This window comes from Nuphar pumila, chromosome 13 (genome assembly GCF_984573655.1).
Source record: "Nuphar pumila chromosome 13, dmNupPumi1.hap1.1, whole genome shotgun sequence".
Lineage (NCBI taxonomy): Eukaryota > Viridiplantae > Streptophyta > Magnoliopsida > Nymphaeales > Nymphaeaceae > Nuphar > Nuphar pumila.
In genome coordinates, this window is record NC_143261.1 from 93,946,124 (window position 1) to 94,018,212 (window position 72,089).

General features: G+C 39.3%; 4 protein-coding genes across 4 annotated transcripts; all 4 read right to left on the bottom strand.

Moving 5' to 3' along the window:
* Positions 1-941: 941 nt before the first annotated feature.
* Positions 942-15,734, bottom strand: LOC149819252 (protein SULFUR DEFICIENCY-INDUCED 1-like). Its single transcript, XM_089986363.1, has 4 exons — positions 15,579-15,734; positions 2,302-2,514; positions 2,042-2,197; positions 942-1,459 (listed from the first exon to the last, which is right to left on the bottom strand). Exons 1-4 carry the CDS (start codon positions 15,732-15,734, stop codon positions 1,055-1,057), a joined length of 930 nt encoding a protein of 309 aa, XP_089842489.1. The 3' UTR covers positions 942-1,054.
* Positions 15,735-22,474: 6,740 nt separating this feature from the next.
* Positions 22,475-37,274, bottom strand: LOC149819253 (protein SULFUR DEFICIENCY-INDUCED 1-like). Its single transcript, XM_089986364.1, has 4 exons — positions 37,119-37,274; positions 23,854-24,066; positions 23,594-23,749; positions 22,475-23,011 (listed from the first exon to the last, which is right to left on the bottom strand). The coding sequence occupies exons 1-4, from the start codon at positions 37,272-37,274 to the stop codon at positions 22,607-22,609; spliced, it is 930 nt and encodes a 309-aa protein (XP_089842490.1). The 3' UTR covers positions 22,475-22,606.
* A 6,748-nt stretch (positions 37,275-44,022) lies between these two features.
* Positions 44,023-50,236, bottom strand: LOC149819254 (protein SULFUR DEFICIENCY-INDUCED 2-like). Its single transcript, XM_089986365.1, has 4 exons — positions 50,081-50,236; positions 45,400-45,612; positions 45,140-45,295; positions 44,023-44,559 (listed from the first exon to the last, which is right to left on the bottom strand). The coding sequence occupies exons 1-4, from the start codon at positions 50,234-50,236 to the stop codon at positions 44,155-44,157; spliced, it is 930 nt and encodes a 309-aa protein (XP_089842491.1). The 3' UTR covers positions 44,023-44,154.
* A 6,746-nt stretch (positions 50,237-56,982) lies between these two features.
* On the bottom strand, positions 56,983-63,243 carry LOC149819255 (protein SULFUR DEFICIENCY-INDUCED 2-like). Its single transcript, XM_089986366.1, has 4 exons — positions 63,088-63,243; positions 58,360-58,572; positions 58,100-58,255; positions 56,983-57,519 (listed from the first exon to the last, which is right to left on the bottom strand). Exons 1-4 carry the CDS (start codon positions 63,241-63,243, stop codon positions 57,115-57,117), a joined length of 930 nt encoding a protein of 309 aa, XP_089842492.1. The 3' UTR covers positions 56,983-57,114.
* Positions 63,244-72,089: the final 8,846 nt, after the last annotated feature.

Here is a 72,089-nt window from a genome sequence, read left to right on the forward strand (position 1 = left end):
GCATGCCAAAGTCGAGTAGCGCGTCGGGTCATACCCATATCTTTGGAATTACCATACTTTTTGGGTAAATATAAAAAAGAATCGAGTATGATTTTGTGAACCCTTAAATAAATGAAAACAAGCCCTACCCTTGGCTGTAAGGTATATGCCCCCAATCTCTCATCTCTTTTCTGTTTTCTTTATGCGATACTACTCGTCACCTGCTCTATCAATAAATCTGTTTTTACCTTCCTCTAAAAAAAAAGGTCCTGCTCTTCAAAGTTTCCTTGGCTAAGGATCAATGTTGTTGGGTATCGGCCCTGAATAGTTGGGCCACCGATACTACTCAACTGGAATGTTCTGTATGGAACTCAAAAATAATAAAAATTTATTATATGTCAATTGTGACATTTGTTAAAACCATTAAAATAATTTTAAAATAACATTTATTTATTTTTTGGTATTTTTTATATTTTATTAAAAAATAATCACTTCAAGCTTGCGGCCTATTAAATTTCTGCCGATACTCAATCAATACAGGATGACACTCACCGATACTGATAACATTGTCAATATTTTCACAAGATTCAAGCAAAAAACAGTAACTCTGGCAATCACAATCACTAATTTATACTTTTCTCATGTTTAACTGAGAAAGTGTTGTGATTGTGATCCATAAACAGTGTCAAGATGTTGAAAAAATCCAAGAATCACAAGGCATATTTTTACAAACATGTTCTAAAAGAGATCAAATTAGGCACACCCTTTGTCATTCTATATATCAAAACAATATATATGGGGACAATGAAAATTTGATAGATAATTTACTTTTATCACCCAAAAATTCACCCGGCCCCTTCGCATCTGACCACAAAGATCCGCCATTGGTAAGACCCACCAAATCCACGAATCTCTTCCCGGTCTTTATTCCCTTTTTCCTTTCCCACACTCCTTTAGTACAGAAAGGTCCTTATTCCCCTTTTCCTTTCCCACACTCCTTTAGTACAGAAAAAGACAATTAACTGCCACAAACCCACTATTTACAGATCCCTCCAGAATGATCACATTGATTTAATCAACAAGCCACTTGATCTCTACAAGGTGACATCTCTTCAAAGATGGTCAGTCTCTTCAACCTTGTCGGAGCCCAGTCATCGGTCAGGTCTAACCCACCAAGAATGATCTCTTCAAGATGATCAAACCCATCTTGATAATCCCATATCTCACCTCCTAAGCTTCTAACTTCTTTCAGCAATTCTTCGGCCCGAACCAGCGACTTGCCATCTTCTGTCATGCCGTATCTTCCGTTCCCGACGTCCTCCAGGATGGTCCGAGCTTCCTCGTATCTTGCTTGCCTTATGAGGCAGAGGCTTAGGTTGCAGGCCTTGTTAGCATCTGGGTCAATCACTTGGGCCTTTCTGAATACCATCTCTGCTGCAATGTAGTTCATTTGCTGCATGTAAGCCCACCCCAGATTACCCTGTAACCAGGGCAATTTAAAGCTTAATACAACTATCCTCTTGGTAGTAATGATAACTAAACACACCCAGTTTCACTGCCACAATGGCCCTGGGAAGTGGGAACCATAACTTAAGCACAGCTATTAGGAGCTAACATACAAAAAGACCGGAATATTTTTGAGAAAAAACACCCTAGCCAATATTTATGGGAAAATATGACGACATTTTCAGAATTTCGTTTTAACATAAATAATGGGATAATATGTGGACCACCAACTAATGTCAAGACCATAGCCACAAATATTGTTGATATCTTGAAAACATCATGATATTTATGAGAAGAATACCCTCGTTGATATTGAACTAAAAAAGTTCCCAATATTTTCAAAATATCAGCTATAACATAACTATCACAATAATACCATGATATTTTGAAGAAATCTTGCTTTATATATTTTGAGTTCTTTCTTATTTTTTGCATGCTTGGCCTCCCCACCATGCCTAAGTTAAAAAAAGCAAAAAATATTGAAAACTTATATATGTATTCAGAATTCAGATCAGCCTAGCTTCATCTGAGTTTCTAAGAGCAGGCAAAGCCCTACCAGCACTCTGCAGGTCTCCTGTCTGACGGTGACCTGAAACTTCTTGCCATGTGAGCGAGCCGTTTTTGTTGGCTTCCCATGGAAGACCTCTCCTTTGTATATCATACGAAGCTTCTCCTTCAGTATCACTATCTGCTCCTCTACTCTTCCACATTTCTGTATTACCAACACAATTATTTAAAAGCGAAGGAATCAGATTTAACAGAAATTGTGCAGTCAAGCTCAGTTGGATGCAATTTCATAATGTTTTCTTGATTTACCTTGTAGAGATCAATGAGGATGTTGTCAAGCGATTCCTGAGCTTGCTTCGAGCATCGATGTCTGAACGATTTGATAGCTTCGATGGCTTCCTCTGCTCTATCCTGCTGCTTCATCACAACAGCCATGTCTTTTAAAGCGCTGTCGACACGGTCCCCTGCGTTGATGGCCTTCCAGAACAGAACGATGGCAGCGTCTGGATCTTTCTCAACCAGCTGTACAATAAGAGATAACATACTCTGGAGTTCAGCAGAAGAATAAATCGCTCAAACGCAAATCAGAAAAGTCTGGAGCAGATTCAGTGGTCGGGCCCGAGTATTTTACAAAGTACTCGGGCTACACAAAACACAGAAAATAGCTGCACGTTTAGAAGCTTCCATAATCATCGCTCAACACCCTCGGCATTTTGTTCAACATACCAATTGCTTTTTGCCGTAGCTGGTGGTGCATGTGCACATGATAAATAGCAAGGACCGAGTTATGCCAAGCAGCATCTAAGTCAATAATGCTAAGCGCATGTGCATGGATGCGCTAATAAATCATTGCTTTAAATTTCATTATATATTAAATTTAAAGGATGCTTTTATTGTGGTAGTCAATCACCATAACTTATGGCAGTATGCACTTGAGTTATACTGATCTATGAACCGTTCTTATGAGGCGTTGGTTTTTCAACATCTTAGGAATCAAACTTTATTGTATATTAGACATGATAAAACCTCTATAGTAAACACATATGATCCATGCAAACAAGGGTGAAAGCCACCGTATGGCATCACAGTTCAGTACTACAATATATTTTCTCTAATTTAAATAAGAAAAAGTAAGAATAGTGAAAACCACTTTTGGTCACACATGGATAATGGGCTGGGCGCAAGACTGTTTTTGCATGTGCCGAAGATTATTAGAGATCCACACACACACACACACACACACACACACACACACATATATATATATATATATATATATATATATATATATATATATATATATATATATATATAGAGAGAGAGAGAGAGAGAGAGAGAGAGAGAGAGAGAGAGAGAGAATCTGATAGCTCCCTAACACTTTTTTAACCTACCAGCAGCCTACCAAGATTTGGAAGGATTTTTTCTATTGTTTCTAAAATCTCAACATACAAATGTGATCTAAATATTTGATTTTATATGAATTGACTCTTGGATCGTCAGTTCAGTTTTTATAAGATTTAAAATTAAATTACTACAATTTTCAAAAATACTCAAAAAGTGTTATGCAGCTACCACTTTTCTTATATATATATACATAGGAAAGGGAGACCATAAACCAAAGAAATGTCCAAGATCTACAACCATCGGTTCTCCTCTCCAATGCTTAAGCATCGATCAGACCTCATATATTTGTTCTTTATAATTTTATTTAGTAAAAATATAGACATGTCTTTTGAAATGTGAAAAATCAACTCCTCACAATGCATTTAGAACTTTACAGTTCAAAGTATTGTGGACTATTGATTTTTATTGCTTTAAAAAATGCATATAAACATCCAAAATTCATAATCCAAAACATGTTACTCACTAAATAAATAATAAAAATTCAATATGTAAAGTCCAATAGATGAAAACCTTGATCATTAGAGAAGAACACGAAGGTTATCATAGGTTGTAGATTTTGGTGTTAGATATTTTGTGTGGGCCTGCATATGTAATTAATCACTCGTTATAAACTATCTAAGGTATGGGCCCATTTGAAGTGATCTTATGCGGTTGGGCCATATGACATCTCATAGAGTATGATTATAATAATGTGTAGATACCTAATATGCGCTCATATGTCAATTTCTGATTTTATGATGTGCTGAATTGGAAAGAAGACAATGTTACAGTTACAAATGGGTTATGGTCTCCAAAACCATATACAGTGACAGTTTCTTTTTCCTCCCCCATCAAGAAAGAGACCATTCCTCTCTCATTTGGATTAGAAAAGAAGTAAAAGCCACCAATAGAGATTTTGAAAGATAAAAACCTCATTAAGATCTATCGACGCAATGATGGATTCGAGTATGCTTTCGCACTATGATTTATTTTGGTTTTTTTTGAATGATTTAGCTTTAACAAATTATGGATAAATAAGGATTATTTCTCTAAGTTTTTTTGATAATTGGTATTAGAGCCCTTGTTCTTGTTGAATCATTGAGATATTCGGGATTTTTTATTACATGAGAACCTTTTTTTTCAACATGAGGATTTAGTTTTGTCTTGGCTTTGGATCAACAAAATCTCATCGAATTCGTCCCCCGTGACTGCCACATTAGGGACTGTTAAACAAAAAAATAAATTTTTTTAACATTGTCGAGCCGACAGTGCTTTTGGACGACAGAGGGACCGGTGATCGGAGGGGGGGGGGGGGGGCACACACTTCCGGTGGCCTCTAGACATCGTTCGGCTGTGGGCAGGCACCATCAGGTGCCTGAACAGGAAAGAGAAAGAGGAGGGTCGGGTGTCCCTCACCGGAGACAGAAAGGGCCCGACGACTCCCTTCTCCTTTCGGTGATAGGTAAGATCAACAGAAGGTGTCTAGCTAACCGTCAGACGTTGTCCGACGGAGCGTAGACACCATTGGGTGCCTACACAGTAAGGAGGTAGAGGAGGAAGGCACTACGTCTAGTGATGGTTGGCTGAGGTTGGCCAACCACCCCAACCACTGTTGAGCGATTAGGACTCGATGACAGGAGGACAGGTCTGGCCTCCGCCCGACCCGGATTGTGTCTGGTTTGACCCGACCTGCTGGGCCTGCCCGCCCTTTCCCTTGTAACCGAGTATTCGGGACACAGGTCAGATCAGGCCTGACCCCACCCATTGGGCTCACCTGCCCCCTCTCTCTCTTGTTTTAAGATATTCAACCAGATTTGGATCGGATCTGGTGTGACCCAATCCGCTGGCTTTAGCCCTAGGCCTTTTAAAGCATGAGTTTTGGATCCAGAAAGTTTTTTTGGATCCAAGCCATTAGGTTTGCCATTTTGAGGGCTTATAAAGGTTGTTTTGGATAATTTTAGTGGGTTGACTTCAGATATTTTTTACTTAATTTAGATATGACCATTTGGATTATGGATTTATGTATTTTTATACATACATATGCATGCAAATACATATAAAATTTAAACTTTAGTATTCTTCTTGGGTATAAATATTTAATATTCTAAAATGAGTTGACTGAAACAAGTTACCAAAGTAACCTCTCTTGTGTAGATTGACTTCTTTGAAATATTAAGATGATTATATATTTGAAATTCATGCGAATAGTGATCGACCCAAAGGAAGATTGCTACTTGGCCAAGTTCAAATGTATATTTGGTAATGAATATGGGATGATTATCAAGTTTTCCATATGAACAATGAGTTAGTCCAAAGAAAGACTTGTTGTTTGACATGATTAATTGTCCATTTTTTACTACTATAATAAGAGTACTACTTACAAGTTGACATTTTTGTTTAAAGATTAAATGTCAATGTTGTGTTGGGTATCTTGTGAGAGGGTTCACCATAGTTTGAATTTTTTAATTAAAGTTAATGTATATGGATATGCATATTGATTGTGAGCTTGTTATGGTGTGTTTGTTTTGTTCTTGATTCAGTAAATGCATCTACATCTACAATATTTGCAAGCATCAATTTAATCCCTATTTTGAATGTCACAAACTTAAAAAACTGGAAAGAGAATGTTATGATTGTTTTCGGATGTATGAATTTGGATCTTGCACTTCAAGATGATCAACCACCTGCTCTCACAGATAAAAGTTCTGCTGAGGATAAAAGGAACCATGAGAAGTGAGATCAATCCAATCGCATGAGTATTATGATTAGAAAACATGCAATTTCGAAAACTTTTAAAGGCACTATGTCTGAAGAGGTTAATGCCAAAAAGTTGTTTGAGAAAATTGAGAAACGTTTTGCTAAAAATGAAAAGGTTGAGATAAGCCCTTTCCTTGTGAGTCTTATTTCAATGATGCATAAAGAAAAATAGAACATAAGAGAGTACATTATGAAAATGTTTCATCTTGCTTCAAAACTAAATGTGCTAAAGTTAGAGTTGTCTAAGGACTTACTCATGCATCTGGTTTTGATATCTCTTCCTGCACAATACAGTCAATTTAAGGTTAGTTATAACTGTCAAAAAGATAAATGGACTCTAAATGAGATCATTTCCCATTGTGTGTAAGAAGAGGAAAGGTTGAAGTAAAAAATGACTGAAAGTGCTCACTTGACAACTACCTCTAAAGGTAAGTATAAGAAAAGAAAAAAGGGTAAAAAAACTACAGTAGACCCTCTATCACAGAAGAAATAGAAGAAACGTCAGGATGCAAAGTTTAGTTGTTTATTTTGCAAGAGCAAGGGTCAGATAAAGAGGAATTGTATCAAATATCATGCTTGGCGTGAAAAGAAAGGTACTCTCCTTACTTTGGTTTGTTTTGAAGTTAATTTAACTTTTGTACCCAAGCACACTTGGTGGATGGATTTTGGTGCTACCACTCATATAAGTGTGTCTATGTAGGGTTGCCTAAGTTGTTGAACACTGATTGATGCTTAAAGATTCATCTATATAGGCGATGAAAAATCAGTTAAAGTTGAGGCAATAGAGAATTTTAGGTTATTGCTAAAGACTAGTTGTTATTTAGATTTGAAAGAAACATATGTTGTACCATCATTTAGATAGAATTTGGTTTCTATTTCCATGTTGGACAAATTCAGTTATTCTTGTTCATTTAAAAATAGTCAGTTTAAGTTATTTCTTGATTCAAATCTGTTTTTTTATCTGTAGTTGATAACCTATATTTGATTGATACTATTGCCTCGTATAATGAAACCTTGCATGCAAGTTCACATGGTATAAAACATAAATTAGCCAATGAGAATTCCGCTACATTGTAGCACAAGCGCTTAAGCCACATTTCAAAACAAAGAATAAAACAACTTATATATGGCCAGTGGAATTCTTGATTCCCTTCATTTTATTGACTTTTAGGTTGGTGTTGAGTGTATAAAAAAAACAAACAAACATAAAAAAATTAGATGCCAACAGAAGTATATATGTCTTAGAACTCATTTATACAGATATTTGTGGGTCATTCCCTACAACTTCCTGCAATGGTCAACAATATGTTATTACGTTCATAAGCGACTATATATTCGCGTTATGACTACTTATATTTGATTTATGAAAAGTCTCCATCACTGGATGTATTCAAATCATTTAAGACTAAAGTTGAAACTCAACTTGACAAAATGATTAAAGTCATCAGATCTGACTATGGTAGTGAATACTATGATAAATATGATGGATTAGTTGAACAACGTCCAGGACCATTTGCTAAATTCTTAGATGAATACGGTATTGTTCCAGTACACCATACCAGACATATCTAGCATGAATGGTATTGCTGAGAGACGAAACAATACTTTAAAAGACCTGATAAAGAGTATGATTTGTCATTCTACTTTATCGAAATCACTCAGAAGAGAGGCTCTAAATACTGCAACTTATATACTGAATAGAGTACCAATTAAAGTAGTAACCAAAACCCTATATTAATTGTGGACAGGCAAGCGGCCTACTACGAAGCATTTTCATATTTGGGGATGTCTAGCTGAGGCAAGGCTGTATTAGGCCAAATAAATGAAAACTAGACTCAAGAATGATTAACTGCTATTTTGTTGGATATTTTGAAAGATCTAGGGGTTATAAATTTTATGACCCTGTGAATAAGTCCTTTTTTGAGACGAGAAATTATAAGGTAAGAGACATTGCTTTTGAAGAAGAATTTGTTTCTCTTCCTACAGTTGTTGTTAACAATTATTAGATTTTAATTTTTGACATTATTCAAACAAATCTGGAACAAGAAAATGTTCAAGATCTCCTTATCCAAAATCATGAGTTTACTCCTGAAGAACAAACTCAACAAGCTCAAAAAACACCTCAAGAAACTTAAGAACAAATGCCATTGAGGAATTCTACTAGAGAGAGATGAGAAAAGCAATTCAAGATGATTATATTGTTTTTCTCCAAGAACATGAGGGTGACACTGGCTTAAAGGAAGACGATCCAATCAACTTTCATCAAGCTATACAGTGTCACTACAAGAAAAACATTAATTAGCGACAGAAATTTGTGATAGATTATTTTCGTCATAAATTTGCGACAGATTAGCTAGAGAAAACTAGCCATCTCTAAAATTGGAATTAGTTGCAGAATTAGCGACAGAAAATTCTGTCGCTAATTAACGATGAATTAACGATGAATTTTTTTCGTCTCAAATTCTGTGGCAAATTCGTGACGGATGAGCGACAGATTTTTTTTGTCGCTATTCCGTCGCTAATTAGCGACGGATTTTGTGATAGATTTTTTTGTCGCTAATTTTTTATTTAAACAACGCGAGACTCTCTCTCTCTCTCTCACTCTCGAACGGAACCCTTGCCCTCATTGTCTGCCCTCTCTTTCTCCGGCCATCTCCATCGTCGACCTCTCCTCTCTCTCAGCGGAGCCCTTGCCCCTGCTCTCTCCCTCTCTCTCTATCTTCGTTTCTCTCAGCCGAGCCCTTGCCCCCATCGTCGGCCCTCTCTTCGGCCACCACCGTCGCCGACCCACTTTCCCCGACCACCACCGTCACTGGCCTCCTCTCTCTCAACGGAACCCTTGCCCCCCATCGTTGGCCCTCTCTTTCTCCGACCATCTCCATCGTCGACCTCTCTTCTCTCTCACCCGAGCCCTTACCTCTGCTCTCTCTCTGCTCTCGACCACCTGGAGAGCGGTCAAACCCTACCACCATATGTTGTCGTTGGATGCTACCACCGTCGGCGGAACCCTACCACTCCAGGAGCCAGACCTTATCGTTGTCGACGTTCACTAAGCAACCCTCTCTCTCTGATTACCCCCAAATCGGCTTGACGGGGAAGAGGGCAGCCTCAGGAGGATGTTCGCCCCTCAAAGGAAGGGGTGGCCCAGATGGACACTCACCCCAGGAAAGGCTGACGCCGGCAGCGGCGGCAAGAGCTCCGTAGCCTCCTCCTCCCCAGCGACGGGGAATGCCGTCCTGAAATCCCATCCTCCACCGAGGGCTTCGCTCGAGGACAACTGCGGGGTTGTGACGCCCGACACATTTTCTTCTCCTGGGGAGGCACAGATCTGGAGACGGTTCAGGGAGCCCGACATGCACGACCAGGCGTTGCTTGAGCGCAAGGAGAGACAAGCGCTCGCCGAGCGAGCGCCTGTCAAAGCATGCCTTGTGAATTATGGAGTGGTGATGATAGGCTACTTTTTGAGTCGATTTGTAGATGTTATCCCTGTATTCATGAACGTTGCAGGTGGTTGCTGTGAAGCAACTTGACAGAAATGGCCTGCAAGGTAATAAAGAATTTTTGGTACAGGTTCTGATGCTTAGCCTTTTGGGCCATCCTAACCTTGTCAATTTGATTGGTTATTGTGCTGATGGAGATCAACGCCTTCTAGTCTATGAGTTGATGCCATTGGGGTCGTTGGAGGACCATTTACATGGTTAGTTGTGAACTTGGTTTTCAAAAATTCTCTTGAATGCTTTATTTTATTATCTTGCTGCACCGGTTTTTATGCTGCATATTGGGAACAAAAGCTATTTAGTTAAGGAAGATGCTGGAAGAATTAACATACCATGTTGAAGGTTGTTACTCAGATTGGGATCAGGAAGGAGGCCTGCTATGGTTACGCCCTTTGGTGCATGAGTGTTGTTTATGTACATGCAGAAAATATAAAAATCTGTGGTAAATAGTTAAATTGTTTGATCTTGTCAGAAACCAATTTAAAGGTAGGATAATTTGCAACCAAAAGTGAAAATAATTCATTCATAAAATGTTTGCATATATTGATCATGTTATATATGTGGATGATATGTTTATTTAAGATATATGCAAACAATGCTGTGAAGATTTTATATATTTTGTTTTAAGTTTGAAATTCAGAAACTCAGAGGCCACATAGGAGCATATGTACCATCAAAGATACATGCTAGTTGCACGATATGATCTTAATTATGTTCTGCATCAGTTTAATGATGTATATGTGAAGAATCTCTCAGAGATGACTACTGAAGATGACTTGAGCAACCTTTTTGGCGAATATGGAGTCATCACTAGTGTTGTAGTAATGAGGGAGGCTGATGAAAAATCAAAATGTTTTGGATTTGTAAATTTTGAAAATGCTGATGCTGCTGCCAAGGCTGTTGAGGCTCTTAATAGAAAGAAGTTTGATGACAAAGAATGGTATGTTGGGAAAGCACAAAAAAAAACTGAAAGAGAGATAGAGTTGAGAAGTAGATTTGAACAAAAGTAGCTAATAAATTTCAAGGGGTAAATTTATACTTGAATCTTGATGATAGCATAGGTGATGAGAAACTTCGAGAGTTGTTCTCTGAGTTTGGAATAATGGCTGGTTATTACTCTTTTCTGTCCTTTTATTTTTTTTCCTGGTCTAATTGTATTTATGACATTTTTGTTTTTCTTGTTGGCCCTGGTTCAGGTTATGAAAGATCCAAATGGAATCAGTAGAGGGTCAGGGTTTGTAGCATTCTCAACTGCAGAGGAAGCATCCCGAGCTGTAATCTCACTTTATTAAATGCCACTAGTTTATTAGATTTCTTCATTGATATCACTGCACCTAGTTTCCAAATTATGAGTCCACCTCTGCATGTGGGTGATGAGACCCTATTCCATCCTAGCAAGGCTTTTGTCCTCCCCATAGAAAAGATTTGCATAGCCTATCCAATATGATCTCTACTCTTTTCTGAACTACACCTGTAAAGGGATATTGTTCAGAATGTGATGTCCAGGCTTAGATGGGCATTTCCTGTGCCATGGCTGCATTTTCTTGTACTCTTTTCTGAACTACAGTTGCATGTGTCACGACTGCTTGTGCAGTTTCTGATGGATTCATTTTAATATGAATACCAGTGTGATTGGATCAATAAAGAAAAATAGCAGGGAGTGGTTAGTATTCTAAATTTCTAACATTGGTTGTAAGGATTCTGTCCATTATGCTGAATTGCATGTCACTGCTATGCATTCTCATTAGACTTTCATGACCAGAAAGTAGTCTTTGGGCCCTTTTACATATTACTGCTGTGCTGTTAATTGTTGCAATAGCAATCCATATTACTTATGTATGTGCATTATGGGTATTTTGTGGAACAATGACATTATGTTCTTTTCCTCTTCTGGATAAATGAAATTTTTTATTTTGTATATCAGAGTTATGTATTGGTGACTGTAAAAAATTATATGTAATAATTTTGATATGAAGTATAAAAATGCAGTTATGCACTGTTTAGGCATATAGAATTTGATATCCGAATTTGGATGTGATCACAACAACTATCATTTCCCTGTATCTATGTCACACTGATACTTGTACTTGATGAGTTGTGAAGCCTGATTCAGTGTTTTTTGCCCTTACTAGAGGGGGGGTCCGAGGGTTCCCCCTGGAGCGGGTCCTGCTATGCGGTCAGCGGGTAGGCGTCAGGGGGGCCGCCCTTGGCGGGGGTTATAGGAAGCAACGCCCCCCCCCCCAGAAGAAAATTTTTTTTACGGGCTTTTGTTTGGGACCCAGTTTCTTATGGATCAGACCCGATTCGTTTAGGTTTAGGGTTGTCGCCCTTACCTTGTACAAAGTCTTTCTTTTTTTCAATATTTATATTTAAAACAATTTTTTTTTATTTTTTATTTTAATTTTGACACGGATTAACGACAGATATTATCCATCGCTAATATTTGGTTTTGCGATGGAATGTAATCCATCGCTAAAATAACGATAGATTAGCGACAAATATATATCTGTCGCAAAACCAAATCCGTGCTTATTTGGCGACGAATCATGGCATTCGTTAATCCGTTGTAAATTAGTGATGGAAGTAGCAATGGATCAGTTTTGTCGCTAATTAGCGATCAGAAAATTTTGACAAACGCTATCTGATGCTAATTCGTCATAAATCCGTCGCTAAACAGTTTAGTGATAGATTTGCGATGGATAGCGTTCGTCGCTAATCCACATTTTATTTGTAGTGTGTTCTAACTCTCAAAAGTGGATTAAAGTCATGCATGAAGAGTTTAAATCCATAAAAGACAATGACGTATGAGATCTTATTCCATTACCTGAAGGCGCGAAACCCATTGGTTGCAAATGGATATTTAAAACCAAGAGAGATTCAAGGGTGATGTAGAAATATATAAGGCTCGTCTTGTTGCAAAAAAGTTTACTCAAAGGAAAGACATTGATTATACAGAGACATTCTCTCCAGTTTCTACAAAAGAGTCTTTCAGAATAATGATGGCACTTGTAGCTCATTTTGATTTGAAACTATATGAGATTGATGTAAAGATTATATTCCTTAATGGTGATATTGATAAGACAATATATATGGTGCAATCGAAATATTTTGTCTCAGGCGATGCAAAAAAATTGGTTTACAAATTAAAGAAATTCATCTATGGACTCAAGCAAGATTTCCGTCAATGGTATCGTAATTTTTATCAAGTTATCCTCTCATTTGGTTTTGAGATGAATGCGGTCAATGAATGCATATACCATAAATTCAATGAAGGAGATAAATATATTTTTCTGGTTTTATATATCGATGACATACTACTTGCCAGTAATGATATAGGCATATTTCACGAAACTAAGAGATTTATAACAAAGAAATTTGAAATGAAAGATCTTGGTGATACCTCATCGAGATTGCTCTCGAGGTATTCTTGGATTATCACAAAAGAGCTATATCGAAATGATTATTGACAGATTTGGTATGAAGAATTGTAAACCATGTGACACTCCTGTTGCTAAGGGAGACAAGTTTAGTCTCACTCAGTGCCCCAAACACCAATTTGAAGTAAATGATATAGAAAAGATTCTCTATGCATCAACTATAGAGAGTCTTATGTATGCTCAAGTATGTACACATTCGGATATTACATACATTATTGGGATTTGAGTAACCCAGGAATGAATAATTGGAAAGCAGCCAAATGGGTTATACAGTACTTACAAAGAACAAAAGATTATATGCTCAGATACAGAAAGTCGAATCAGTTAGAGATCATTGGATATTCTGATTCTGACTTTACCGGGTGCCAAGATAGTCATAGATCCAGATCGGGTTATGTTTATCTCTTAGCCGAAGGAGCTATCTCTTGAAGGAGTACTAAGCAGACACTCATTGCTTCTTCCACTATGATGACAGAGTTTATAGACTATTATGAGACATTCAATCATGAAATATAGTTGCGTAATTTTGTCAGTGGGCTGTGGATTTTAGTTAATATTGAAAAATTATTGAAGTTGCTTTGTGACAATAATTCAGCAGTACTATATTCTAACAACAACAAGAGCTCATCAAAGTTAAAATATATAGACATCAAGTGCCTTGTTGTTAAAGAAAGAGTGTAAAATGATCAAGTATCTATTGAATATATTAGCACAAACTCCATGATTGCGGATTCGCTTACCAAAGATTTACCATTCAAGGTCTTTTATGAGCATAATGCTCGAATGAGTATTGTTTCATTTAATGATATGTTGATTTAGTGAGAATTTGTATTAAGATGTTCTGGAATAAAGATATAGTTTTTTTTTTACTGCAGTATAAGGTCCAGGTTTCAGTTTCACTCTGTATTCGTTTATTGTGATTTCACTAAAGAATAAGGCATGACTAGTTGAAAATAGGCATGTTTAGATCACATTATATGTAATTTTTATGCTTCACATCCATGCTTGATCTATGTTGTTGGTTATGTCAAAATATGTGATCATTGATGAGTCTATTTAAAATGAATGTAATGAAGATCATTTTGGTTCTATGTTGACATGATCAATAGACCACATTGTCAGAGATGTCATTTGGTAAGATAGTGTTATTGAGCTCATAAAGTTATTGTATAATGCATGTTTGTATAATGACATATGTTTCCCAAGTGTGAGATTGTTAGATATGTTGTGTGGGCCTACATATGTAATTCACTCATTATAAACTATCTAAGGTATGAAATCATTTAAAATGATCTTATGCGGTTGGGCCATATGACATCTCATAGAGTATGATTATAATAATGTGTAGATATCTAATGTGCGCTCATATGTTAATTTTTGATTTTATGATGGGTTGAATTGGAAAGAAGATAATCTGACAGTTACAAATGGGTTATGGTTCTCAAAACCATATACAGTGGTGGTTTCTTTTCTCTCTCCATCACCGTTCATCTCTCATTTAGATTGGAGAAAAAGGAAAAGCCACTAATACAGGTTTTGGAAGATCAAAACCCCATCAAGATCTACCGGAGTAAAGATGGATTAGGATACGCTTCCGCACTATGATTTTTTTTAATGATCTAGAATAAACAAATTAGGGATAAATACAAATTATTTTCCTAAATTTTCTGACATTTGAACCTTCATTTGGTTGAACTGTCTCTCTCTCTCTCTCTCTCTCTCTCTCTATATATATATATATATATATATATATATATATATATATATATATATATATATATATATATATATATATAAAGAGAGAGACTAACTGTTGGATCAGAATATCAAATTAGGCAACGGAACAAGAAAACCCCATCTGAGATCGACCACACAATCAAGGACAAAAGCCCGGGATCACCGAGAACCGGGGTGAACTCACGCATAAACAAATCTAGCGAAGGGTCCATCGCTAGACACCAACAGAACCAAGAAGAGAGAGAGAGAGGAACGTAACATGGCCAGAATAAACCAGAACACCTAACGAAAACAGATTTCTTTTTTTTTTTTTAAATAACCAAGGGAAACAGAAATTAACGATACCTTTTTGGAGTAATTTTATTACGAGTGGGCCTCGTTTGGTTTAAAAGAAAAATTGAGATTTAGATTTTGTTTGGACTTTGGACACCTAGACCGCATAATTCGACGTTCTATAATTCAAATAGTTGCGTAAGCAAAGAAGAAAACACGATAAACACGAATCCTATTTTTCAACAAGTAATTCTTCATCCATAGCAAAGACCCGAAGTCCAATTAAAGTAAATATATAAATGAATAAATAAGTGTCAATAAGAACGATAATTTACACACAAAATCCTGAAAAAAGGCGGAAAATCATCAGAATCACAAAAGGAAATTCGATTTCTTGAAAAGGAAAAAAAAAGGACGGGAAAAGAGTTAGGAATTCTCAGACTCGATCTCTTCTCGAAAATCTCAAAAAAAAAAAAAAGAAATTCTCTTAGAAAACGCTGACCTGGACGTGCTTGGCGCGTACGTAAGGGCCATCGCCGGCCGGAACCTTGTGTATGACATGGAACGGATCCTTCCGGCCACCTCCGGCTGTCGGACTCGCCTGGCCGGTAACATATTTTCCCGGGGGCGAGAGTTTGCCGGCGGCTGCTCCGTTCATCTTTACCTTGCGCTAAACGGAAACATGTCCCCGCCTCTAATTAATACGTGAAAAAATGGACGAACTTGGACGGGATGGCAGCCACGTACATGCTGGCTGGTTCCCGAACCTCAGACGGCCCTTTCTTCGAACGCCACGTAAGCACCAGTGGAAGGCGACCGTACACGGTTGTGCCACCCACATCGCTATCGCCACGTCGGAAAGAGTGGATGGACGAAAAGGGACCCCTCTGTCGGCTATTGATTTGCACTTGTCACCTTTCGTATGAGAGTGAATTCGTCTTTTAGGAAACTCATTTTCCTGTTGACTGAAATGTCCTTCACCAAATATTTAAATGCGTTAATTTCCGGATGCTTTTGGCCAGACACCGTGGAAGGTTCAGTGCACGATTGAAGAGTAAAAAAGTAATCTGGATAGACTTTAGTGTCGTTGTCGTTAAGACTAATCACTGAGCTGGGTTTGGATCTATGACTGACCCGTATCCACTTGACCCGATTTTGCTACTCCTTTCGTCCCTGAGTAGGGATGTCAATGGACCGCCCGCCCCGTCTCAAAACCCGAATCTTCATCCCCGGGATGGATTAACCTCCACCCCTGCCTCATCGTCGTTTCATGTCATCAATTCTCAGTCCAAAGCGGGGCGGGGCGGGGCGGGGCCCCATTTTTCATCGACCAATTGTCATCCCTTACAAGGATGCGGGGCAAAGCAGGGATCGAGGCGGGGTGGGAAAAAGCAGAAGTCCCATTTCTACCTTCATCTCTCCATGAGAATGAATTTTTAACCTTCATCCCAGTTTCATGCCCTTCATCCCCGATCCAAACGGGGCAAAGCCGGAGGCGGGGCTCCGTTTTCCCCAGTCCACTGCCATCTCTATCCTTCAGTCGCCATGTTGGGTTGCAAGCGTAAACATTTGCACTTAAGTGGGATACCCTTCGTCGATAGAAGCTGGAGGGTGGTGTTGGATATTAACATCGCATTTCTGGCCTATTGAGCTTGCCAAATTTTAGTCTCCCTGGGCCTTACTTTCAAAAGCATGTGGTAATATCATATGGTTCTTATGTTTGTGGTTAGTGGGCTTCGAAGAGCGTTCTTTGGGCTTGACACGCTATAGCTAGGGATGGCAGTGGATGGTGCGGGGGTGGGGGACAAGGTATCCACCCTCGCCCCGTCTCAAAATCATACCCTCCATCCTCGTATCTATCTCCGTTTCATGTCTTCCATCTAGGGTGGCAAAACCTGACACGACACGACAACCCGCCTCTTAGGCGGGTTTGGCAAAAACGAACCCGTTTAATAAACGGGTCAACCCGCCTAACCCATTTATTAAACGGGTCGGGTTCGTGTTAGGGGTATGCCAACCCGGCTGACCTGTTTAATAAACGGGTTAGGCGGGCAGGTCGACCCGCCAACCTGACCCACTAACCCGTTTACCCGACCCAACCCATTTATTAAACGGATTGGCGGGTCGTGTCGGGTTACCTGTTTAATAAACGGGTCAGGTTCATGTTTGCCACAGCCGACCCGTTTAATAAACGGGTCGGGTTCGGGTTGAGGTATGCTGACCCACCAACCCGACCAGATTGCCACCCCTACTTCCATCCCTTGTCCAAATGGGATGAGGCGGGGTGGGGCCCGTTTTCCCTCGGTCCACTGTCATCTCTAAAAGGAGACGGGGCGAGGTGGGGATTGAGGACAGGGACGGAGTGTGTGTTCTCACAACCAACCCAATCCAATCACTCCCCCATCTAAACTCATCAATTCAATCAAAGGCATCCCATCCCACCAAATCTGTTTGAATATCCTATTGCGATTTTCCTATTACAGATTTGTCTATATGAACAATATATCATATCGCGATTACACAATGACTTATTCATAAAAGGCAAAAAAGAAAAGTAATAAACAAATTGACATGATGTTTAGACTTAGTAAACTATAAATCGACACCAGTTATAATTCCCCGCCATCATCCTTGCATGGGTTTTGAGTTTAACCTTCAACCTCACCTCTATCCCTGTTTCATGTCCTCCATCCCCGGTCCAAACGAGGCAAGACGGGGCCGTTTAAGTTAATTAAATTTTGGCTAGATCCATGGTCATCAAATATTTTGTTGTCACAAGTTAATGTTTTGGAGTATGGTCAAATTTCTTCACATTTTTACTTTTCGGTGAATGATGTTGTCTATTTCTATAATTATTTTGACCAGTTCCACTCATTGATTCTTGTGTTTGCTTCTTTCGACCAATTGGTCCTATCTGATTGTCTGGAAAGACAACAATTGCATATTCATCTCACAGAGACTTATTTGTGATGAATAAGTTCGTTTGCATCATCCTAATCTTTCATGGTCACGACTTGTTTGGTGTAAGAACTAACATTAGTCCTGCTGCTTGGACTCTTTAGTCTTTACCTTGCTTCAATTGCCTTCTCACTCAAGACCACTTGAAGCATCTGGGATTTTATTTACCAAAAGTCCAGAATGATCGATGTTGCACTGTCCTACAGTTGTGGCCGTTTGGAAGATCATCTCCAACTTCTGGAGAAGCTGCTATCCCTCAAGGTTCATTTCTTCATGAACTTCAGTGCTAGTTTTCTGTGAAATTTTCTCACTTGGCTTCGATGCAGTTGGCACTAAAATTTTCATATTCTTATCTAGAAATTTGGTTTGTTTGCGGCAATAATTCTCATGATCAAGCATGCTGTCTGGAGTGCTTGTTCGACTAATAATATACTTGAGCTTTCATGAGACCAGCAATCCTTGCCTTTTGTGAAGAATTGGATTAAGTAGGGTTTGGCACCAACCCCTGGCCACCTCCTAATGTGAGAGCTTAATCTTCAGGTGGCTTCAGTCAAGGTGTGATCCACTACTTGAATTGCCTTTGAACTTCAATATGCTTCCGACCATTAGTTGTTTGTTGGTGTTCAACAAGTCTAGTCCAAACTTTTGATCCCCAGCCTGCAAGTTCTATTGCCAATATTGTTGGGGATACAAAACAAAGACTTGCATAAACAAACTGACGGATCGAGTTTTCCCCACAAGTGTGAATCGATGAAAACAATACGACGATGACAGTGAAAGTGATATAAAAAAATAAACCAACAACGAAAACAAAAACAACGATTTACGTGGTTCCCTCTCAACTGAGGTACGTCCACGACGACCAATAGGTCAACACCTTCCACTATCTTCAAACAAAGATTACAAGAGTGGCCAAAAGGCATAAGCCTTGCAAACACATAAGGTGTAACGAATGAACAAGAGGATATACCTAATTGAAGAACAAAGAACAAATGATCTGAAGAACCAGCTTGACGAAGCTATCCTGAAAGAAGTGTAGCAACACTTCTTGCTCTTGTTCTCTCCACACCCTTTCAGTACCCTAAAAGTGTTTCTCACACTTTCTGCCTTTTCGCGCTCTGCAAAGCTCTAACTGAAAAGTCTATTCACCTTTCTCATCCATCACACACACACACACACACACACACACACACACACACATATATATATATATAGAGAGAGAGAGAGAGGATGAGACCCGCATTAAATACTAAAAGACTAAATGTCTTGCACAATATACGAAGCGCCTGAAGCACCTTTAGCACAAATCGCTATTCGAGCGATACCACAAATCACTATGCTGCGATGCCATAAATCGCTATCCAGCGATAACCATAAATCGCCATGTAGTGATGCCACAAATCGACTTCTAGTTGAAGCCACAAATCGCTATCCAGCGATACCTGAAATCACTATCCACTGATACCATAAATCGTTGTTCAACTGACAACACAAATCGTTATTCAACGAATACGAAATCAACTTACGAAGCTCCAAGCACTAACCACAAATCGTCACCGATAAATCGCTGATCCACAAACTCGGAATAGCTGAATCGTCATTCAGCTGAGAGAACTTTTACAAATCGCTATCCAGTGAATACGAAAAATGTCCTCAACAAGATCAGGCGACGTGCTTGAAAGAGACTGCATCGGTGTTTGAATAAGGAAAGAACCCAACAATTCTTCCCCTTCCCGACTTATATGGAAGCTTCTTCCATTCCTGCTAGGAATCGACAGTTCTCATGCTTGTCCTTGGGCAATGATTTGGTCAGCATATCTGATGTATTGTCATCAGTATGCATTTTCTTCAGTTGCAGCATTTTTTCATTCAAGACATCCCGAATCCAGTGATATCGAACATTGATATGTTTTGATCTTGAATGAAACGAGAAATTTTTACTCAAGTGAATCATACTCTGGCTATCATAGTGAAGAACATACACTTCTTGCTTCAAGCCCAACTCTTGCAAGAATTTTTTCACCCATAGCAATTCCTTACTGGCTTCTGTAATGGTGATGAACACAGCTTTTGTAGTGAAGAGAGCTACATATTTATGTAATTTTGACTGCCATGCAACTGCCACCCCTGCAAAAGTAATCAAATACCCAGAAGTAGACTTTCTACTGTCTACGTCACCAGCCATATCAGAATCTGTGAATCCTTCAAGAATAGGTTCACCCTTTCCAAAACACAGACTCAATTTTGAAGTGCCCCGAAGATATCTGAGAATCCATTTCACTGCTTCCCAGTGTTCCTTCCCTGGATTTGACAAAAATCGACTAACAATTCCAACAACATGAACCATGTCTGGTCGAGTACAGACCATAGCATACATCAACGAACCCACTGCTGAAGCACATAGATTTTTTTGTATCTCGATTCCTTCTTCATCATTTGTAGGACATTTACTTGAGCTAAGTTTGAAATGGCCTGCAAGTGGACAATTAACAGGCTTTTCTTTGTCCATATTGAACCTCTCAAGAACCTTTTTGATATACTTCTCTTGCGATAACCAGATCAGCCCATGTGATCTGTCACGAACGATTCTCATCCCAAGAATTTGTTTTACTGGATCTAAATCCTTCATGGCAAAGGTCTCACCCAACTCCAGCTTTAACTTGTTTATCCTGCTGATGTCTTGACCCACAATCAGCATGTCATCCACATAAAGCAAGAGAATGGTAAAATTATCATCTGAAAAATTCTTCACAAACACACAATGGTCTGTGGAGGTTCTTGAATATCCATGCTCAGTCATAAAGGAATCAAATTTCTTATACCACTACCTTGGTGCTTGCTTCAATCCATAAAAGCTCTTCTTCAGCTTGCAGACTAGGTGCTCTTTATCCTTGTCAATGAAGCCCTCAGGTTGCTCTATGTAAATTTCTTCCTCCAAGTCACCATACAGAAATGCAGTCTTCACATCAAGCTACTCAACTTCTAAATTCATGCTTGCAGCTATACCGAGCACAGTTCGGATGAAGGACATCTTCACAACTGACGAGAAGATCTCATCAAAGTCAACTCCCTAAAGAATATTTTAGCATTTTACTAACGGGGATCGGGGCGGTAGAAAGCGTAAGTCTATCCCTGCCTCCATCCTTGCACAGGTTTTGATCTTAACCTGTATCCCTGCCTCTATCCCCATTTCATGTCTTCCATCCCCGGTCCAAACAGGGTGAGGCCCCGGTCCACTATATCCCTAGTTTCCCTAATTTGCTACTCTTTTCCATCGACCTCAACAAAAAACCATCTCGCGATACGCCAAATAAGGTGCATGTCGTGGGTGATGACTCGAGCCAAACATGTTATGACATTATCTTAATGACTCTAAATCGTGCAAACATTATCTTAATATTGTAATATTATTTCAACAAAAATATGTTTTACAAATTAAAATAATAAAAATAGTTTTTAGTTGATTAAAGAATAAATATAATTTCTGTCCTTGTCATATGTTTTAATAGGATTTCAAACTCGCATGCCAAAGTCGAGTGGTCATACCCATATCTTTGGAATTACCATACTTTTTGGGTAAATATAAAAAAGAATCGAGTATGATTTTGTGAACCCATAAATAAATGAAAACAAGCCCTACCCTTCGCTGTAAGGTATATGCCCCCAATCTCTCATCTCTTTTCTGTTTTCTTTATGCGACACTACTCGTCACTTGATCTATCAATAAATCTGCTTTTACCTTCCTCTAAAAAAAAGGTCCTGCTCTTCAAAGTTTCCTTGGCTAAGGATCAATGTTGTTGGGTATATCGGCCCTGAACAGTTGAGCCACCGATACTACTCAACTGGATCGTTCTGTATCGAACTCAAAACTAATAAAAAATTATTATATGTCAATCGTGACATTTGTTAAAACCATTAAAATAATTTTAAAATAACATTTAAAAATTTTTGGTATTTTTTATATTTTATTAAAAAATAATCACTTCAAGCTTGCGGCCTATTAAATTTCTGCTAATACTCAATCAATACAGGATGATACGCACCGATACTGATAACATTGTCAATATTTTCACAAGATTCAAGCAAAAAACAGTAACTCTGGCAATCACAATCACAATCACTAATTTATACTTTTCTCATGTTTAACTGAGAAAGTGTTGTGATTGTGATCCACAAACAGTGTCAAGATGTTGAAAAAATCCAAGAATCACAAGGCATATTTTTACAAACATGTTCTAAAAGAGATCAAATTAGGCACACCCTTTGTCATTCTATATATCAAAACAATATATATGGGGACAATGAAAATTTGATAGATAATTTACTTTTATCACCCAAAAATTCACCCGGCCCCTTCACATCTGACCACAAAGATCCGCCATTGGTAAGACCCACCAAATCCACGAATCTCTTCTCGGTCTTTATTCCCTTTTTCCTTTCCCACACTCCTTTAGTACAGAAAGGTCCTTATTCCCCTTTTCCTTTCCCACACTCCTTTAGTACAGAAAAAGACAATTAACTGCCACAAACCCACTATTTACAGATCCCTCCAGAATGATCACATTGATTTAATCAACAAGCCACTTGATCTCTACAAGGTGACATCTCTTCAAAGATGGGCAGTCTCTTCAACCTTGTCGGAGCCCAGTCATCGGTTAGGTCTAACCCACCAAGAATGATCTCTTCAAGATGATCAAACCCATCTTGATAATCCCATATCTCACCTCCTAAGCTTCTAACTTCTTTCAGCAATTCTTCGGCCCGAACCAGCGACTTGCCATCTTCCGTCATGCCGTATCTTCCATTCCCAACGTCCTCCAGGATGGTCCGAGCTTCCTCGTATCTTGCTTGCCTTATGAGGCAGAGGCTTAGGTTGCAGGCCTTGTTAGCATCTGGGTCAATCACTTGGGCCTTTCTGAATACCATCTCTGCTGCAATGTAGTTCATTTGCTGCATGTAAGCCCACCCCAGATTACCCTGTAACCAGGGCAATTTAAAGCTTAATACAACTATCCTCTTGGTAGTAATGATAACTAAACACACCCAGTTTCACTGCCACAATGGCCCTGGGAAGTGGGAACCATAACTTAAGCACAGCTATTAGGAGCTAACATACAAAAAGACCGGAATATTTATGAGAAAAAACACCCTAGCCAATATTTATGGGAAAATATGACGACATTTTCAGAATTTCGTTTTAACATAAATAATGGGATAATATGTGGACCACCAACTAATGTCAAGACCATAGCCACAAATATTGTTGATATCTTGAAAACATCATGATATTTATGAGAAGAATACCCTCGTTGATATTGAACTAAAAAAGTTCCCAATATTTTCAAAATATCAGCTATAACATAACTATCACAATAATACCATGATATTTTGAAGAAATCTTGCTTTATATATTTTGAGTTCTTTCTTATTTTTTGCATGCTTGGCCTCCCCACCATGCCTAAGTTAAAAAAAGCAAAAAATATTGAAAACTTATATATGTATTCAGAATTCAGATCAGCCTAGCTTCATCTGAGTTTCTAAGAGCAGGCAAAGCCCTACCAGCACTCTGCAGGTCTCCTGTCTGACGGTGACCTGAAACTTCTTGCCATGTGAGCGAGCCGTTTTTGTTGGCTTCCCATGGAAGACCTCTCCTTTGTATATCATACGAAGCTTCTCCTTCAGTATCACTATCTGCTCCTCTACTCTTCCACATTTCTGTATTACCAACACAATTATTTAAAAGCGAAGGAATCAGATTTAACAGAAATTGTGCAGTCAAGCTCAGTTGGATGCAATTTCATAATGTTTTCTTGATTTACCTTGTAGAGATCAATGAGGATGTTGTCAAGCGATTCCTGAGCTTGCTTCGAGCATCGATGTCTGAACGATTTGATAGCTTCGATGGCTTCCTCTGCTCTATCCTGCTGCTTCATCACAACAGCCATGTCTTTTAAAGCGCTGTCGACACGGTCCCCTGCGTTGATGGCCTTCCAGAACAGAACGATGGCAGCGTCTGGATCTTTCTCAACCAGCTGTACAATAAGAGATAACATACTCTGGAGTTCAGCAGAAGAATAAATCGCTCAAACGCAAATCAGAAAAGTCTGGAGCAGATTCAGTGGTCGGGCCCGAGTATTTTACAAAGTACTCGGGCTACACAAAACACAGAAAATAGCTGCACGTTTAGAAGCTTCCATAATCATCGCTCAACACCCTCGGCATTTTGTTCAACATACCAATTGCTTTTTGCCGTAGCTGGTGGTGCATGTGCACATGATAAATAGCAAGGACCGAGTTATGCCAAGCAGCATCTAAGTCAATAATGCTAAGCGCATGTGCATGGATGCGCTAATAAATCATTGCTTTAAATTTCATTATATATTAAATTTAAAGGATGCTTTTATTGTGGTAGTCAATCACCATAACTTATGGCAGTATGCACTTGAGTTATACTGATCTATGAACCGTTCTTATGAGGCGTTGGTTTTTCAACATCTTAGGAATCAAACTTTATTGTATATTAGACATGATAAAACCTCTATAGTAAACACATATGATCCATGCAAACAAGGGTGAAAGCCACCGTATGGCATCACAGTTCAGTACTACAATATATTTTCTCTAATTTAAATAAGAAAAAGTAAGAATAGTGAAAACCACTTTTGGTCACACATGGATAATGGGCTGGGCGCAAGACTGTTTTTGCATGTGCCGAAGATTATTAGAGATCCACACACACACACACACACACACACACACACACACATATATATATATATATATATATATATATATATATATATATATATATATATATATATATATATATATATATAGAGAGAGAGAGAGAGAGAGAGAGAGAGAGAGAGAATCTGATAGCTCCCTAACACTTTTTTAACCTACCAGCAGCCTACCAAGATTTGGAAGGATTTTTTCTATTGTTTCTAAAATCTCAACATACAAATGTGATCTAAATATTTGATTTTATATGAATTGACTCTTGGATCGTCAGTTCAGTTTTTATAAGATTTAAAATTAAATTACTACAATTTTCAAAAATACTCAAAAAGTGTTATGCAGCTACCACTTTTCTTATATATATATACATAGGAAAGGGAGACCATAAACCAAAGAAATGTCCAAGATCTACAACCATCGGTTCTCCTCTCCAATGCTTAAGCATCGATCAGACCTCATATATTTGTTCTTTATAATTTTATTTAGTAAAAATATAGACATGTCTTTTGAAATGTGAAAAATCAACTCCTCACAATGCATTTAGAACTTTACAGTTCAAAGTATTGTGGACTATTGATTTTTATTGCTTTAAAAAATGCATATAAACATCCAAAATTCATAATCCAAAACATGTTACTCACTAAATAAATAATAAAAATTCAATATGTAAAGTCCAATAGATGAAAACCTTGATCATTAGAGAAGAACACGAAGGTTATCATAGGTTGTAGATTTTGGTGTTAGATATTTTGTGTGGGCCTGCATATGTAATTAATCACTCGTTATAAACTATCTAAGGTATGGGCCCATTTGAAGTGATCTTATGCGGTTGGGCCATATGACATCTCATAGAGTATGATTATAATAATGTGTAGATACCTAATATGCGCTCATATGTCAATTTCTGATTTTATGATGTGCTGAATTGGAAAGAAGACAATGTTACAGTTACAAATGGGTTATGGTCTCCAAAACCATATACAGTGACAGTTTCTTTTTCCTCCCCCATCAAGAAAGAGACCATTCCTCTCTCATTTGGATTAGAAAAGAAGTAAAAGCCACCAATAGAGATTTTGAAAGATAAAAACCTCATTAAGATCTATCGACGCAATGATGGATTCGAGTATGCTTTCGCACTATGATTTATTTTGGTTTTTTTTGAATGATTTAGCTTTAACAAATTATGGATAAATAAGGATTATTTCTCTAAGTTTTTTTGATAATTGGTATTAGAGCCCTTGTTCTTGTTGAATCATTGAGATATTCGGGATTTTTTATTACATGAGAACCTTTTTTTTCAACATGAGGATTTAGTTTTGTCTTGGCTTTGGATCAACAAAATCTCATCGAATTCGTCCCCCGTGACTGCCACATTAGGGACTGTTAAACAAAAAAATAAATTTTTTTAACATTGTCGAGCCGACAGTGCTTTTGGACGACAGAGGGACCGGTGATCGGAGGGGGGGGGGGGGCACACACTTCCGGTGGCCTCTAGACATCGTTCGGCTGTGGGCAGGCACCATCAGGTGCCTGAACAGGAAAGAGAAAGAGGAGGGTCGGGTGTCCCTCACCGGAGACAGAAAGGGCCCGACGACTCCCTTCTCCTTTCGGTGATAGGTAAGATCAACAGAAGGTGTCTAGCTAACCATCAGACGTTGTCCGACGGAGCGTAGACACCATTGGGTGCCTACACAGTAAGGAGGTAGAGGAGGAAGGCACTACGTCTAGTGATGGTTGGCTGAGGTTGGCCAACCACCCCAACCACTGTTGAGCGATTAGGACTCGATGACAGGAGGACAGGTCTGGCCTCCGCCCGACCCGGATTGTGTCTGGTTTGACCCGACCTGCTGGGCCTGCCCGCCCTTTCCCTTGTAACCGAGTATTCGGGACACAGGTCAGATCAGGCCTGACCCCACCCATTGGGCTCACCTGCCCCCTCTCTCTCTTGTTTTAAGATATTCAACCAGATTTGGATCGGATCTGGTGTGACCCAATCCGCTGGCTTTAGCCCTAGGCCTTTTAAAGCATGAGTTTTGGATCCAGAAAGTTTTTTTGGATCCAAGCCATTAGGTTTGCCATTTTGAGGGCTTATAAAGGTTGTTTTGGATAATTTTAGTGGGTTGACTTCAGATATTTTTTACTTAATTTAGATATGACCATTTGGATTATGGATTTATGTATTTTTATACATACATATGCATGCAAATACATATAAAATTTAAACTTTAGTATTCTTCTTGGGTATAAATATTTAATATTCTAAAATGAGTTGACTGAAACAAGTTACCAAAGTAACCTCTCTTGTGTAGATTGACTTCTTTGAAATATTAAGATGATTATATATTTGAAATTCATGCGAATAGTGATCGACCCAAAGGAAGATTGCTACTTGGCCAAGTTCAAATGTATATTTGGTAATGAATATGGGATGATTATCAAGTTTTCCATATGAACAATGAGTTAGTCCAAAGAAAGACTTGTTGTTTGACATGATTAATTGTCCATTTTTTACTACTATAATAAGAGTACTACTTACAAGTTGACATTTTTGTTTAAAGATTAAATGTCAATGTTGTGTTGGGTATCTTGTGAGAGGGTTCACCATAGTTTGAATTTTTTAATTAAAGTTAATGTATATGGATATGCATATTGATTGTGAGCTTGTTATGGTGTGTTTGTTTTGTTCTTGATTCAGTAAATGCATCTACATCTACAATATTTGCAAGCATCAATTTAATCCCTATTTTGAATGTCACAAACTTAAAAAACTGGAAAGAGAATGTTATGATTGTTTTCGGATGTATGAATTTGGATCTTGCACTTCAAGATGATCAACCACCTGCTCTCACAGATAAAAGTTCTGCTGAGGATAAAAGGAACCATGAGAAGTGAGATCAATCCAATCGCATGAGTATTATGATTAGAAAACATGCAATTTCGAAAACTTTTAAAGGCACTATGTCTGAAGAGGTTAATGCCAAAAAGTTGTTTGAGAAAATTGAGAAACGTTTTGCTAAAAATGAAAAGGTTGAGATAAGCCCTTTCCTTGTGAGTCTTATTTCAATGATGCATAAAGAAAAATAGAACATAAGAGAGTACATTATGAAAATGTTTCATCTTGCTTCAAAACTAAATGTGCTAAAGTTAGAGTTGTCTAAGGACTTACTCATGCATCTGGTTTTGATATCTCTTCCTGCACAATACAGTCAATTTAAGGTTAGTTATAACTGTCAAAAAGATAAATGGACTCTAAATGAGATCATTTCCCATTGTGTGTAAGAAGAGGAAAGGTTGAAGTAAAAAATGACTGAAAGTGCTCACTTGACAACTACCTCTAAAGGTAAGTATAAGAAAAGAAAAAAGGGTAAAAAAACTACAGTAGACCCTCTATCACAGAAGAAATAGAAGAAACGTCAGGATGCAAAGTTTAGTTGTTTATTTTGCAAGAGCAAGGGTCAGATAAAGAGGAATTGTATCAAATATCATGCTTGGCGTGAAAAGAAAGGTACTCTCCTTACTTTGGTTTGTTTTGAAGTTAATTTAACTTTTGTACCCAAGCACACTTGGTGGATGGATTTTGGTGCTACCACTCATATAAGTGTGTCTATGTAGGGTTGCCTAAGTTGTTGAACACTGATTGATGCTTAAAGATTCATCTATATAGGCGATGAAAAATCAGTTAAAGTTGAGGCAATAGAGAATTTTAGGTTATTGCTAAAGACTAGTTGTTATTTAGATTTGAAAGAAACATATGTTGTACCATCATTTAGATAGAATTTGGTTTCTATTTCCATGTTGGACAAATTCAGTTATTCTTGTTCATTTAAAAATAGTCAGTTTAAGTTATTTCTTGATTCAAATCTGTTTTTTTATCTGTAGTTGATAACCTATATTTGATTGATACTATTGCCTCGTATAATGAAACCTTGCATGCAAGTTCACATGGTATAAAACATAAATTAGCCAATGAGAATTCCGCTACATTGTAGCACAAGCGCTTAAGCCACATTTCAAAACAAAGAATAAAACAACTTATATATGGCCAGTGGAATTCTTGATTCCCTTCATTTTATTGACTTTTAGGTTGGTGTTGAGTGTATAAAAAAAACAAACAAACATAAAAAAATTAGATGCCAACAGAAGTATATATGTCTTAGAACTCATTTATACAGATATTTGTGGGTCATTCCCTACAACTTCCTGCAATGGTCAACAATATGTTATTACGTTCATAAGCGACTATATATTCGCGTTATGACTACTTATATTTGATTTATGAAAAGTCTCCATCACTGGATGTATTCAAATCATTTAAGACTAAAGTTGAAACTCAACTTGACAAAATGATTAAAGTCATCAGATCTGACTATGGTAGTGAATACTATGATAAATATGATGGATTAGTTGAACAACGTCCAGGACCATTTGCTAAATTCTTAGATGAATACGGTATTGTTCCAGTACACCATACCAGACATATCTAGCATGAATGGTATTGCTGAGAGACGAAACAATACTTTAAAAGACCTGATAAAGAGTATGATTTGTCATTCTACTTTATCGAAATCACTCAGAAGAGAGGCTCTAAATACTGCAACTTATATACTGAATAGAGTACCAATTAAAGTAGTAACCAAAACCCTATATTAATTGTGGACAGGCAAGCGGCCTACTACGAAGCATTTTCATATTTGGGGATGTCTAGCTGAGGCAAGGCTGTATTAGGCCAAATAAATGAAAACTAGACTCAAGAATGATTAACTGCTATTTTGTTGGATATTTTGAAAGATCTAGGGGTTATAAATTTTATGACCCTGTGAATAAGTCCTTTTTTGAGACGAGAAATTATAAGGTAAGAGACATTGCTTTTGAAGAAGAATTTGTTTCTCTTCCTACAGTTGTTGTTAACAATTATTAGATTTTAATTTTTGACATTATTCAAACAAATCTGGAACAAGAAAATGTTCAAGATCTCCTTATCCAAAATCATGAGTTTACTCCTGAAGAACAAACTCAACAAGCTCAAAAAACACCTCAAGAAACTTAAGAACAAATGCCATTGAGGAATTCTACTAGAGAGAGATGAGAAAAGCAATTCAAGATGATTATATTGTTTTTCTCCAAGAACATGAGGGTGACACTGGCTTAAAGGAAGACGATCCAATCAACTTTCATCAAGCTATACAGTGTCACTACAAGAAAAACATTAATTAGCGACAGAAATTTGTGATAGATTATTTTCGTCATAAATTTGCGACAGATTAGCTAGAGAAAACTAGCCATCTCTAAAATTGGAATTAGTTGCAGAATTAGCGACAGAAAATTCTGTCGCTAATTAACGATGAATTAACGATGAATTTTTTTCGTCTCAAATTCTGTGGCAAATTCGTGACGGATGAGCGACAGATTTTTTTTGTCGCTATTCCGTCGCTAATTAGCGACGGATTTTGTGATAGATTTTTTTGTCGCTAATTTTTTATTTAAACAACGCGAGACTCTCTCTCTCTCTCTCACTCTCGAACGGAACCCTTGCCCTCATTGTCTGCCCTCTCTTTCTCCGGCCATCTCCATCGTCGACCTCTCCTCTCTCTCAGCGGAGCCCTTGCCCCTGCTCTCTCCCTCTCTCTCTATCTTCGTTTCTCTCAGCCGAGCCCTTGCCCCCATCGTCGGCCCTCTCTTCGGCCACCACCGTCGCCGACCCACTTTCCCCGACCACCACCGTCACTGGCCTCCTCTCTCTCAACGGAACCCTTGCCCCCCATCGTTGGCCCTCTCTTTCTCCGACCATCTCCATCGTCGACCTCTCTTCTCTCTCACCCGAGCCCTTACCTCTGCTCTCTCTCTGCTCTCGACCACCTGGAGAGCGGTCAAACCCTACCACCATATGTTGTCGTTGGATGCTACCACCGTCGGCGGAACCCTACCACTCCAGGAGCCAGACCTTATCGTTGTCGACGTTCACTAAGCAACCCTCTCTCTCTGATTACCCCCAAATCGGCTTGACGGGGAAGAGGGCAGCCTCAGGAGGATGTTCGCCCCTCAAAGGAAGGGGTGGCCCAGATGGACACTCACCCCAGGAAAGGCTGACGCCGGCAGCGGCGGCAAGAGCTCCGTAGCCTCCTCCTCCCCAGCGACGGGGAATGCCGTCCTGAAATCCCATCCTCCACCGAGGGCTTCGCTCGAGGACAACTGCGGGGTTGTGACGCCCGACACATTTTCTTCTCCTGGGGAGGCACAGATCTGGAGACGGTTCAGGGAGCCCGACATGCACGACCAGGCGTTGCTTGAGCGCAAGGAGAGACAAGCGCTCGCCGAGCGAGCGCCTGTCAAAGCATGCCTTGTGAATTATGGAGTGGTGATGATAGGCTACTTTTTGAGTCGATTTGTAGATGTTATCCCTGTATTCATGAACGTTGCAGGTGGTTGCTGTGAAGCAACTTGACAGAAATGGCCTGCAAGGTAATAAAGAATTTTTGGTACAGGTTCTGATGCTTAGCCTTTTGGGCCATCCTAACCTTGTCAATTTGATTGGTTATTGTGCTGATGGAGATCAACGCCTTCTAGTCTATGAGTTGATGCCATTGGGGTCGTTGGAGGACCATTTACATGGTTAGTTGTGAACTTGGTTTTCAAAAATTCTCTTGAATGCTTTATTTTATTATCTTGCTGCACCGGTTTTTATGCTGCATATTGGGAACAAAAGCTATTTAGTTAAGGAAGATGCTGGAAGAATTAACATACCATGTTGAAGGTTGTTACTCAGATTGGGATCAGGAAGGAGGCCTGCTATGGTTACGCCCTTTGGTGCATGAGTGTTGTTTATGTACATGCAGAAAATATAAAAATCTGTGGTAAATAGTTAAATTGTTTGATCTTGTCAGAAACCAATTTAAAGGTAGGATAATTTGCAACCAAAAGTGAAAATAATTCATTCATAAAATGTTTGCATATATTGATCATGTTATATATGTGGATGATATGTTTATTTAAGATATATGCAAACAATGCTGTGAAGATTTTATATATTTTGTTTTAAGTTTGAAATTCAGAAACTCAGAGGCCACATAGGAGCATATGTACCATCAAAGATACATGCTAGTTGCACGATATGATCTTAATTATGTTCTGCATCAGTTTAATGATGTATATGTGAAGAATCTCTCAGAGATGACTACTGAAGATGACTTGAGCAACCTTTTTGGCGAATATGGAGTCATCACTAGTGTTGTAGTAATGAGGGAGGCTGATGAAAAATCAAAATGTTTTGGATTTGTAAATTTTGAAAATGCTGATGCTGCTGCCAAGGCTGTTGAGGCTCTTAATAGAAAGAAGTTTGATGACAAAGAATGGTATGTTGGGAAAGCACAAAAAAAAACTGAAAGAGAGATAGAGTTGAGAAGTAGATTTGAACAAAAGTAGCTAATAAATTTCAAGGGGTAAATTTATACTTGAATCTTGATGATAGCATAGGTGATGAGAAACTTCGAGAGTTGTTCTCTGAGTTTGGAATAATGGCTGGTTATTACTCTTTTCTGTCCTTTTATTTTTTTTCCTGGTCTAATTGTATTTATGACATTTTTGTTTTTCTTGTTGGCCCTGGTTCAGGTTATGAAAGATCCAAATGGAATCAGTAGAGGGTCAGGGTTTGTAGCATTCTCAACTGCAGAGGAAGCATCCCGAGCTGTAATCTCACTTTATTAAATGCCACTAGTTTATTAGATTTCTTCATTGATATCACTGCACCTAGTTTCCAAATTATGAGTCCACCTCTGCATGTGGGTGATGAGACCCTATTCCATCCTAGCAAGGCTTTTGTCCTCCCCATAGAAAAGATTTGCATAGCCTATCCAATATGATCTCTACTCTTTTCTGAACTACACCTGTAAAGGGATATTGTTCAGAATGTGATGTCCAGGCTTAGATGGGCATTTCCTGTGCCATGGCTGCATTTTCTTGTACTCTTTTCTGAACTACAGTTGCATGTGTCACGACTGCTTGTGCAGTTTCTGATGGATTCATTTTAATATGAATACCAGTGTGATTGGATCAATAAAGAAAAATAGCAGGGAGTGGTTAGTATTCTAAATTTCTAACATTGGTTGTAAGGATTCTGTCCATTATGCTGAATTGCATGTCACTGCTATGCATTCTCATTAGACTTTCATGACCAGAAAGTAGTCTTTGGGCCCTTTTACATATTACTGCTGTGCTGTTAATTGTTGCAATAGCAATCCATATTACTTATGTATGTGCATTATGGGTATTTTGTGGAACAATGACATTATGTTCTTTTCCTCTTCTGGATAAATGAAATTTTTTATTTTGTATATCAGAGTTATGTATTGGTGACTGTAAAAAATTATATGTAATAATTTTGATATGAAGTATAAAAATGCAGTTATGCACTGTTTAGGCATATAGAATTTGATATCCGAATTTGGATGTGATCACAACAACTATCATTTCCCTGTATCTATGTCACACTGATACTTGTACTTGATGAGTTGTGAAGCCTGATTCAGTGTTTTTTGCCCTTACTAGAGGGGGGGTCCGAGGGTTCCCCCTGGAGCGGGTCCTGCTATGCGGTCAGCGGGTAGGCGTCAGGGGGGCCGCCCTTGGCGGGGGTTATAGGAAGCAACGCCCCCCCCCAGAAGAAAATTTTTTTTACGGGCTTTTGTTTGGGACCCAGTTTCTTATGGATCAGACCCGATTCGTTTAGGTTTAGGGTTGTCGCCCTTACCTTGTACAAAGTCTTTCTTTTTTTCAATATTTATATTTAAAACAATTTTTTTTTATTTTTTATTTTAATTTTGACACGGATTAACGACAGATATTATCCATCGCTAATATTTGGTTTTGCGATGGAATGTAATCCATCGCTAAAATAACGATAGATTAGCGACAAATATATATCTGTCGCAAAACCAAATCCGTGCTTATTTGGCGACGAATCATGGCATTCGTTAATCCGTTGTAAATTAGTGATGGAAGTAGCAATGGATCAGTTTTGTCGCTAATTAGCGATCAGAAAATTTTGACAAACGCTATCTGATGCTAATTCGTCATAAATCCGTCGCTAAACAGTTTAGTGATAGATTTGCGATGGATAGCGTTCGTCGCTAATCCACATTTTATTTGTAGTGTGTTCTAACTCTCAAAAGTGGATTAAAGTCATGCATGAAGAGTTTAAATCCATAAAAGACAATGACGTATGAGATCTTATTCCATTACCTGAAGGCGCGAAACCCATTGGTTGCAAATGGATATTTAAAACCAAGAGAGATTCAAGGGTGATGTAGAAATATATAAGGCTCGTCTTGTTGCAAAAAAGTTTACTCAAAGGAAAGACATTGATTATACAGAGACATTCTCTCCAGTTTCTACAAAAGAGTCTTTCAGAATAATGATGGCACTTGTAGCTCATTTTGATTTGAAACTATATGAGATTGATGTAAAGATTATATTCCTTAATGGTGATATTGATAAGACAATATATATGGTGCAATCGAAATATTTTGTCTCAGGCGATGCAAAAAAATTGGTTTACAAATTAAAGAAATTCATCTATGGACTCAAGCAAGATTTCCGTCAATGGTATCATAATTTTTATCAAGTTATCCTCTCATTTGGTTTTGAGATGAATGCGGTCAATGAATGCATATACCATAAATTCAATGAAGGAGATAAATATATTTTTCTGGTTTTATATATCGATGACATACTACTTGCCAGTAATGATATAGGCATATTTCACGAAACTAAGAGATTTATAACAAAGAAATTTGAAATGAAAGATCTTGGTGATACCTCATCGAGATTGCTCTCGAGGTATTCTTGGATTATCACAAAAGAGCTATATCGAAATGATTATTGACAGATTTGGTATGAAGAATTGTAAACCATGTGACACTCCTGTTGCTAAGGGAGACAAGTTTAGTCTCACTCAGTGCCCCAAACACCAATTTGAAGTAAATGATATAGAAAAGATTCTCTATGCATCAACTATAGAGAGTCTTATGTATGCTCAAGTATGTACACATTCGGATATTACATACATTATTGGGATTTGAGTAACCCAGGAATGAATAATTGGAAAGCAGCCAAATGGGTTATACAGTACTTACAAAGAACAAAAGATTATATGCTCAGATACAGAAAGTCGAATCAGTTAGAGATCATTGGATATTCTGATTCTGACTTTACCGGGTGCCAAGATAGTCATAGATCCAGATCGGGTTATGTTTATCTCTTAGCCGAAGGAGCTATCTCTTGAAGGAGTACTAAGCAGACACTCATTGCTTCTTCCACTATGATGACAGAGTTTATAGACTATTATGAGACATTCAATCATGAAATATAGTTGCGTAATTTTGTCAGTGGGCTGTGGATTTTAGTTAATATTGAAAAATTATTGAAGTTGCTTTGTGACAATAATTCAGCAGTACTATATTCTAACAACAACAAGAGCTCATCAAAGTTAAAATATATAGACATCAAGTGCCTTGTTGTTAAAGAAAGAGTGTAAAATGATCAAGTATCTATTGAATATATTAGCACAAACTCCATGATTGCGGATTCGCTTACCAAAGATTTACCATTCAAGGTCTTTTATGAGCATAATGCTCGAATGAGTATTGTTTCATTTAATGATATGTTGATTTAGTGAGAATTTGTATTAAGATGTTCTGGAATAAAGATATAGTTTTTTTTTTACTGCAGTATAAGGTCCAGGTTTCAGTTTCACTCTGTATTCGTTTATTGTGATTTCACTAAAGAATAAGGCATGACTAGTTGAAAATAGGCATGTTTAGATCACATTATATGTAATTTTTATGCTTCACATCCATGCTTGATCTATGTTGTTGGTTATGTCAAAATATGTGATCATTGATGAGTCTATTTAAAATGAATGTAATGAAGATCATTTTGGTTCTATGTTGACATGATCAATAGACCACATTGTCAGAGATGTCATTTGGTAAGATAGTGTTATTGAGCTCATAAAGTTATTGTATAATGCATGTTTGTATAATGACATATGTTTCCCAAGTGTGAGATTGTTAGATATGTTGTGTGGGCCTACATATGTAATTCACTCATTATAAACTATCTAAGGTATGAAATCATTTAAAATGATCTTATGCGGTTGGGCCATATGACATCTCATAGAGTATGATTATAATAATGTGTAGATATCTAATGTGCGCTCATATGTTAATTTTTGATTTTATGATGGGTTGAATTGGAAAGAAGATAATCTGACAGTTACAAATGGGTTATGGTTCTCAAAACCATATACAGTGGTGGTTTCTTTTCTCTCTCCATCACCGTTCATCTCTCATTTAGATTGGAGAAAAAGGAAAAGCCACTAATACAGGTTTTGGAAGATCAAAACCCCATCAAGATCTACCGGAGTAAAGATGGATTAGGATACGCTTCCGCACTATGATTTTTTTTAATGATCTAGAATAAACAAATTAGGGATAAATACAAATTATTTTCCTAAATTTTCTGACATTTGAACCTTCATTTGGTTGAACTGTCTCTCTCTCTCTCTCTCTCTCTCTCTCTCTATATATATATATATATATATATATATATATATATATATATATATATATATATATATAAAGAGAGAGACTAACTGTTGGATCAGAATATCAAATTAGGCAACGGAACAAGAAAACCCCATCTGAGATCGACCACACAATCAAGGACAAAAGCCCGGGATCACCGAGAACCGGGGTGAACTCACGCATAAACAAATCTAGCGAAGGGTCCATCGCTAGACACCAACAGAACCAAGAAGAGAGAGAGAGAGGAACGTAACATGGCCAGAATAAACCAGAACACCTAACGAAAACAGATTTCTTTTTTTTTTTTTAAATAACCAAGGGAAACAGAAATTAACGATACCTTTTTGGAGTAATTTTATTACGAGTGGGCCTCGTTTGGTTTAAAAGAAAAATTGAGATTTAGATTTTGTTTGGACTTTGGACACCTAGACCGCATAATTCGACGTTCTATAATTCAAATAGTTGCGTAAGCAAAGAAGAAAACACGATAAACACGAATCCTATTTTTCAACAAGTAATTCTTCATCCATAGCAAAGACCCGAAGTCCAATTAAAGTAAATATATAAATGAATAAATAAGTGTCAATAAGAACGATAATTTACACACAAAATCCTGAAAAAAGGCGGAAAATCATCAGAATCACAAAAGGAAATTCGATTTCTTGAAAAGGAAAAAAAAAGGACGGGAAAAGAGTTAGGAATTCTCAGACTCGATCTCTTCTCGAAAATCTCAAAAAAAAAAAAAAGAAATTCTCTTAGAAAACGCTGACCTGGACGTGCTTGGCGCGTACGTAAGGGCCATCGCCGGCCGGAACCTTGTGTATGACATGGAACGGATCCTTCCGGCCACCTCCGGCTGTCGGACTCGCCTGGCCGGTAACATATTTTCCCGGGGGCGAGAGTTTGCCGGCGGCTGCTCCGTTCATCTTTACCTTGCGCTAAACGGAAACATGTCCCCGCCTCTAATTAATACGTGAAAAAATGGACGAACTTGGACGGGATGGCAGCCACGTACATGCTGGCTGGTTCCCGAACCTCAGACGGCCCTTTCTTCGAACGCCACGTAAGCACCAGTGGAAGGCGACCGTACACGGTTGTGCCACCCACATCGCTATCGCCACGTCGGAAAGAGTGGATGGACGAAAAGGGACCCCTCTGTCGGCTATTGATTTGCACTTGTCACCTTTCGTATGAGAGTGAATTCGTCTTTTAGGAAACTCATTTTCCTGTTGACTGAAATGTCCTTCACCAAATATTTAAATGCGTTAATTTCCGGATGCTTTTGGCCAGACACCGTGGAAGGTTCAGTGCACGATTGAAGAGTAAAAAAGTAATCTGGATAGACTTTAGTGTCGTTGTCGTTAAGACTAATCACTGAGCTGGGTTTGGATCTATGACTGACCCGTATCCACTTGACCCGATTTTGCTACTCCTTTCGTCCCTGAGTAGGGATGTCAATGGACCGCCCGCCCCGTCTCAAAACCCGAATCTTCATCCCCGGGATGGATTAACCTCCACCCCTGCCTCATCGTCGTTTCATGTCATCAATTCTCAGTCCAAAGCGGGGCGGGGCGGGGCGGGGCCCCATTTTTCATCGACCAATTGTCATCCCTTACAAGGATGCGGGGCAAAGCAGGGATCGAGGCGGGGTGGGAAAAAGCAGAAGTCCCATTTCTACCTTCATCTCTCCATGAGAATGAATTTTTAACCTTCATCCCAGTTTCATGCCCTTCATCCCCGATCCAAACGGGGCAAAGCCGGAGGCGGGGCTCCGTTTTCCCCAGTCCACTGCCATCTCTATCCTTCAGTCGCCATGTTGGGTTGCAAGCGTAAACATTTGCACTTAAGTGGGATACCCTTCGTCGATAGAAGCTGGAGGGTGGTGTTGGATATTAACATCGCATTTCTGGCCTATTGAGCTTGCCAAATTTTAGTCTCCCTGGGCCTTACTTTCAAAAGCATGTGGTAATATCATATGGTTCTTATGTTTGTGGTTAGTGGGCTTCGAAGAGCGTTCTTTGGGCTTGACACGCTATAGCTAGGGATGGCAGTGGATGGTGCGGGGGTGGGGGACAAGGTATCCACCCTCGCCCCGTCTCAAAATCATACCCTCCATCCTCGTATCTATCTCCGTTTCATGTCTTCCATCTAGGGTGGCAAAACCTGACACGACACGACAACCCGCCTCTTAGGCGGGTTTGGCAAAAACGAACCCGTTTAATAAACGGGTCAACCCGCCTAACCCATTTATTAAACGGGTCGGGTTCGTGTTAGGGGTATGCCAACCCGGCTGACCTGTTTAATAAACGGGTTAGGCGGGCAGGTCGACCCGCCAACCTGACCCACTAACCCGTTTACCCGACCCAACCCATTTATTAAACGGATTGGCGGGTCGTGTCGGGTTACCTGTTTAATAAACGGGTCAGGTTCATGTTTGCCACAGCCGACCCGTTTAATAAACGGGTCGGGTTCGGGTTGAGGTATGCTGACCCACCAACCCGACCAGATTGCCACCCCTACTTCCATCCCTTGTCCAAATGGGATGAGGCGGGGTGGGGCCCGTTTTCCCTCGGTCCACTGTCATCTCTAAAAGGAGACGGGGCGAGGTGGGGATTGAGGACAGGGACGGAGTGTGTGTTCTCACAACCAACCCAATCCAATCACTCCCCCATCTAAACTCATCAATTCAATCAAAGGCATCCCATCCCACCAAATCTGTTTGAATATCCTATTGCGATTTTCCTATTACAGATTTGTCTATATGAACAATATATCATATCGCGATTACACAATGACTTATTCATAAAAGGCAAAAAAGAAAAGTAATAAACAAATTGACATGATGTTTAGACTTAGTAAACTATAAATCGACACCAGTTATAATTCCCCGCCATCATCCTTGCATGGGTTTTGAGTTTAACCTTCAACCTCACCTCTATCCCTGTTTCATGTCCTCCATCCCCGGTCCAAACGAGGCAAGACGGGGCCGTTTAAGTTAATTAAATTTTGGCTAGATCCATGGTCATCAAATATTTTGTTGTCACAAGTTAATGTTTTGGAGTATGGTCAAATTTCTTCACATTTTTACTTTTCGGTGAATGATGTTGTCTATTTCTATAATTATTTTGACCAGTTCCACTCATTGATTCTTGTGTTTGCTTCTTTCGACCAATTGGTCCTATCTGATTGTCTGGAAAGACAACAATTGCATATTCATCTCACAGAGACTTATTTGTGATGAATAAGTTCGTTTGCATCATCCTAATCTTTCATGGTCACGACTTGTTTGGTGTAAGAACTAACATTAGTCCTGCTGCTTGGACTCTTTAGTCTTTACCTTGCTTCAATTGCCTTCTCACTCAAGACCACTTGAAGCATCTGGGATTTTATTTACCAAAAGTCCAGAATGATCGATGTTGCACTGTCCTACAGTTGTGGCCGTTTGGAAGATCATCTCCAACTTCTGGAGAAGCTGCTATCCCTCAAGGTTCATTTCTTCATGAACTTCAGTGCTAGTTTTCTGTGAAATTTTCTCACTTGGCTTCGATGCAGTTGGCACTAAAATTTTCATATTCTTATCTAGAAATTTGGTTTGTTTGCGGCAATAATTCTCATGATCAAGCATGCTGTCTGGAGTGCTTGTTCGACTAATAATATACTTGAGCTTTCATGAGACCAGCAATCCTTGCCTTTTGTGAAGAATTGGATTAAGTAGGGTTTGGCACCAACCCCTGGCCACCTCCTAATGTGAGAGCTTAATCTTCAGGTGGCTTCAGTCAAGGTGTGATCCACTACTTGAATTGCCTTTGAACTTCAATATGCTTCCGACCATTAGTTGTTTGTTGGTGTTCAACAAGTCTAGTCCAAACTTTTGATCCCCAGCCTGCAAGTTCTATTGCCAATATTGTTGGGGATACAAAACAAAGACTTGCATAAACAAACTGACGGATCGAGTTTTCCCCACAAGTGTGAATCGATGAAAACAATACGACGATGACAGTGAAAGTGATATAAAAAAATAAACCAACAACGAAAACAAAAACAACGATTTACGTGGTTCCCTCTCAACTGAGGTACGTCCACGACGACCAATAGGTCAACACCTTCCACTATCTTCAAACAAAGATTACAAGAGTGGCCAAAAGGCATAAGCCTTGCAAACACATAAGGTGTAACGAATGAACAAGAGGATATACCTAATTGAAAAACAAAGAACAAATGATCTGAAGAACCAGCTTGACGAAGCTATCCTGAAAGAAGTGTAGCAACACTTCTTGCTCTTGTTCTCTCCACACCCTTTCAGTACCCTAAAAGTGTTTCTCACACTTTCTGCCTTTTCGCGCTCTGCAAAGCTCTAACTGAAAAGTCTATTCACCTTTCTCATCCATCACACACACACACACACACACACACACACACACACACACACACATATATATATATATATATATAGAGAGAGAGAGGATGAGACCCGCATTAAATACTAAAAGACTAAATGTCTTGCACAATATACGAAGCGCCTGAAGCACCTTTAGCACAAATCGCTATTCGAGCGATACCACAAATCACTATGCTGCGATGCCATAAATCGCTATCCAGCGATAACCATAAATCGCCATGTAGTGATGCCACAAATCGACTTCTAGTTGAAGCCACAAATCGCTATCCAGCGATACCTGAAATCACTATCCACTGATACCATAAATCGTTGTTCAACTGACAACACAAATCGTTATTCAACGAATACGAAATCAACTTACGAAGCTCCAAGCACTAACCACAAATCGTCACCGATAAATCGCTGATCCACAAACTCGGAATAGCTGAATCGTCATTCAGCTGAGAGAACTTTTACAAATCGCTATCCAGTGAATACGAAAAATGTCCTCAACAAGATCAGGCGACGTGCTTGAAAGAGACTGCATCGGTGTTTGAATAAGGAAAGAACCCAACAATTCTTCCCCTTCCCGACTTATATGGAAGCTTCTTCCATTCCTGCTAGGAATCGACAGTTCTCATGCTTGTCCTTGGGCAATGATTTGGTCAGCATATCTGATGTATTGTCATCAGTATGCATTTTCTTCAGTTGCAGCATTTTTTCATTCAAGACATCCCGAATCCAGTGATATCGAACATTGATATGTTTTGATCTTGAATGAAACGAGAAATTTTTACTCAAGTGAATCATACTCTGGCTATCATAGTGAAGAACATACACTTCTTGCTTCAAGCCCAACTCTTGCAAGAATTTTTTCACCCATAGCAATTCCTTACTGGCTTCTGTAATGGTGATGAACACAGCTTTTGTAGTGAAGAGAGCTACATATTTATGTAATTTTGACTGCCATGCAACTGCCACCTCTGCAAAAGTAATCAAATACCCAGAAGTAGACTTTCTACTGTCTACGTCACCAGCCATATCAGAATCTGTGAATCCTTCAAGAATAGGTTCACCCTTTCCAAAACACAGACTCAATTTTGAAGTGCCCCGAAGATATCTGAGAATCCATTTCACTGCTTCCCAGTGTTCCTTCCCTGGATTTGACAAAAATCGACTAACAATTCCAACAACATGAACCATGTCTGGTCGAGTACAGACCATAGCATACATCAACGAACCCACTGCTGAAGCACATAGATTTTTTTGTATCTCGATTCCTTCTTCATCATTTGTAGGACATTTACTTGAGCTAAGTTTGAAATGGCCTGCAAGTGGACAATTAACAGGCTTTTCTTTGTCCATATTGAACCTCTCAAGAACCTTTTTGATATACTTCTCTTGCGATAACCAGATCAGCCCATGTGATCTGTCACGAACGATTCTCATCCCAAGAATTTGTTTTACTGGATCTAAATCCTTCATGGCAAAGGTCTCACCCAACTCCAGCTTTAACTTGTTTATCCTGCTGATGTCTTGACCCACAATCAGCATGTCATCCACATAAAGCAAGAGAATGGTAAAATTATCATCTGAAAAATTCTTCACAAACACACAATGGTCTGTGGAGGTTCTTGAATATCCATGCTCAGTCATAAAGGAATCAAATTTCTTATACCACTACCTTGGTGCTTGCTTCAATCCATAAAAGCTCTTCTTCAGCTTGCAGACTAGGTGCTCTTTATCCTTGTCAATGAAGCCCTCAGGTTGCTCTATGTAAATTTCTTCCTCCAAGTCACCATACAGAAATGCAGTCTTCACATCAAGCTACTCAACTTCTAAATTCATGCTTGCAGCTATACCGAGCACAGTTCGGATGAAGGACATCTTCACAACTGACGAGAAGATCTCATCAAAGTCAACTCCCTAAAGAATATTTTAGCATTTTACTAACGGGGATCGGGGCGGTAGAAAGCGTAAGTCTATCCCTGCCTCCATCCTTGCACAGGTTTTGATCTTAACCTGTATCCCTGCCTCTATCCCCATTTCATGTCTTCCATCCCCGGTCCAAACAGGGTGAGGCCCCGGTCCACTATATCCCTAGTTTCCCTAATTTGCTACTCTTTTCCATCGACCTCAACAAAAAACCATCTCGCGATACGCCAAATAAGGTGCATGTCGTGGGTGATGACTCGAGCCAAACATGTTATGACATTATCTTAATGACTCTAAATCGTGCAAACATTATCTTAATATTGTAATATTATTTCAACAAAAATATGTTTTACAAATTAAAATAATAAAAATAGTTTTTAGTTGATTAAAGAATAAATATAATTTCTGTCCTTGTCATATGTTTTAATAGGATTTCAAACTCGCATGCCAAAGTCGAGTGGTCATACCCATATCTTTGGAATTACCATACTTTTTGGGTAAATATAAAAAAGAATCGAGTATGATTTTGTGAACCCATAAATAAATGAAAACAAGCCCTACCCTTCGCTGTAAGGTATATGCCCCCAATCTCTCATCTCTTTTCTGTTTTCTTTATGCGACACTACTCGTCACTTGATCTATCAATAAATCTGCTTTTACCTTCCTCTAAAAAAAAGGTCCTGCTCTTCAAAGTTTCCTTGGCTAAGGATCAATGTTGTTGGGTATATCGGCCCTGAACAGTTGAGCCACCGATACTACTCAACTGGATCGTTCTGTATCGAACTCAAAACTAATAAAAAATTATTATATGTCAATCGTGACATTTGTTAAAACCATTAAAATAATTTTAAAATAACATTTAAAAATTTTTGGTATTTTTTATATTTTATTAAAAAATAATCACTTCAAGCTTGCGGCCTATTAAATTTCTGCTAATACTCAATCAATACAGGATGATACGCACCGATACTGATAACATTGTCAATATTTTCACAAGATTCAAGCAAAAAACAGTAACTCTGGCAATCACAATCACAATCACTAATTTATACTTTTCTCATGTTTAACTGAGAAAGTGTTGTGATTGTGATCCACAAACAGTGTCAAGATGTTGAAAAAATCCAAGAATCACAAGGCATATTTTTACAAACATGTTCTAAAAGAGATCAAATTAGGCACACCCTTTGTCATTCTATATATCAAAACAATATATATGGGGACAATGAAAATTTGATAGATAATTTACTTTTATCACCCAAAAATTCACCCGGCCCCTTCACATCTGACCACAAAGATCCGCCATTGGTAAGACCCACCAAATCCACGAATCTCTTCTCGGTCTTTATTCCCTTTTTCCTTTCCCACACTCCTTTAGTACAGAAAGGTCCTTATTCCCCTTTTCCTTTCCCACACTCCTTTAGTACAGAAAAAGACAATTAACTGCCACAAACCCACTATTTACAGATCCCTCCAGAATGATCACATTGATTTAATCAACAAGCCACTTGATCTCTACAAGGTGACATCTCTTCAAAGATGGGCAGTCTCTTCAACCTTGTCGGAGCCCAGTCATCGGTTAGGTCTAACCCACCAAGAATGATCTCTTCAAGATGATCAAACCCATCTTGATAATCCCATATCTCACCTCCTAAGCTTCTAACTTCTTTCAGCAATTCTTCGGCCCGAACCAGCGACTTGCCATCTTCCGTCATGCCGTATCTTCCATTCCCAACGTCCTCCAGGATGGTCCGAGCTTCCTCGTATCTTGCTTGCCTTATGAGGCAGAGGCTTAGGTTGCAGGCCTTGTTAGCATCTGGGTCAATCACTTGGGCCTTTCTGAATACCATCTCTGCTGCAATGTAGTTCATTTGCTGCATGTAAGCCCACCCCAGATTACCCTGTAACCAGGGCAATTTAAAGCTTAATACAACTATCCTCTTGGTAGTAATGATAACTAAACACACCCAGTTTCACTGCCACAATGGCCCTGGGAAGTGGGAACCATAACTTAAGCACAGCTATTAGGAGCTAACATACAAAAAGACCGGAATATTTATGAGAAAAAACACCCTAGCCAATATTTATGGGAAAATATGACGACATTTTCAGAATTTCGTTTTAACATAAATAATGGGATAATATGTGGACCACCAACTAATGTCAAGACCATAGCCACAAATATTGTTGATATCTTGAAAACATCATGATATTTATGAGAAGAATACCCTCGTTGATATTGAACTAAAAAAGTTCCCAATATTTTCAAAATATCAGCTATAACATAACTATCACAATAATACCATGATATTTTGAAGAAATCTTGCTTTATATATTTTGAGTTCTTTCTTATTTTTTGCATGCTTGGCCTCCCCACCATGCCTAAGTTAAAAAAAGCAAAAAATATTGAAAACTTATATGTATTCAGAATTCAGATCAGCCTAGCTTCATCTGAGTTTCTAAGAGCAGGCAAAGCCCTACCAGCACTCTGCAGGTCTCCTGTCTGACGCTGACCTGAAACTTCTTGCCATGTGAGTGAGCCGTTTTTGTTGGCTTCCCATGGAAGACCTCTCCTTTGTATATCATACGAAGCTTCTCCTTCAGTATCACTATCTGCTCCTCTACTCTTCCACATTTCTGTATAACCAACACAATTATTTAAAAGCGAAGGAATCAGATTTAACAGAAATCGTGCAGTCAAGCTCAGTTGGATGCAGTTTCATAATGTTTTCTTGATTTACCTTGTAGAGATCAATGAGGATGTTGTCAAGCGATTCCTGAGCTTGCTTCGAGCATAGATGTCTGAACGATTTGATCGCTTCGATGGCTTCCTCTGCTCTATCTTGCTGCTGCATCACAACAGCCATGTCTTTTAAAGCGCTGTCGACACGGTCCCCTGCGTTGATGGCCTTCCAGAACAGAACGATGGCAGCGTTTGGATCTTTCTCAACCAGCTGTACAATAAGAGAAAATATATTCTGGAGTTCAGGAGAAGAATAAATCGCTCAAACGCAATTCAGAAAAGTCTGGAGCTGATTCAGTGGTCGGGCCCGAGTATTTTACAAAGTACTCGGGCTACACAAAACACAGAAAATAGCTGCACGTTTAGAAGCTTCCATACTCCTGTTACGAACCTAATCATTTTGATCAGTTCATTGCCTAAGGAGATAATACAAAATCATCGCTCAACACCCTCGGCATTTTGTTCAACATACCAATTGCTTTTTGCAGTAGCTGGTGGTGCATGTGCACATGATAAATAGCAAGGACCGAGTTATGCCAAGCAGCATCTAAGTCAATACTGCTAAGCGCACGTGCATGGATGCGCTAATAAATCATTGCTTTAAATTTCATTATATATTAAATTTAAAGGATGCTTTTATTGTGGTAGTCAATCACCATAACTTATGGCAGTATGCACTTGAGTTATACACTGATCTATGAACCATTCTTATGAGGCGTTGGTTTTTCAACATCTTAGGAATCAAACTTTATTGTATATTAGACATGATAAAACCTCGATAGTAAACACATATGATCCATGCAAACAAGGGCGAAAACCACCGTATGGCATCACAGTTCAGTACTACAATATATTTTCTCTAATTTAAATAAGAAAAAGTAAGAATCGTGAAAACCACTTTTGGTCACATGGATAATGGGCTGGGCGCAACACTGTTTTTGCATGAGCCGAAGTTTATTATAGATCTACACACACACACACACACACACACACACACATATATATATATATATATATATATATATATATATATATATAGAGAGAGAGAGAGAGAGAGAGAGAGAGAGAATCTGGTAGCTCCCTAACACTTTTTGAACCTACCTGCAGCCTACCAAGATTTGGAAGGATTTTTTCTATTGTTTCTAAAATCTCAACATACAAATGTGATCTACATATTTGATTTTATAGGAATTGACTCTTGGATCGTCAGTTCGGTTTTTATAAGATTTAAAAATCAAACTACTACAATTTTAAAAAATACTCAAAAAGTTTTATGCAGCTACCACTTTTCTTATATATATATATATATATATATATATATATAGGAAAGGGAGACCATCAACCAAAGAAATGTCCAAAATCTACAACCATCGGTTCTCCTCTCCAATGCTTAAGCATCGATCAGACCTCATATATTTGTTCTTTATAATTTTATTTAGTAAAAATATAGACATGTCTTTTGAAATGTGAAAAATCAACTGCTCACAATGCATTTAAAACTTTACAATTCAAAGTATTGTGGGCTATTGATTTTTATTGCTTTAAAAAATGCATATAAACATCCAAAATTCATAATCCAAAAAATGTCACTCACTAAATAAATAATAAAAATTCAATATGTAAAGTCCAATAGATGAAAACCTTGATCATTAGAGAAGAACACGAGGGTTATCATATGTTGTAGATTTTGGTGTTAGATATTTTGTGTGGGCCTACAAATATAATTAATTACTCATTATAAACTATTTAAGGTATGAGCTCATTTAAAGTGATCTTATGCAGTTGGGACATATGACATCTCATAGAGTATGATTATAATAATGTATAGATATCTAATGTGCGGTCACATGTCAATTTTCAATTTTATAATATGCTGAATTGAAAAGAAGACAATGTGACGGTTACAAATGGGTTATGGTCCCCAAAACCATATATAGTGGTGGTTTCTTTTTCCTTCCCCATCAAGAAAGAAACCATTCCTCTTTCATTTGGATTAGAGAAGTAAAAGCCACTAATAGAGGTTTTGGAAGATCAAATTAAACCCCATCAAGATCTACCGACACAATGATGGATTCGGATACGCTTCCACACTATGATTTATTTGGTTTTTTTTGAATGATTTAGCATTAACAAATTAGGGATAAATAAGAATTATTTCTTTAAGTTTTTCGATAATTGATATTAGAGCCTTTGTTTTTGTTGAATCATTGAGATATTCGGGATTTCTTATTACATGATAACCCTTTTGTTCGGCATGAGGATTCAGTTTTGTCTTGGCTTTGGATCGCCAAAATCTCATCGGATTCATGTCCCCATGACTGTCGGCATTAGGGACTGTTAAACAAAAAAACAAAAAAATTTAACATTGCCGAGCCGACAATGCTTTTGGAGGGCAAAGGGACCGATGACCGGAGGGGGGGGGGGGCACACCCTTCCGGTGGCCCCTAGGATACCAGACGACATCGAGCACCCTGTCGGATGCTGTCTGGCTGTGGGCAGGCACCATCAGGTGCCTGAACAGGAAAGAGAAGGAGAAGGAGGGTTGATGGCCTTCATTGGTTACTCACCAAAGATAGAAGGGGCTCGACGCCCCCCTCCTCCTTCCTACGGTGGGTAAGATCAACAAAAGGCATCTGGCTAGCCGCCAGACACCGTCCTCCAGCGGTTAGCAAACACCATTGGGTGCCTGCACAATAAGGAGGTAGAGGAGGAGGGCACGACGTCAGGTGACGATTGGCTGAGGTCGGCCAACCGCCCCAGCCATCGTCAGGCAGTTAGGATCCGATGGTGGGAGGCCAGGTCTGGTCTCCGTCCGACCTTGATTCTGTCAGGGTTGTGCGGGGCCAGACCCACGTTCTGTCTGGTTTGACCCGACCCGTTGGGCCTGCCTGCCTTTTTCGTTGTAATCGGGTATTCGGGACTCGGGACGGGTCAGGCCTGACCCGACCCGCTGGGCTCATCCGCCCCCTCTCCCTTTTGTTTTAAGATATTCAACCAAATTTGGATTGGGTCTAGTGTGACCCGATCCGTCGGCTTTAGCCCTAGGCCCTTTAAAGCATGAGTTTTGGATCTAGAAAGTACTCATTTATTGTGATCTCACTAAAGAATAAGGCATGACTAGTTGAAAATAGGCACATTTAGATAAAATTATATGTAATTTTCATGCTTCAGTTGATCTATGTTGTTGGTTATGTCAAAAAATATGATCATTGATGAGACTATTTAAGATGAATGTAATGAAGATCGCTTTAGTTCTATGTTGACATGATCAATAGACCGCATTATTAGAAATGTCATTTGGTAAGATAGTGTTATTGAGCTCATCAAGTTATTGTATAATGCATGTTTGTATGATGACATATGTGGAGTGAGAGATTGTTAGATATTTTGTGTGGGCCTACCTATGGGATTCACTCATTATAAACTATCTAAGGTATGAGCTCATTTAAAATAATCTTATGCGGTTGGGCCATATGACATCTCATAAAGTATGGTTATAATAATGTGTAGATACCTAATATGCGTTCATATATCAATTTATGATTTTATAATGAGATGAATTGGAAAGAAGACAATATGACGGTTACAAGTAAGTTATGGTTGTCAAGAAAGAGATCGTTCATCTCTCATTTGGATTAGAGAAGAAGGAAAAACCACTAATACAGGTTTTGGAAGATCAAAACACCATCAAAATCTACCGGTGGAATGATGAATTCGGGTAGGCTTCCGCACTATGATTTATTTTGTTTTTTTTTAAATGATTTAATTAAAATAAACAAATTAGGGATAAATAAGAATTATTTTCCTAAGTTTTCTGACATTTGAACATTCCTTTGGTTGAACGGTCTCCTGCATTATATATATATATATATATATATATATATATATATATATATATATATATATATATATATATATATATATATATATATATATATATATATAGAGAGAGAGAGAGAGAGAGAGAGAGAGATTAACTGTTGGATCAAAATATCAAATTAGGCAACGGAACAAGAAAACCTCCGGAAGAAAAGGAACCCCATCCTAGATCGACCACATAATCTAGGACAAAAGCCCGAGATCACCGAGAACCGGGGTGAACTCACGCATAAACAAATCTAAGGGTCCATCGCTAGACACCAACAGACCAAGAAGAGAGAGAGAGGGGAACGTAACATGGCCGGAATGAACCAGAACACCTAATGAAAACAGATTTTTTTTTTTTTTTGAAATAACCAAGGGAAACAGAAATTAACGACACCTTTTTGGAGTAATTTTATTACGAGTGGCCTCGTTTGGTTTAAAAAAAATTGAGATTTAGATTTTGTTTGGACTTTGGACACCTAGACCGCATAATTCGACGTTCTATAATTCAAATAGTTACGTAAGCAAAGAAGAAAACACGAATCCTATTTTTCAACAAGTAATTCTTCATCCATAGCTAAGATCCGAAGTCCAATTAAAGTAAATATATAAATGAATAAATAAGTGTCAATAAGAACGATAATTTACACACAGAATCCTGAAAAAAGGCGGAAAATCATCAGAATCACAAAAGGAAACTCGATTTCTTGAAAAGGAAAAAAAAAGGACGGGAAAAGAGTTAGGAATTCTCAGACTCGATCTCTTCTCGAAAATCTCAAAAAAAAAAAAAAGAAATTCTCTTAGAAAACGCTGACCTGGACGTGCTTGGCGCGTACGTAAGGGCCATCGCCGGCCGGAACCTTGTGTATGACATGGAACGGATCCTTCCGGCCACCTCCGGCTGTCGGACTCGCCTGGCCGGTAACATATTTTCCCGGGGGCGAGAGTTTTCCGGCGGCTGCTCCGTTCATCTTTACCTTGCGCTAAACGGAAACATGTCCCCGCCTCTAATTAATACGTGAAAAAATGGACGAACTTGGACGGGATGGCAGCCACGTACATGCTGGCTGGTTCCCGAACCTCAGACGGCCCTTTCTTCGAACGCCACGTAAGCACCAGTGGAAGGCGACCGTACACGGTTGTGCCACCCACATCGCTATCGCCACGTCGGAAAGAGTGGATGGACGAAAAGGGACCCCTCTGTCGGCTATTGATTTGCACTTGTCACCTTTCGTATGAGAGTGAATTCGTCTTTTAGGAAACTCATTTTCCTGTTGACTGAAATGTCCTTCACCAAATATTTAAATGCGTTAATTTCCGGATGCTTTTGGCCAGACACCGTGGAAGGTTCAGTGCACGATTGAAGAGTAAAAAAGTAATCTGGATAGACTTTAGTGTCGTTGTCGTTAAGACTAATCACTGAGCTGGGTTTGGATCTATGACTGACCCGTATCCACTTGACCCGATTTTGCTACTCCTTTCGTCCCTGAGTAGGGATGTCAATGGACCGCCCGCCCCGTCTCAAAACCCGAATCTTCATCCCCGGGATGGATTAACCTCCACCCCTGCCTCATCGTCGTTTCATGTCATCAATTCTCAGTCCAAAGCGGGGCGGGGCGGGGCGGGGCCCCATTTTTCATCGACCAATTGTCATCCCTTACAAGGATGCGGGGCAAAGCAGGGATCGAGGCGGGGTGGGAAAAAGCAGAAGTCCCATTTCTACCTTCATCTCTCCATGAGAATGAATTTTTAACCTTCATCCCAGTTTCATGCCCTTCATCCCCGATCCAAACGGGGCAAAGCCGGAGGCGGGGCTCCGTTTTCCCCAGTCCACTGCCATCTCTATCCTTCAGTCGCCATGTTGGGTTGCAAGCGTAAACATTTGCACTTAAGTGGGATACCCTTCGTCGATAGAAGCTGGAGGGTGGTGTTGGATATTAACATCGCATTTCTGGCCTATTGAGCTTGCCAAATTTTAGTCTCCCTGGGCCTTACTTTCAAAAGCATGTGGTAATATCATATGGTTCTTATGTTTGTGGTTAGTGGGCTTCGAAGAGCGTTCTTTGGGCTTGACACGCTATAGCTAGGGATGGCAGTGGATGGTGCGGGGGTGGGGGACAAGGTATCCACCCTCGCCCCGTCTCAAAATCATACCCTCCATCCTCGTATCTATCTCCGTTTCATGTCTTCCATCTAGGGTGGCAAAACCTGACACGACACGACAACCCGCCTCTTAGGCGGGTTTGGCAAAAACGAACCCGTTTAATAAACGGGTCAACCCGCCTAACCCATTTATTAAACGGGTCGGGTTCGTGTTAGGGGTATGCCAACCCGGCTGACCTGTTTAATAAACGGGTTAGGCGGGCAGGTCGACCCGCCAACCTGACCCACTAACCCGTTTACCCGACCCAACCCATTTATTAAACGGATTGGCGGGTCGTGTCGGGTTACCTGTTTAATAAACGGGTCAGGTTCATGTTTGCCACAGCCGACCCGTTTAATAAACGGGTCGGGTTCGGGTTGAGGTATGCTGACCCACCAACCCGACCAGATTGCCACCCCTACTTCCATCCCTTGTCCAAATGGGATGAGGCGGGGTGGGGCCCGTTTTCCCTCGGTCCACTGTCATCTCTAAAAGGAGACGGGGCGAGGTGGGGATTGAGGACAGGGACGGAGTGTGTGTTCTCACAACCAACCCAATCCAATCACTCCCCCATCTAAACTCATCAATTCAATCAAAGGCATCCCATCCCACCAAATCTGTTTGAATATCCTATTGCGATTTTCCTATTACAGATTTGTCTATATGAACAATATATCATATCGCGATTACACAATGACTTATTCATAAAAGGCAAAAAAGAAAAGTAATAAACAAATTGACATGATGTTTAGACTTAGTAAACTATAAATCGACACCAGTTATAATTCCCCGCCATCATCCTTGCATGGGTTTTGAGTTTAACCTTCAACCTCACCTCTATCCCTGTTTCATGTCCTCCATCCCCGGTCCAAACGAGGCAAGACGGGGCCGTTTAAGTTAATTAAATTTTGGCTAGATCCATGGTCATCAAATATTTTGTTGTCACAAGTTAATGTTTTGGAGTATGGTCAAATTTCTTCACATTTTTACTTTTCGGTGAATGATGTTGTCTATTTCTATAATTATTTTGACCAGTTCCACTCATTGATTCTTGTGTTTGCTTCTTTCGACCAATTGGTCCTATCTGATTGTCTGGAAAGACAACAATTGCATATTCATCTCACAGAGACTTATTTGTGATGAATAAGTTCGTTTGCATCATCCTAATCTTTCATGGTCACGACTTGTTTGGTGTAAGAACTAACATTAGTCCTGCTGCTTGGACTCTTTAGTCTTTACCTTGCTTCAATTGCCTTCTCACTCAAGACCACTTGAAGCATCTGGGATTTTATTTACCAAAAGTCCAGAATGATCGATGTTGCACTGTCCTACAGTTGTGGCCGTTTGGAAGATCATCTCCAACTTCTGGAGAAGCTGCTATCCCTCAAGGTTCATTTCTTCATGAACTTCAGTGCTAGTTTTCTGTGAAATTTTCTCACTTGGCTTCGATGCAGTTGGCACTAAAATTTTCATATTCTTATCTAGAAATTTGGTTTGTTTGCGGCAATAATTCTCATGATCAAGCATGCTGTCTGGAGTGCTTGTTCGACTAATAATATACTTGAGCTTTCATGAGACCAGCAATCCTTGCCTTTTGTGAAGAATTGGATTAAGTAGGGTTTGGCACCAACCCCTGGCCACCTCCTAATGTGAGAGCTTAATCTTCAGGTGGCTTCAGTCAAGGTGTGATCCACTACTTGAATTGCCTTTGAACTTCAATATGCTTCCGACCATTAGTTGTTTGTTGGTGTTCAACAAGTCTAGTCCAAACTTTTGATCCCCAGCCTGCAAGTTCTATTGCCAATATTGTTGGGGATACAAAACAAAGACTTGCATAAACAAACTGACGGATCGAGTTTTCCCCACAAGTGTGAATCGATGAAAACAATACGACGATGACAGTGAAAGTGATATAAAAAAATAAACCAACAACGAAAACAAAAACAACGATTTACGTGGTTCCCTCTCAACTGAGGTACGTCCACGACGACCAATAGGTCAACACCTTCCACTATCTTCAAACAAAGATTACAAGAGTGGCCAAAAGGCATAAGCCTTGCAAACACATAAGGTGTAACGAATGAACAAGAGGATATACCTAATTGAAAAACAAAGAACAAATGATCTGAAGAACCAGCTTGACGAAGCTATCCTGAAAGAAGTGTAGCAACACTTCTTGCTCTTGTTCTCTCCACACCCTTTCAGTACCCTAAAAGTGTTTCTCACACTTTCTGCCTTTTCGCGCTCTGCAAAGCTCTAACTGAAAAGTCTATTCACCTTTCTCATCCATCACACACACACACACACACACACACACACACACACACACACATATATATATATATATATATAGAGAGAGAGAGGATGAGACCCGCATTAAATACTAAAAGACTAAATGTCTTGCACAATATACGAAGCGCCTGAAGCACCTTTAGCACAAATCGCTATTCGAGCGATACCACAAATCACTATGCTGCGATGCCATAAATCGCTATCCAGCGATAACCATAAATCGCCATGTAGTGATGCCACAAATCGACTTCTAGTTGAAGCCACAAATCGCTATCCAGCGATACCTGAAATCACTATCCACTGATACCATAAATCGTTGTTCAACTGACAACACAAATCGTTATTCAACGAATACGAAATCAACTTACGAAGCTCCAAGCACTAACCACAAATCGTCACCGATAAATCGCTGATCCACAAACTCGGAATAGCTGAATCGTCATTCAGCTGAGAGAACTTTTACAAATCGCTATCCAGTGAATACGAAAAATGTCCTCAACAAGATCAGGCGACGTGCTTGAAAGAGACTGCATCGGTGTTTGAATAAGGAAAGAACCCAACAATTCTTCCCCTTCCCGACTTATATGGAAGCTTCTTCCATTCCTGCTAGGAATCGACAGTTCTCATGCTTGTCCTTGGGCAATGATTTGGTCAGCATATCTGATGTATTGTCATCAGTATGCATTTTCTTCAGTTGCAGCATTTTTTCATTCAAGACATCCCGAATCCAGTGATATCGAACATTGATATGTTTTGATCTTGAATGAAACGAGAAATTTTTACTCAAGTGAATCATACTCTGGCTATCATAGTGAAGAACATACACTTCTTGCTTCAAGCCCAACTCTTGCAAGAATTTTTTCACCCATAGCAATTCCTTACTGGCTTCTGTAATGGTGATGAACACAGCTTTTGTAGTGAAGAGAGCTACATATTTATGTAATTTTGACTGCCATGCAACTGCCACCTCTGCAAAAGTAATCAAATACCCAGAAGTAGACTTTCTACTGTCTACGTCACCAGCCATATCAGAATCTGTGAATCCTTCAAGAATAGGTTCACCCTTTCCAAAACACAGACTCAATTTTGAAGTGCCCCGAAGATATCTGAGAATCCATTTCACTGCTTCCCAGTGTTCCTTCCCTGGATTTGACAAAAATCGACTAACAATTCCAACAACATGAACCATGTCTGGTCGAGTACAGACCATAGCATACATCAACGAACCCACTGCTGAAGCACATAGATTTTTTTGTATCTCGATTCCTTCTTCATCATTTGTAGGACATTTACTTGAGCTAAGTTTGAAATGGCCTGCAAGTGGACAATTAACAGGCTTTTCTTTGTCCATATTGAACCTCTCAAGAACCTTTTTGATATACTTCTCTTGCGATAACCAGATCAGCCCATGTGATCTGTCACGAACGATTCTCATCCCAAGAATTTGTTTTACTGGATCTAAATCCTTCATGGCAAAGGTCTCACCCAACTCCAGCTTTAACTTGTTTATCCTGCTGATGTCTTGACCCACAATCAGCATGTCATCCACATAAAGCAAGAGAATGGTAAAATTATCATCTGAAAAATTCTTCACAAACACACAATGGTCTGTGGAGGTTCTTGAATATCCATGCTCAGTCATAAAGGAATCAAATTTCTTATACCACTACCTTGGTGCTTGCTTCAATCCATAAAAGCTCTTCTTCAGCTTGCAGACTAGGTGCTCTTTATCCTTGTCAATGAAGCCCTCAGGTTGCTCTATGTAAATTTCTTCCTCCAAGTCACCATACAGAAATGCAGTCTTCACATCAAGCTACTCAACTTCTAAATTCATGCTTGCAGCTATACCGAGCACAGTTCGGATGAAGGACATCTTCACAACTGACGAGAAGATCTCATCAAAGTCAACTCCCTAAAGAATATTTTAGCATTTTACTAACGGGGATCGGGGCGGTAGAAAGCGTAAGTCTATCCCTGCCTCCATCCTTGCACAGGTTTTGATCTTAACCTGTATCCCTGCCTCTATCCCCATTTCATGTCTTCCATCCCCGGTCCAAACAGGGTGAGGCCCCGGTCCACTATATCCCTAGTTTCCCTAATTTGCTACTCTTTTCCATCGACCTCAACAAAAAACCATCTCGCGATACGCCAAATAAGGTGCATGTCGTGGGTGATGACTCGAGCCAAACATGTTATGACATTATCTTAATGACTCTAAATCGTGCAAACATTATCTTAATATTGTAATATTATTTCAACAAAAATATGTTTTACAAATTAAAATAATAAAAATAGTTTTTAGTTGATTAAAGAATAAATATAATTTCTGTCCTTGTCATATGTTTTAATAGGATTTCAAACTCGCATGCCAAAGTCGAGTGGTCATACCCATATCTTTGGAATTACCATACTTTTTGGGTAAATATAAAAAAGAATCGAGTATGATTTTGTGAACCCATAAATAAATGAAAACAAGCCCTACCCTTCGCTGTAAGGTATATGCCCCCAATCTCTCATCTCTTTTCTGTTTTCTTTATGCGACACTACTCGTCACTTGATCTATCAATAAATCTGCTTTTACCTTCCTCTAAAAAAAAGGTCCTGCTCTTCAAAGTTTCCTTGGCTAAGGATCAATGTTGTTGGGTATATCGGCCCTGAACAGTTGAGCCACCGATACTACTCAACTGGATCGTTCTGTATCGAACTCAAAACTAATAAAAAATTATTATATGTCAATCGTGACATTTGTTAAAACCATTAAAATAATTTTAAAATAACATTTAAAAATTTTTGGTATTTTTTATATTTTATTAAAAAATAATCACTTCAAGCTTGCGGCCTATTAAATTTCTGCTAATACTCAATCAATACAGGATGATACGCACCGATACTGATAACATTGTCAATATTTTCACAAGATTCAAGCAAAAAACAGTAACTCTGGCAATCACAATCACAATCACTAATTTATACTTTTCTCATGTTTAACTGAGAAAGTGTTGTGATTGTGATCCACAAACAGTGTCAAGATGTTGAAAAAATCCAAGAATCACAAGGCATATTTTTACAAACATGTTCTAAAAGAGATCAAATTAGGCACACCCTTTGTCATTCTATATATCAAAACAATATATATGGGGACAATGAAAATTTGATAGATAATTTACTTTTATCACCCAAAAATTCACCCGGCCCCTTCACATCTGACCACAAAGATCCGCCATTGGTAAGACCCACCAAATCCACGAATCTCTTCTCGGTCTTTATTCCCTTTTTCCTTTCCCACACTCCTTTAGTACAGAAAGGTCCTTATTCCCCTTTTCCTTTCCCACACTCCTTTAGTACAGAAAAAGACAATTAACTGCCACAAACCCACTATTTACAGATCCCTCCAGAATGATCACATTGATTTAATCAACAAGCCACTTGATCTCTACAAGGTGACATCTCTTCAAAGATGGGCAGTCTCTTCAACCTTGTCGGAGCCCAGTCATCGGTTAGGTCTAACCCACCAAGAATGATCTCTTCAAGATGATCAAACCCATCTTGATAATCCCATATCTCACCTCCTAAGCTTCTAACTTCTTTCAGCAATTCTTCGGCCCGAACCAGCGACTTGCCATCTTCCGTCATGCCGTATCTTCCATTCCCAACGTCCTCCAGGATGGTCCGAGCTTCCTCGTATCTTGCTTGCCTTATGAGGCAGAGGCTTAGGTTGCAGGCCTTGTTAGCATCTGGGTCAATCACTTGGGCCTTTCTGAATACCATCTCTGCTGCAATGTAGTTCATTTGCTGCATGTAAGCCCACCCCAGATTACCCTGTAACCAGGGCAATTTAAAGCTTAATACAACTATCCTCTTGGTAGTAATGATAACTAAACACACCCAGTTTCACTGCCACAATGGCCCTGGGAAGTGGGAACCATAACTTAAGCACAGCTATTAGGAGCTAACATACAAAAAGACCGGAATATTTATGAGAAAAAACACCCTAGCCAATATTTATGGGAAAATATGACGACATTTTCAGAATTTCGTTTTAACATAAATAATGGGATAATATGTGGACCACCAACTAATGTCAAGACCATAGCCACAAATATTGTTGATATCTTGAAAACATCATGATATTTATGAGAAGAATACCCTCGTTGATATTGAACTAAAAAAGTTCCCAATATTTTCAAAATATCAGCTATAACATAACTATCACAATAATACCATGATATTTTGAAGAAATCTTGCTTTATATATTTTGAGTTCTTTCTTATTTTTTGCATGCTTGGCCTCCCCACCATGCCTAAGTTAAAAAAAGCAAAAAATATTGAAAACTTATATGTATTCAGAATTCAGATCAGCCTAGCTTCATCTGAGTTTCTAAGAGCAGGCAAAGCCCTACCAGCACTCTGCAGGTCTCCTGTCTGACGCTGACCTGAAACTTCTTGCCATGTGAGTGAGCCGTTTTTGTTGGCTTCCCATGGAAGACCTCTCCTTTGTATATCATACGAAGCTTCTCCTTCAGTATCACTATCTGCTCCTCTACTCTTCCACATTTCTGTATAACCAACACAATTATTTAAAAGCGAAGGAATCAGATTTAACAGAAATCGTGCAGTCAAGCTCAGTTGGATGCAGTTTCATAATGTTTTCTTGATTTACCTTGTAGAGATCAATGAGGATGTTGTCAAGCGATTCCTGAGCTTGCTTCGAGCATAGATGTCTGAACGATTTGATCGCTTCGATGGCTTCCTCTGCTCTATCTTGCTGCTGCATCACAACAGCCATGTCTTTTAAAGCGCTGTCGACACGGTCCCCTGCGTTGATGGCCTTCCAGAACAGAACGATGGCAGCGTTTGGATCTTTCTCAACCAGCTGTACAATAAGAGAAAATATATTCTGGAGTTCAGGAGAAGAATAAATCGCTCAAACGCAATTCAGAAAAGTCTGGAGCTGATTCAGTGGTCGGGCCCGAGTATTTTACAAAGTACTCGGGCTACACAAAACACAGAAAATAGCTGCACGTTTAGAAGCTTCCATACTCCTGTTACGAACCTAATCATTTTGATCAGTTCATTGCCTAAGGAGATAATACAAAATCATCGCTCAACACCCTCGGCATTTTGTTCAACATACCAATTGCTTTTTGCAGTAGCTGGTGGTGCATGTGCACATGATAAATAGCAAGGACCGAGTTATGCCAAGCAGCATCTAAGTCAATACTGCTAAGCGCACGTGCATGGATGCGCTAATAAATCATTGCTTTAAATTTCATTATATATTAAATTTAAAGGATGCTTTTATTGTGGTAGTCAATCACCATAACTTATGGCAGTATGCACTTGAGTTATACACTGATCTATGAACCATTCTTATGAGGCGTTGGTTTTTCAACATCTTAGGAATCAAACTTTATTGTATATTAGACATGATAAAACCTCGATAGTAAACACATATGATCCATGCAAACAAGGGCGAAAACCACCGTATGGCATCACAGTTCAGTACTACAATATATTTTCTCTAATTTAAATAAGAAAAAGTAAGAATCGTGAAAACCACTTTTGGTCACATGGATAATGGGCTGGGCGCAACACTGTTTTTGCATGAGCCGAAGTTTATTATAGATCTACACACACACACACACACACACACACACACATATATATATATATATATATATATATATATATATATATAGAGAGAGAGAGAGAGAGAGAGAGAGAGAGAGAGAGAATCTGGTAGCTCCCTAACACTTTTTGAACCTACCTGCAGCCTACCAAGATTTGGAAGGATTTTTTCTATTGTTTCTAAAATCTCAACATACAAATGTGATCTACATATTTGATTTTATAGGAATTGACTCTTGGATCGTCAGTTCGGTTTTTATAAGATTTAAAAATCAAACTACTACAATTTTAAAAAATACTCAAAAAGTTTTATGCAGCTACCACTTTTCTTATATATATATATATATATATATATATATATATATATATATATATATATATATATATATATATATATATATATATATATAGGAAAGGGAGACCATCAACCAAAGAAATGTCCAAAATCTACAACCATCGGTTCTCCTCTCCAATGCTTAAGCATCGATCAGACCTCATATATTTGTTCTTTATAATTTTATTTAGTAAAAATATAGACATGTCTTTTGAAATGTGAAAAATCAACTGCTCACAATGCATTTAAAACTTTACAATTCAAAGTATTGTGGGCTATTGATTTTTATTGCTTTAAAAAATGCATATAAACATCCAAAATTCATAATCCAAAAAATGTCACTCACTAAATAAATAATAAAAATTCAATATGTAAAGTCCAATAGATGAAAACCTTGATCATTAGAGAAGAACACGAGGGTTATCATATGTTGTAGATTTTGGTGTTAGATATTTTGTGTGGGCCTACAAATATAATTAATTACTCATTATAAACTATTTAAGGTATGAGCTCATTTAAAGTGATCTTATGCAGTTGGGACATATGACATCTCATAGAGTATGATTATAATAATGTATAGATATCTAATGTGCGGTCACATGTCAATTTTCAATTTTATAATATGCTGAATTGAAAAGAAGACAATGTGACGGTTACAAATGGGTTATGGTCCCCAAAACCATATATAGTGGTGGTTTCTTTTTCCTTCCCCATCAAGAAAGAAACCATTCCTCTTTCATTTGGATTAGAGAAGTAAAAGCCACTAATAGAGGTTTTGGAAGATCAAATTAAACCCCATCAAGATCTACCGACACAATGATGGATTCGGATACGCTTCCACACTATGATTTATTTGGTTTTTTTTGAATGATTTAGCATTAACAAATTAGGGATAAATAAGAATTATTTCTTTAAGTTTTTCGATAATTGATATTAGAGCCTTTGTTTTTGTTGAATCATTGAGATATTCGGGATTTCTTATTACATGATAACCCTTTTGTTCGGCATGAGGATTCAGTTTTGTCTTGGCTTTGGATCGCCAAAATCTCATCGGATTCATGTCCCCATGACTGTCGGCATTAGGGACTGTTAAACAAAAAAACAAAAAAATTTAACATTGCCGAGCCGACAATGCTTTTGGAGGGCAAAGGGACCGATGACCGGAGGGGGGGGGGGGGCACACCCTTCCGGTGGCCCCTAGGATACCAGACGACATCGAGCACCCTGTCGGATGCTGTCTGGCTGTGGGCAGGCACCATCAGGTGCCTGAACAGGAAAGAGAAGGAGAAGGAGGGTTGATGGCCTTCATTGGTTACTCACCAAAGATAGAAGGGGCTCGACGCCCCCCTCCTCCTTCCTACGGTGGGTAAGATCAACAAAAGGCATCTGGCTAGCCGCCAGACACCGTCCTCCAGCGGTTAGCAAACACCATTGGGTGCCTGCACAATAAGGAGGTAGAGGAGGAGGGCACGACGTCAGGTGACGATTGGCTGAGGTCGGCCAACCGCCCCAGCCATCGTCAGGCAGTTAGGATCCGATGGTGGGAGGCCAGGTCTGGTCTCCGTCCGACCTTGATTCTGTCAGGGTTGTGCGGGGCCAGACCCACGTTCTGTCTGGTTTGACCCGACCCGTTGGGCCTGCCTGCCTTTTTCGTTGTAATCGGGTATTCGGGACTCGGGACGGGTCAGGCCTGACCCGACCCGCTGGGCTCATCCGCCCCCTCTCCCTTTTGTTTTAAGATATTCAACCAAATTTGGATTGGGTCTAGTGTGACCCGATCCGTCGGCTTTAGCCCTAGGCCCTTTAAAGCATGAGTTTTGGATCTAGAAAGTACTCATTTATTGTGATCTCACTAAAGAATAAGGCATGACTAGTTGAAAATAGGCACATTTAGATAAAATTATATGTAATTTTCATGCTTCAGTTGATCTATGTTGTTGGTTATGTCAAAAAATATGATCATTGATGAGACTATTTAAGATGAATGTAATGAAGATCGCTTTAGTTCTATGTTGACATGATCAATAGACCGCATTATTAGAAATGTCATTTGGTAAGATAGTGTTATTGAGCTCATCAAGTTATTGTATAATGCATGTTTGTATGATGACATATGTGGAGTGAGAGATTGTTAGATATTTTGTGTGGGCCTACCTATGGGATTCACTCATTATAAACTATCTAAGGTATGAGCTCATTTAAAATAATCTTATGCGGTTGGGCCATATGACATCTCATAAAGTATGGTTATAATAATGTGTAGATACCTAATATGCGTTCATATATCAATTTATGATTTTATAATGAGATGAATTGGAAAGAAGACAATATGACGGTTACAAGTAAGTTATGGTTGTCAAGAAAGAGATCGTTCATCTCTCATTTGGATTAGAGAAGAAGGAAAAACCACTAATACAGGTTTTGGAAGATCAAAACACCATCAAAATCTACCGGTGGAATGATGAATTCGGGTAGGCTTCCGCACTATGATTTATTTTGTTTTTTTTTAAATGATTTAATTAAAATAAACAAATTAGGGATAAATAAGAATTATTTTCCTAAGTTTTCTGACATTTGAACATTCCTTTGGTTGAACGGTCTCCTGCATTATATATATATATATATATATATATATATATATATATATATATATATATATATATATATATATATATATATATATATATATATATAGAGAGAGAGAGAGAGAGAGAGAGAGATTAACTGTTGGATCAAAATATCAAATTAGGCAACGGAACAAGAAAACCTCCGGAAGAAAAGGAACCCCATCCTAGATCGACCACATAATCTAGGACAAAAGCCCGAGATCACCGAGAACCGGGGTGAACTCACGCATAAACAAATCTAAGGGTCCATCGCTAGACACCAACAGACCAAGAAGAGAGAGAGAGGGGAACGTAACATGGCCGGAATGAACCAGAACACCTAATGAAAACAGATTTTTTTTTTTTTTTGAAATAACCAAGGGAAACAGAAATTAACGACACCTTTTTGGAGTAATTTTATTACGAGTGGCCTCGTTTGGTTTAAAAAAAATTGAGATTTAGATTTTGTTTGGACTTTGGACACCTAGACCGCATAATTCGACGTTCTATAATTCAAATAGTTACGTAAGCAAAGAAGAAAACACGAATCCTATTTTTCAACAAGTAATTCTTCATCCATAGCTAAGATCCGAAGTCCAATTAAAGTAAATATATAAATGAATAAATAAGTGTCAATAAGAACGATAATTTACACACAGAATCCTGAAAAAAGGCGGAAAATCATCAGAATCACAAAAGGAAACTCGATTTCTTGAAAAGGAAAAAAAAAGGACGGGAAAAGAGTTAGGAATTCTCAGACTCGATCTCTTCTCGAAAATCTCAAAAAAAAAAAAAAGAAATTCTCTTAGAAAACGCTGACCTGGACGTGCTTGGCGCGTACGTAAGGGCCATCGCCGGCCGGAACCTTGTGTATGACATGGAACGGATCCTTCCGGCCACCTCCGGCTGTCGGACTCGCCTGGCCGGTAACATATTTTCCCGGGGGCGAGAGTTTTCCGGCGGCTGCTCCGTTCATCTTTACCTTGCGCTAAACGGAAACATGTCCCCGCCTCTAATTAATACGTGAAAAAATGGACGAACTTGGACGGGATGGCAGCCACGTACATGCTGGCTGGTTCCCGAACCTCAGACGGCCCTTTCTTCGAACGCCACGTAAGCACCAGTGGAAGGCGACCGTACACGGTTGTGCCACCCACATCGCTATCGCCACGTCGGAAAGAGTGGATGGACGAAAAGGGACCCCTCTGTCGGCTATTGATTTGCACTTGTCACCTTTCGTATGAGAGTGAATTCGTCTTTTAGGAAACTCATTTTCCTGTTGACTGAAATGTCCTTCACCAAATATTTAAATGCGTTAATTTCCGGATGCTTTTGGCCAGACACCGTGGAAGGTTCAGTGCACGATTGAAGAGTAAAAAAGTAATCTGGATAGACTTTAGTGTCGTTGTCGTTAAGACTAATCACTGAGCTGGGTTTGGATCTATGACTGACCCGTATCCACTTGACCCGATTTTGCTACTCCTTTCGTCCCTGAGTAGGGATGTCAATGGACCGCCCGCCCCGTCTCAAAACCCGAATCTTCATCCCCGGGATGGATTAACCTCCACCCCTGCCTCATCGTCGTTTCATGTCATCAATTCTCAGTCCAAAGCGGGGCGGGGCGGGGCGGGGCGGGGCCCCATTTTTCATCGACCAATTGTCATCCCTTACAAGGATGCGGGGCAAAGCAGGGATCGAGGCGGGGTGGGAAAAAGCAGAAGTCCCATTTCTACCTTCATCTCTCCATGAGAATGAATTTTTAACCTTCATCCCAGTTTCATGCCCTTCATCCCCGATCCAAACGGGGCAAAGCCGGAGGCGGGGCTCCGTTTTCCCCAGTCCACTGCCATCTCTATCCTTCAGTCGCCATGTTGGGTTGCAAGCGTAAACATTTGCACTTAAGTGGGATACCCTTCGTCGATAGAAGCTGGAGGGTGGTGTTGGATATTAACATCGCATTTCTGGCCTATTGAGCTTGCCAAATTTTAGTCTCCCTGGGCCTTACTTTCAAAAGCATGTGGTAATATCATATGGTTCTTATGTTTGTGGTTAGTGGGCTTCGAAGAGCGTTCTTTGGGCTTGACACGCTATAGCTAGGGATGGCAGTGGATGGTGCGGGGGTGGGGGACAAGGTATCCACCCTCGCCCCGTCTCAAAATCATACCCTCCATCCTCGTATCTATCTCCGTTTCATGTCTTCCATCTAGGGTGGCAAAACCTGACACGACACGACAACCCGCCTCTTAGGCGGGTTTGGCAAAAACGAACCCGTTTAATAAACGGGTCAACCCGCCTAACCCATTTATTAAATGGGTCGGGTTCGTGTTAGGGGTATGCCAACCCGGCTGACCTGTTTAATAAACGGGTTAGGCGGGCAGGTCGACCCACCAACCCGTTTACCCGACCCAACCCGTTTATTAAGTGGGTTGGCGGGTCGTGTCGGGTTACCCGTTTAATAAAACGGGTCGGGTTCGTGCTTGCCACAGCCGACCCGTTTAATAAATGGGTCGGGTTCGAGTTGAGGTATGCTGACCCGGCAACCCGACCCGATTGCCACCCTAAACAGAACTGGAATAAAATTTCCCTGTTTCACCTGTCTCAGACAAAGTGGGAAAAGCCTCAAACTCTGTTGACCATACAGGGTCATTTGAATGGCTGGACACAATCGTCCACTGACCCACATCCCGCATTTAAAGCCTCAAACTTTGTTGAGTCTGTTGACTATTCGAGGTCTTTTGAGTGGCAGGACGCAATCGTCCACCGAACCATATATGGCCCCTTTCTTTCATTCTCATGAGTCAGTCATGAGGTGGGAACGTGAAAGAGGACATTTCTAGGGGTGTCAACGGGATTGGTTTATCCAGACCCGACCCAAACCAAACCCTATTGGGACGTCCAAGTATGGTGATAAATAAGAAGACCCGATTAAGACCCGGTTCCAGACCCAAAGATCCTATTAATACATAGACCCGGGAATAGTTTGTGAAATTTTATACCAGACCTGATCCGAGTTCCGATTAAGACCAGCTATTTTTCAATGTAAAAATGATAAAAAATATGGTTTTACCGGGTTTGATTCATGTAGTTCTTATCGGATCCAGGTATGGTTTTTCTTATAGTGAACCTGATTAGACTCGGGTCTGGAATCGATACCATACCTGAAAATCTGATCCAAGTCTGGCTCCACATGGATCTGAACCAAACACGACCGGTGTTGACACCCCTGTACATTTCTCATGCTTGGAACCCACACAGCTGCCAGCGTAGACAAAGGGTTGAGAATGTTTTCGTAGGGGGGTAGGTGTGAAGGGAAAAGTTGGCAGCTCAGCCTACAGCTCGCTGCTCCTCCAATTCCCATCCCTTATTGTTATTTGTCTCATTCAAGGTGGGAACGGGCAGCACTTTCCTGCCCGTTCAGCTTTTCCCCACCTCATGGTAGGGAAACAAACGGAGCCATTTGAGAATTCTAGCATCCATCTAAGGGAAAAGAGGAAAAGAGAAATGTCCAAGGTTCAATTTAAGAAACAAATAATCACGAAAGTTTGCAATTACACGCCATCACCGAGTCATGAGGCTAACTGTGGTGTGGTCCATGGTGAGATTCAAACCGGAGAGCCACCTTGGTTAAGATGCTTATTCCTTTAAATTTAGCATTTTGTATATGTTACTTAATGGATGCCATCTATGTTACAATGATTTATGGACTCGAGGACACGGGAATAAGATTCGAATAGAAAGTTCATTTTTTTTTCAAAAAGGGGCACAAGGACACGGATTTTTAAATTTTAATCAATAAAAACTATTTTTGAATATCTTAACATTAAAATAGTTTTTTTTATTGAAATAAAATTTAAATATAATAAAATATTAAAATAAAGCCATATGTGTCTGTGTTTGACTCAGTGTCCGAGCGTGTCCACTCGTGCCAGCAGGGACAATACACCAAAATAGCAAGTACATGTGGCATAGGGTGCCACTAGAAAAAGGATCCAACCCATATCACCCTTTTCATTTAGCTGACTTGGGACGCATGAAAGAAGAAACATGTAATTAAACGACTCAAAATAAGTTTTCTTTTCACAGGTAAACCCTTGCTTATCCCTTACTTAGCGGAAGCCAGACAACTCCCTAGGGCAAGGGGTGTGCCAGTTTTTACAGCATCGAAAAAGCTACCGGCATGCTTAGCCAGTGTGGCTAGGTCTTTGTTTGAAAACAAAAAGAACTTAACAGAAAATAAACAACTTCACACACGATATCACATGGTTTGGCATTGGGATTACCTACATCCACGGTACAAGCTCTCTATTCAATTACATTACTTGATTAGGTTCCATTATCAAAGTTTTTTATATAGTTTTTCTCTTTACAATCAAGTATTTCAAACATATCCAGACTCTCTCTCTCTCTTTGTTATTATCCTTCATGTGTTGAGCATTATCGTGAACCTCCATTTTGCCTTAACTGCTAATTATCAAGACCTCTCATTCGGTTATCATCCTTATTATGAACCTCCATTTGCCTTAGCCGATCATTATCAAGATCTCTCATTCGGTTATGCCTCACTTTATCATTAGCTTGATCAAGACTCTTCATTCGGTTATGCCTCACCTTATCATTATCTTAATCAAGATCTCTCATTCAGTTACCCCCTCACCTTATTATCTTGATCAAGACTTTTCATTCGGTTTGTCTTTTCACCTTATCATTATCATTGCTAACTTTGGTAACAAAATCATTTATCATAGTGAGATTATTTTCTGTGAGAATTATTTCATTTACATAAAGCAAAAGAAGCATTATCCCATAATTACTTTAATAAATAAACAAAGATGAATCAACAATACTAAAAAAAAATTTCATAGAGAATAATAATGTGTAAAACCTGTCATACCAGGCTCGTGAAACTTTTTTTAAGTCATATAAGGCTCTATTCAATTTACACACAAAGTCGGGTTTATTTTTATCTTTGTACCTAGGTGGTTGATTAATATAGACATTTTAATTCAGGAACCTATGTAAAAAAATAGTTTTTACATCTAAATAAAGAGAAAGATGTGATCTGTCAAATTTGCTTCAAGCCAAATCATATCACTATCAATTGTTGACATCGCTTTAGGGACATCTTCTGCCTAAAATGCCTGATTGAAGTGATGCCAACAATTGATAGCGCTATGATTCGGCTTGAAGTAAATTTGATAGATCATGCCTTTCTTTTTATTTTTTGCTTGGCTTTGATTTTCTGCTTGACCATTAAATTGCTTCTTTGGGGCCGAATTATTTTCTCGATGTATGGTTTGACCTGCTTGAGTGAATTCACGTCCTTTTAAAGAAAACTATTGTTTTTTGTTAAAATATCGATATTTTTGGTTTTCAGTTCTTTGCTAAAGAACGCTGAATGGTTGTTCACTCCTTCATAAAGATTGCATATGGTTTGATGGCCATGCAACAAACCAATAGCTTGTTCATATGATGGGGTTGGCAGTTTTAAAATACCTTGGTATCATCATCCATTGACTTACCTATAGCCGCAAGCTCATTACATATATTCTTGAAGCATTTTATATAGTCGACTATAGACATCTCATTTTTATGATATAATTACAATTTTTGAACTAACGAGAATTCTCGTTCTTTGGATACATAAGTAAAGGAGGTTATCATAACATTCCATACCTCTAGAGAAGTTTGAAGTCCAACAACAATTCTAAGAACTTCTGCAAGAGTCCCAATGATGGATCCTCGCAGTAAACAGTTTGGTTTCTTCCATGCCATGTACTAGGGATTCATAGCAGCACCAGTTAGAGTCTGCATATACTGAGCGAGCATGATGTATTCTTCATCAAGAAAGTTTGCCATGTCTTGACTTTCTACAAGACCAAAAAAATGGATTTGGCACACTAGAAAGTTGGTGTGGTTAAGTTTGATTGTCACAAAATTTTTGATATTAAGGTTAAACATATATGGGCATTTTACCAATGAAGTCAATTCGGTTGAGACAACAATCATAATAATAATAAAAGAAGCAATGTGAATGCAAAAAAAATACCTTCACCAGGCAATTGACTTTGATACCATGAAAACAAAAAGAACTTAACAGAAAATAAACAACTTCGCACATTATATTACGTGGTTTAACGTTGGGATCACCTACATCCATGGTACACGCTCTCTACTCAATTCCACGACTTGAGTAGGTTTCATTATCAAAGTTCTTTATATAGTTTCTTTTTACAATCAAGTATTTCAAACATGTCCAGACTCTTTCTCTCTTTGTTATTATCCTTCATGTGTTGAGCATTATCGTGAACCTCCATTTGCCTTAGTCGATAAGACCTCTCATTCGGTTATCATCTTTATCATGAACCATTTGCCTCATTCGATCATTGTCAAGATCTCTCATTCGGTTATGCCTCACCTTATCATTATCTTGATCAAGATCTCTCATCCGGTTATGCCTCACCTTATTATCTTGATCAAGACTCATCATTAGGTTATACCTCTTCACCTTATCATTATCACTGATCTGGATGGTGGTTTTACCGTCCATGAAAAAGAAGTTTTCTTATCACAAGGAATAGGGCAAAAGTAACCTCACCTTGTTTTGGGACCATTAAAATTTTGAGGGCATCGCCAGACCGCTGCTGCTGCTGGTTGTTTGTTTCTGAAGTCTAGACATGTACACTTTATGATTACTCAAAATGAACATGCACTAAAACCATTATCTTCAAGACCATTAGAACCATTTTACTTGTGAGAAACAACTTATAACTTTTGGTTATCCACATTTAGAATCCAATGTCAAAGGAATGCAAGTGAGAAATTTATCACACATTGTAGGGAAAACAGTGCTAGGAAAGAGCATGAGAGCAAGAAACTATTAAAGAAGATATTGCGTGGTGATACCAGATCCAACTCAAGCTCTCAAGAGATGACATAAATGGGCTGGCATTAGGTTTTATTGGTGCTCAGCATTTGTGGTGCAAATAGAAGGCCTTTACTGATTCCATACAATTAAAAGTGCCAGTGGTACATTTTTTTCGTCGCCCTAACTGCACTGATCAATGGTGCTCACATGGACTGCTTGTCCGCTAGGGGACATCTCATGAACGTTGCTAAGTTGGACAGAACAAATAGGGAGTTCAAAACCCACCATTTTTTGTGTGGCTGAAGCTGGGTGTACCCTACGGTAGGCGACACTAATAAGGGAATGTCATCAATATTTGCGGACCTTTTTGAGGATCAGTTATTTAAAGTTGATTCGCATGGTATGGTATTTGCAAAGTTATGCAGGTTATGCGAACGCGAGGTTGGCAAAAACATCGTGGGAATGTACTTTTAGTGAGAGGTTGTGAGGTCATGTCAGCGTACCGATATATCCCGAAAACTTCAAGAGGTTTGCCCATGCTAAAGGTAAAATGGTCCTAAAAAAAGTAAGGCATTTGTGATTGTGGCAATTTTAGAAAAAAACTTGTCATTATTTGAGGACAGTACGGTTATTTTCAGTATGACATTTTGTTTTTGGACAAAGAAAGCTAGGGTTAAGTGGACCCCTAGCAGTTTATTGAATGAAAAGCAGAGATTTACATATTTACAGCAAAGGAATCCATGTTGGAGCAAAGCAGGTTATATGTTCCCCCCGAATAGGGCAGTTAGCTACATCTCATGTTCGGGGGTCCCAAAGAGCACCACGTAAGTAAGCATGTGCATGTCGTATCCCCATGTTTGTCACCATTAATTAGCATTGGAGTTTGATGCGATTACAAAGACTTAAGTACCCTCTCCTCCATTGGTGCTAAAAAAAATGACGATTCTTGAAAAGGAGTGGTTGTAAAGACTTAAGTGCCCCAAAGATGATTATTTAAGACCTAGTCTCTGCACTGCAGGATTATCTGAGAAAGAAATCTCCCCTGGAAGAGGCCATGAACATCAACCCTCTCACTCTCTCTCTCCCTTCTCTTTCCGCTTCTATGCGCATCCAACAGAAGAACTTACATTGCTCCATCAAGCACCGACTAACCTGCACATTGAGTGTTGTGGAGCCTGATTCAGAGTTTTTACCCTTACAGGAGGAGGGTTTGGTGGCTCCTCCCAGCGTGGGTAGCATCATTCAACTAAATGAGTTGTAGATCCTGATTCAGAGTTTTTACCCTTACAGGAGGAGGGTTTGGGGTTCCTCACAGCATGGGTAGCATCATTCAACTTGATTCATTGTGGAGCCTGATTCAGAGTTTTTGCCCTTACAGAAGAGGGGTCTGGGGGCTCCTCCCAACGTGGGTAGCATCATTCAACTTGAAGAGTTGTGGAGTCTGATTCAGAGTTTTTACTCTTACAGAAAAGGGGGTCTGAGGGCTCCTCCCAGCGTGGGTAGCATCATTCAACTTGATGAGTTGTGGAGTCTGATTCAGAGTTTTTTCCCTTATAGAAGGAGGGTTTGGGGGCTCCTCCCAGCGTGGATAGCATTGTTCAACTTGATTCATTGTGGAGCTTGATTTAGAGTTTTTGCCCTTATACCAGGAGGGTTTGGGGGCTCCTTTCAGCGTGGGTAGCATCGTTCAACTTGATTTGTTGTGGAGCCTGATTTAGAGTTTTTGCCCATTACAGGAGAGGGGTCCCGGGGCTCCCCCCGGCACGGGTCCCAGGTGTCGTGGTCAAAAAATGCACAGGGTATCGTGGTGAGAAAGACCTATTTTTGTTCCAAGCAAGGTTGAAAGAAATCAATGGAAAATCCAACAAGGAGAATGCCAGAATCAAGATGTGGATGTCAAGCGAGAATGGTGTTGTGCAACTCAAATAACACAAAATAATAGAGGTCTGGTTTTTAGTTAAAATGAGGAATGAAATTATAATAGAAATCGCTGAAAATTTACAGAAATAAACTAGACTCAATAACGAAGACACCACTTTTTACGGATTTGGAATATGACTTCCGGTTAGGGAGATATGACCCTGACAAGTTGGTCCTAATTCGGGTAGCGATTTGCTTACTGAATAACACTACAAATCTCTATAGCGATTTGCGGAAGACACTACAAATCGCTATAGCGATTTGCGGAAGAATCTACAAATCGCTATAGCGATTTGCGGAAGACACTACAAATTGCTATAGCGATTTACGGAAGACACTACAAATCGCTATAACGATTTGCGATTTGTAGTGTCTTCCGCAAATCACTATAGCGTTTCGTTGGAGACCTGAAAATACTATAAATTATTGTAGGAAAGCCCGATAATACTACAAATCGTTGTTGGAAGGCCCAAAAAAAATTTGGTCCGGAGGGCGCTGCCCCCCCCCCCCCCTCAGGGGCGGCCCCCCCTGGACCCCCGCTCGTGGGATCCGCGCCAGAGGGGATCCCCCGGACCCCCTTACTGTAAGGGCAAAAACTCTAAATCAGGCACAAAACTAGAGAGATAAGGGAGAGAGAGTGAGAGGGTTGATGTTCATGGCCTTCTCCAGGGGGAACTCTTTACCTCCCTTGATTTCTTCTCTAGAGAGAGAGAAAGGGTTTTACAGTGTTTTACGGAGAAGGAAGAAGAAGAAGATGACGATGGAGCAATGTAGGATCATCTGTTGGATGTGCACAGAAGTAGAGAGAGAAGAGAGAGAGAGTGAGAGGGTTGATGTTCATGGCCTTCTCTAGGGAGAACTCTTTGCCTCCCTTGATTTCTTCTCTAGAGAGAGAGAGAGGGTTTTACAGTGTTTTACGGAGAAAGAAGAAAAAGACTTTGAAGAGTCAACATCATCCTCGACTTTCTGGATGAAGGACATGTTTGTCTTTTTTTTGAACGGAGAAAGAAGAAGAAGACTTTGAAGAGTCAACATTA

Coding starts and splice junctions, on each gene's coding strand:
- LOC149819252 (XM_089986363.1), bottom strand. CDS start 15,734: ATGAACGGAGCAGCCGCCGGCAAACTCTCGCCCCCGGGAAAATATGTT. Junction 2,515..15,578: donor TACGCGCCAAGCACGTCCAG/GTCAGCGTTTTC, acceptor CTTATTGTACAG/CTGGTTGAGAAAGATCCAGA. Junction 2,198..2,301: donor TCCTCATTGATCTCTACAAG/GTAAATCAAGAA, acceptor TTGGTAATACAG/AAATGTGGAAGAGTAGAGGA.
- LOC149819253 (XM_089986364.1), bottom strand. CDS start 37,274: ATGAACGGAGCAGCCGCCGGCAAACTCTCGCCCCCGGGAAAATATGTT. Junction 24,067..37,118: donor TACGCGCCAAGCACGTCCAG/GTCAGCGTTTTC, acceptor CTTATTGTACAG/CTGGTTGAGAAAGATCCAGA. Junction 23,750..23,853: donor TCCTCATTGATCTCTACAAG/GTAAATCAAGAA, acceptor TTGGTAATACAG/AAATGTGGAAGAGTAGAGGA.
- LOC149819254 (XM_089986365.1), bottom strand. CDS start 50,236: ATGAACGGAGCAGCCGCCGGAAAACTCTCGCCCCCGGGAAAATATGTT. Junction 45,613..50,080: donor TACGCGCCAAGCACGTCCAG/GTCAGCGTTTTC, acceptor CTTATTGTACAG/CTGGTTGAGAAAGATCCAAA. Junction 44,560..45,139: donor AGGAGACCTGCAGAGTGCTG/GTAGGGCTTTGC, acceptor CCCTGGTTACAG/GGTAATCTGGGGTGGGCTTA.
- LOC149819255 (XM_089986366.1), bottom strand. CDS start 63,243: ATGAACGGAGCAGCCGCCGGAAAACTCTCGCCCCCGGGAAAATATGTT. Junction 58,256..58,359: donor TCCTCATTGATCTCTACAAG/GTAAATCAAGAA, acceptor TTGGTTATACAG/AAATGTGGAAGAGTAGAGGA. Junction 57,520..58,099: donor AGGAGACCTGCAGAGTGCTG/GTAGGGCTTTGC, acceptor CCCTGGTTACAG/GGTAATCTGGGGTGGGCTTA.